This window comes from Sceloporus occidentalis, unplaced genomic scaffold, assembly GCF_023333645.1.
Source record: "Sceloporus occidentalis isolate IW3139 unplaced genomic scaffold, rSceOcc1.0.p SCAF_2, whole genome shotgun sequence".
Taxonomy (NCBI): domain Eukaryota; kingdom Metazoa; phylum Chordata; class Lepidosauria; order Squamata; family Phrynosomatidae; genus Sceloporus; species Sceloporus occidentalis.
The window spans coordinates 181,215,905-181,287,993 of NW_028316982.1; the positions used below are offsets into that span (position 1 = coordinate 181,215,905).

The window sequence follows — 72,089 nt, forward strand, 5'->3', positions numbered from 1 at the left end:
GAACTGATTAGGAACTATTATCAGAACTCTGCACTCTGAAAACATTTCACAGATGAAAAGCAGGACATACGTGGCCAAGCAACATAAGAGGGTGGTCAAGATGGCAAGAGATATCAACGAGGAAAAACACAAGCGAGGATAACCTGCAGCAGTTGGCTTTTGCCTGAGCCTATTAGGAAGGATAAGTTTCATACCTCTGCTCTTCTCCCCACTTCCCACTGAGTTAATTGAGTGCAAACTGTTATTATAGTGCCTGAACAGACAGGCCAAAATAAAGCTGCCTCGGGTCACTTTGGAGGTAATGCTGTTTAAATGATGCATGTGTCCTAAGAGGCCGGAAACCACGCCAAAGCCATGTTTGAGTCCTAAGATTTGGAGTGCAGCTTTGGCGCAGTTTTTGGCTTCTTAGGACACCTGCATCATTTAAACAGCATATCCCCAAAGTGACCCGAAGCAGCTTTATTTTGACCTGTCTGTTCAGGCCCATACTTTGGACTTTATCACATGGACAAAAAGACAGAGGCACAGCGGGTTACTCCCGTCAATATCACGCAATAGCACAAAGGTTTTCACATGACATTGTATGATTATTGTGTGAATAAAGAGGAATTCGTACCATGTAAATAAAGAGGAATTTCCTGTGAATAAAAAGTGGCACTAGAATTCCTTTTTATTCACACAATAATCGTGATATCGCACAACATCATGTGAAAACCTTTGTGCTTTTGCATGATATTGCACAATATTAATGGGAGCATCCTGCTATGCTTCTGTCTTTTTTTGTCCGTGTGATAAAGTCCATTGAACTGAGTTTGCAGCAATTCAAGTATGCTGAGGACAAAGAGTGAAAGTGGGAGGGGAAGAGAGAAACTAGGACATTTCAAAAACAGTAAAAAAAAAAAAAAGAGAGATGATGGAAGATTAATAAAGACTTTACCTGCCAGAATGGGACAGTTGGCAGGTATGGAACTAGCTCTGCAAAACCTTATTTCTCATTCCTATCTTTTTCTTTCACTTAGAAAAGAATAGAAGGAAATATCAAACTCTATAGAGTACTTGCTTAGAGTCATTTCATCAAACATCATCCCTAACAAGTGTGGCCTATACGGTAGTGCTAAATCATCTTAAAATGCACCACTGGAAAATGTAAAAAAAAAAGTCCTTGCCTGAAGACAAATCAATAATTAAAAACTTTCAGCTCAAGAAAATACAAAATGATAAATTAGAGAAACTTACAGGGACCTAAAAGAGATGAGCCAAGGGGATAGTCTAACAAATTAGGAGATACTGGGGATCTAGTTTTAAGTTGCTGGTTTCTCCCTGTGTTATTGTTTTAACAGCTGCATCAATATGCTAAAAAAAGGAAGACAATGATCTCATCTTTCCTATTGCAGGCAAGCTATTTATTATATCCTAATGAACACATGTGGGAAATGGTGCCTCTTTTTCTTCTCACTCAATGCAGGTTTTCCTCCACTCACATTATTTTGTAACAGACTTTTATTTCTGTGGAGGAAATATGTGAATCAAGGGAACTCTCTAGTTTTTTGTTCTTGTTCACAGCATCTTTGAGAGCAGTGGCCAGATCCAGATGTCCATAGATGGTAACATTATAATGGGCAGCCATGAGGAATTGGCCATCTACATTATATGTTCATGTGGTGATGAGAGTGTGTTACCATCATCCTACTTTCATAGATGATGGATGTACAGGAATGTGTTGTGAATTGCATGGCTCCCCAATTTGTTTTTGTACGTATATAGTAATAATTTACAGCTTAGAGAAAGGTCATCCACATTAATCAAATAAATGTGAGTCATGCTCTTCTCCACAATGATGGATATCACATGAAACACATGCTCATAGGATTTCTCCCAGCACAAAAGCATAGGGGAAAGGCCCTTTCCTCCCATATTGAAATGGAGGCTGTGCAAATGAAGATAATACCTGACCCTGTTGTTTTTTTCATGTGGAATAGGAATGGGAAGTGCCTGAATGGGACATGAAAACACCAGCAACTATATGTACATTGCTGCAGATAAATAACTTGAATCCCATTTATGACAAAAAGTGTCTCTAAGCAGATCTGTCTATCCTTTCTTCCCACAACCCTTCTTGACTTACATCCCATGGTTGAGACAGGCAATTGCTCTCTTAAGAGATCATGAAGATTTTCACACATCATCATTATATCGTTCCTTTATAGTCCCAAAATGTAGTGGAATCGTCATAACAGATAGATGATTCCAAAAGGTTTTCACATGAGGCTGTTAGTGTTCTTACAACGTTGATATATTAGAATTCAGCAATAAATGATTACAAAACAATTTCAAAACAGTTGAATTGCTGAATTCTGATATATCATCATTTTAAGAACACTAACAGCCTCATGTGAAAATCTTTTGGAATTGTCTATCTGTTATGACGATTCCACTACACTTTGGGATGATAAAGGAACGATATAATGATGTTGTGTGAAAATCTTCATAGAGTAATTGTATGAACAAAACCAAAGTGCTTTTACAACACTGAATTATGGCATTGTTATTCCATTGTTTACATACTATTGCCAGGTCAAGAAGTAACTGGATTAAAGAAAAGAGATTTGCTCACTAGCAGCCAATAGGACTGATGGCTCAACAAAGGTTGAAAATCTTGGAAGTGACTGGATGCAACTGTGGATTGGTCTACATGTAAGCATTTTCTGTTCATTGGTGTGATTATTCACACTTTCATGTTGATGCTTTATCTTCTTTACTTCTCTTGTGATCTTCCATGTCTGTTCATGTTTATGAATTAAGATAGTGTGCAGGAAGGTACTGTCTGCAAATTATTTATACTCATGCATAACTGTCTGATGCACATTCTTTTTGTTTGTTTTCTGTTTCTGTCTATCAAATGATGGGCAAGCATGTGCTTTTGTTGTCACCCATTTCTACTGATGTTGTCATCACCATCATTCTTCTGGCTAGCAAAGACGATGACATGGAGGAAGCGTTGGAGTGCTGCATGGCTCTGCTGGGCTTGTTGGAAACCACAATCAAGGTACGAGTGTGCACTGAAGATTTGTATTTGGAGGGTAGACATCCTTTTGTTTTCCTAGATTGTCATTTGCTCTGACCTATGCTGAACTTCCTTCAACCCAAGACTGATAACTCTTAGGGCTCCTGATGTCATTTCATATTTCTTCTCTCGCACATTTTCTTAGCCTTTATGCTTGGAGAGAAGATATCTTGCTTTCATTCTTGGGAAACTGGTAGCAAGTCTGTCTCCCTGCATTTTTACCTTAGTTTGTTCTAAATAACTAATTTTCTACAATAAACTTTGCAATAAACATTTCCCAGTAGAACAGTCTAAATGAGTCTGCATTCCAGTGGGACAATATTCTCTTCCAAGCCTCATGGTATTTCAAAGAACTAAACTGCTTAATAAAAGCTTTTGCTCACTCTGCTAACAGAATCCAGATCTCCACAGTACAAGTCCAAACCTCTGTCTATAATGGCTGGAATTCACTATTGTAATGAATAACCTTGAGCTACACATTTGTAACTGATTCACATTTACAGTCCCTACATATTCAATAGTGTAGGGAATATATAGGGATCATAAAAGTCCTCCAGTCCTGACTTACTAAGCCACAGCCATTGTGAGTGATAGAGGTCTGTTCCCTTGTCAATTGGGAAGCAGCTGACTAACATTCCTTCCCACTCATGTCGTGAGTGATCTCCGGTGTGAGGAGAAATTGCAACAGGGCAATCTCTGATTGTTTCACCAGAGATCATTTATACAAGAGTGGTGGAAATGTGAGTATTCTGTGTCCTGAGCTTACAGAAGTGCAGACTCCCATCACTTGCACCGGCTGCTGCACAGAAACTCAAGATTGGGAGGGATGGGGGGGGGGGGGGGTCAGGAGATGGTACTTACCAACAACAATAATAATAATAATAATAATAATAATAATAATAATAATAATAATAATTAACCTTAAATAGCTGATTTTGAATCTTGACCAATGTTTCTTATTATCATGGAGCAAGTGGTTCTGTGATCAGACAATATGTAGCACTAGCCTAGTAAGTAAAAGCAGAATTCTTAATAGCTCTAGCAAGTCACAGTGCAAAAGTGTTAAGTAATCATGTTGGATTCAACATGTATCAGCCCTTTTACAAGTATGATTGATCCATGCAAGGAATCACTTCTGCATATAAAGTTTTCTGGTTTTTTTATCTGTATAAATACAGTGGGCCCTTGTTATCCGCTGAGGTTTGGTTCCAGGATCCCCCAGGGATAACCAAAATCTGTTGATGCTCAAGTCCCATGAAATATAATGGCATAGCAAAATGGTGTGCCTTATATAAAATGGAAAATCAAAATTTGATATCTGGAATTTATACTTTTTTTGAACATTTTCAAGCCATGGATGCTTGAATCCGTGGATAAAAAAATCAATGGATAACGAGGGCAAACTGTAAAATTAAGTTTTCATGTATTTGTTACCATATTATGTTAAAACAGCTGACAGATTTTTACCAGATTAAAAGAGTACATCTGGGATGGTTTGACTTAAAATATAAGCTCTACACAAAATTCATTTGGCGACAATAGTGGACACTGCAATTTTTCCCCCTCTCATATTGAGTACAGTGAGCCCTTGGTATTGACTGAGGTTTGGTTCCAAGACCCCTCCTGGCCCTCAATACTAAAATCAGTGGATGCCCCTTATATACGACAAAATCAAAATTTGCTTTTTGGAATCTATCTATCTATCTATCTGTCTATCTATCTATAGTTGTGAACTGCTTTTGAGTCAATCTCAACCCATGGCGACCCTATGGATGAGACATCTCCAAGACCCTCTGTCCTCTACTGCCCTACTTAAATTCTGTAAACTCATACCTGTGACCTCCTAAATAGAGTCCATCCATCTAGAATGTGGCCTTCCTCTATTCCTACTTTCCATTATTGTCTTTTCCAATCAGTACTCCCTTCTCATGATGTGTTCAGAGTATGACAGCTTGGCTTCCAGGGAGGTTTCTGGCTTCATCTGCTCTAGGACCCATTTGTTTGTCCTTTTGGCTGTCCATGGGATCCTCAGCACTCTTCTCCAGCACCACATCTCAAATGAATTGCTTTTCTTCTTTTCTTTCTTAACTGTCCAGCTCTCACATCCATATGGTAATAGGATATACGATGGCTTGTATGATTCTAACTTTTGCGCACAGTTGTATATCTTTGCATTTTAGAATCTTTTCTAGTTCTTTCATAGCCACCCTCCCCATTCTTAATCTTCTTCTGATTTCCTGACTGCAGAAATTTTAATATTTCTGTCTAGGTTGAACTTGTGAAGGTCCTTGGTGGTCGTTATTTTTGTTTTCTTTATGTTCAACATTAAGCCTGCCTTTGCACTTTCTTCTTTGATCTTCCTTACTAGGTGTTCCAAGTCTGTGAGGTTTTCTGCTAGTAGTATGGTGTCATTTGCATATCTTAGATTGTTGCTATTCCTTCCTCCTATTTTCACTCCTCCCTCTTCTGTGTCCAAGCCTGCTTTTCTTATAATATGTTCTGCATACAAGTTGAACAGATAGTTTGAAAGGATACAGCCTTGTCTGACCCCTTTGCCCATTGGGAACCATTCTGTTTCTCCATGTTCACGGTAACCTCTTGTCCTGGGTAAAGATTCCTTATCAGGACTATCAGATGTGTTGGCACTCCCATGTCTTTAAGGGCGTTCCATAGCCTTTCATGATCTATGCAGTCTATAGGCTTTGTCTATAAAGCACATGCTGATTTTCTTTTGGAATTCCCTGGTGCGCTCCATTAGTTATCGCATTTTTGCAATGTGGTCCCTAATCCCACTTCCTTTCCTGAACCCTGCTTGGACTTCTGGGATTTCTCTCTCCATGTGTGGTTGGAGTCTATGTTGCAGAATTTTGGAGTCTATATTGCAGAATACACACACACACACACACACACACACACACACACACACACATATTTCAAACCATGGATAGTTGAATCCATGGATAAATAATATGTGGATATGGGGGGCTGATTGTAATATATTTGATGGCCAATGGGAACGACAACTCAGACTGATTTGCAATGTAAGCAGTATTTGAGTACTCAAGGAGATATGTGTTCACCCCCCAGAGTAGTTGAAATGGAATGATCATCAACAATAGTTAATTATTTTCCCAAGCAAATTTGGGCACTACAAAGCATAATGTCTAAATAACTGTAACAGTCAAAAATTTGAAGGCCCATATTTTGTCTGGTAAAAGTGTAGTATTTGAAAAATGCTTTCTCATTTTTAACAGAAAATGACCTCAAACAATAGCCAACCACAAAGCAATGTGGATTATGATAACAAGAGAGTAGAGGAAGTTGCTATATTTATATAGCTTCATTGTATTGTGTGGTATCATATTGGATGTTTTTTAAAAAAATATAAAACTCATACATGAAGTAAAAACTGGCCAGTTTTTTTAACCAGAAATTAGTTTTATTGGTGATAATAAGACTTATTCTCAAATAAGTTTGCTTAGGACAACCCTCTACGTTTTAACATTATATGCAATAGACAAATCAAAGAAGACATGTCTAAAATAAGAACTTGCATTTAGCTGTATGTCTTCCTATGCATAACTGTAAATGCAACATCTACTGAAATGTTAAACTATTGTCTTGACTTTGTGGTATTCACCATATGAGAACAACTCTGAAAAGGCTGAAACACATCTCAGTCAATACCTAAATATATCAATACTATCAATACATAAGATGGAAAAGGATTTTGAAAAGGATCCCCCCAACATTTTTGGACAGAAAAGAAAACAATGTTTGTATCTCAGTACCATCCCTTTGAAATTACCCTTAGGATAGGGTTCTAACCAGGGTGGGAGATGAAATGCCTTTTCAGTTGTTGTTGTTTACTTTGTAATAAGGAAGCTTAATACCAGATACCATCTGATCTTGGAAGCTAAGCAATATTTGTTTAAGTTTTTTTTCCATGCATTTGCATTTTTATATTTTAAGTGATTTTGTGGGCTGCCATGTGTACATTTTGGAGAGGGTTATGATTTCTCCAAGCAAAGTGGAAGCTGTGGGGGATGGGTTTATGATCACAGAGCTGACCCTTGGAAACACATTCATGGTACCCATATTGGCCATGCAGTGATATACAACAAAGTACAAATTCCACATAACAGTAATACCTTTATCAGATCAACTTAAATGTATGAAATATACCATGCGGGCTGTCAAAGCTTCACTAACTTATTCATCAGCCAAAGATATTAAAAATCATACAAGAGAAGAAAAGTGATGATGCTACAGGCCTACATTTTGTCTCACATACTACATCTTTTGGCAGTTAAGATGGTCTGGAGGGCTATCAATGCAAGCAGAGGCCATTCTGTTTCTTGGCCATGTGAGGACAGGGGACAAAGGGCAGTAAACAACATGCAATACAATTTCAAATCTATTAGCAGCAGCAGAATTTCCATTCAGATGCTAACTGCCACTTTTCTTAAGCAAAGAACACTGAATTTCACCTTTTGTTTCAACTTGCTCCATTTCTTCTTTGTTTTTCTGTTGGATTTTGTCCAGCCAGAGTACAACTATACAAAGAGTACAACAAGGACAATAAAGAATTGTGAGGCATGCCAATATCTCAGGTTATAGAATCTCCTCTGAAAATCTATTTATTATGCCATTTCTGCTTTTGCCACAGTTACTTGGTAAATCAACCATTAAGGTTAGGCTAGAATGGGAAGATTTATTTCCTCCATGCTTAAAGCACTTAACAGTTTATTGAACCATAAATGTGTGGCAGTTGTGATTCATTTGTTTCAAAGATTCTGGACATCTTCCCTGGAGCTGGTGCTTTCTTGGAAAAGATATGGCGATCAAATAGTTTGTCACTAGGAAAATAACTTTATTCCCCAATCTGGTGTATTAGTTGGAAATATCAGTACCATATGAAATTGTATTGTGTGAAAGATCTCCTGGGTGTCACTGGATTAATGCCTGTGTTATCACCACCACATGAAAGCCTCCAACAGTCACACACACACACACACAGGACATAATGTAATTTTAACCTGTTCTTCAGAGGATGTTTACTATTAACTCAATACAAGATAAAAGGACTCTAAATATCCCATTAAAACCATTACCTCTGCAGAAAATCTCCCCTATTTAATGTATCTATTACATTAAAGAAATAAAACAACATTATATGATGGCTCTCTGCTTCTCATTTTTGTTGTTTGAGCACATATCCCACCACTGATTTTGAAGAAATGCACCTACAGTAAAATTGTCTTTTGCTGCAAGGCAGAGAAACAAGTTTGTTTCCCCTACATTACATTACTCCTGGATTGAAGTGAGAGTGAGAGCAAGGGTGAGGGTAATACTGAAGATAAAATCCAGGATGTTTTATTTCTCTGGAGGGGACTCTACATGCTGCTTCCTCTTTTTAAATGCACTTATTGTTCCCTTTCTGATGGGAAAGGAACCTAATGAGGAATAAAAATCAACCACACAGATGGGAAACCTAAGCCAGTGCTTCTCATGTTACATGATTTGGGGGAAACAGTATTTCCCCTCTCTAATTTGTCAAGAACCAGTATGATATTTGTGTCCACTGCTACAATGGGAATCTTTGACAGAGTCCTATATAATCACTGCAAACTACATGGCAACATAACAACATTGCTACATAGCGAATTCTGTCATGAATAATAAATTCTAGAATTCCCCAAAACATCATTTACTGGCAAGAAGCTGCTGGGATCGACAGGGGTCCATTTCCCTGTTGATAAAGAAGCAGATGCCTGACATACTCACCCCTCCTGTGAGCTATCCCTGGTGCAGCAGGCAGAAAAATCCCCCTCATACCGGAGAACACTCATATGTGGTGGGGAGGACGATATCAGACAGATGTTTCCTGATCAAAAGGTCAACAAACCCCTGTTGATCACAGTGGCCCACCTATTAGTAAATGGGGTTTAGGGAGCTTTCATGATCCATACATAGGCCCTAAACTAGGGCTGCATAGGGATCACAAATACATAGCAGTTATAAATGCAAATCTACAGGTTATTTATTTGCAATTGTCCAACAATTGTCATTGTTTCTTTCTTTTCTGGAAATTCTCTGTGGATTGACAGGTGCACAGAATACTACTTTGAGTAATACTGGCCAGCACTATGTACTCCATAGGTACATATGTACTACTTATGTATAATAAGTCACACAAACATCAGAAGAAGCCCTACATCTCCTACGCTAATCAGGATCTAACCTACATGTCCAAATTGTTCAAACTTTTAAGAAAGGTATGAAGATATTTTTCTCTCCCCCCCCCCCTTCCTCATTTCTCTCTGTCTTCCCCATAACCCCAGACAAATTAGTTCCCTCTCAAGTGATTTTTCTATGCTCAAACCAATGGAACATTATTATTGTTTTTCCTAAACTTAATTGCCAAGCTAAGTGAGGGGACTTGGGAGACGTACCATACAGAATACATTATCATACAGTGGTAATCCCCTAGAACTCCACATGCACAGCAATGGAAAGGGTTTCCCCTCAGTTTAATTGCAATGCAAAGAGAATGTGTGTGTGTGTGTATGCGCATGTGTGCAGGGGATGTTACAGCACATCAAGGAGGTTGTGTGAGGCTGTTGCATTATATCTCAGGAAGGCAATGTTACTCCTTCCTTCCCCAACTGCAATTGACTTTGAAAATCACCCCTTGCATAGCAATAAATCTACTGAACTAACCATCCTCTAACACCAGTGAAAACAGGAGAGGGTCTGGGATATAGGTCTGGGACCATGCCTCCTAGGCTTCCACCAAGGCTAGGCTAGGAGGGGGCTGAGTCACGCCCCCACCCCAATATCAGGCACCAAAGATCAGGACTACCAAGACTCCTATGTAGTCGAGTCCCCTGAGGAAATACTAATCAGAAGTGTCCTAGTCTATAGCCATCTTTGCAGTTGCTTTTGGGGGCTTTATATATTTCCCCTTTTCTTTGATATGTTAATTTAAAGCTTCAAACACTTATTATGTCATTGTCTTCATGGTAGTCACAATGTTAACTGTTTGTGGTATCATTATTAGTCACTGTATTTTGTGTTTCACTGTTTTTAAAAGCATACATGCAAGGATGCAAAATTCATAAAGACTTCCCTGCCAGTCTTCAGACCCACGGTTCCAGTTTTCAGAACTGCCAGTTTTCCAGGGTCCTTGTCTGGAATCCTAAGAGATAGATATGGGCCTAGCTACCTTTAGAAGGACTATTTGATAAATCTTTTTACCATTTCCTGCAAATCTGGTGAACTAGCTGTTTCTCACATCCCCTGGGATTATTGCTACATTATATCGGACTATTTCATGTGCTTGTAGCAATTTGAAGGGAAAGAAAAGCCAGTCAAAATAACCATGTGATGTTTACATTAACACTTGTTTTGGTTAATTTACAGAAATGTGTAAAAAATGTACCTACACTGCAGTTTCTTTGCTTTAACAAATGAGGAATTTCCTGTCTGGAAGGATGGGAGCCTGATGAGGGATCACTCCCCCCCCTCTTTTTTGGGTCTTTTTTGTTGGAATAATGCTCTTCCAATTTATGTTTCCTTTCTGACCTATCAAAGAAACGACCATATAAAACAATGTCCAGAAAAGAGACTTATAGAAGTTGACCTATTATCTTAAGGTTGTAGGTATCTGCATATACTATTGTAATTGAGTTTTCCTGGACAATTCAGCAAACTTCAAAATGACTTCCATGGATAAGCAGCTTATTTCCATGACACTATATAAGGGTAGAATTCAAAACATACAGCGTGCCCGCGCCATATGCGGGCGCGCCATACGCGGCCTTGAGCATACGAGCTCAAGCCGCGGGGCGCATGCGGGGCAGAAGGGGTGGCGCGTCCCATTCAATTGAATGGGCACGTGCGTCCGTTGTGCCCCATGCGCACCCGTGCTGCCGCGCCACCGCGCACAAGCCCCATTGTTTCCAATGGGGCTCGAGCATAGGCGGAATTTGCCTTACGCGGAGGGATCCGGAACGGATCCCCCGCGTAAGGCGAGGACGGACTGTAGCTGTGCTAATGTGGATCAGTATGTAAAGGAATCTTTTAGCACTTTTGAGACTGAAGCCCGGGACATACGGTTCCGAAGTGGTGTGCCACCGGCGATACTAGGGTTAGGGGCTGTGCACCAACCACATGGTCCCTAACTCAGCACGGCATGGCGGTGGCATTATGGTGGTGTCCCATCCACACGGGCACCACTATCTTGATGTAAGCGACGCACAGCATATACATGTTGCTGCACATCACTTAAATCACAAGTGCGCCATTGGCACACTCGTGACATGCTCCCAGCGACCCAAAAAGAATCCGGTGTTCCTCCGTGGGAAAACAGGCCATGTCAAGTCCGGCCTTTTTCAAAGGTATGTACCAGGCCTAACTGAGAGAAAGAAGTTGGTAGTATAAGTTTCATAGACTTAATTCTACTTCATCAGATGCACGGAGTAAAGTGCTAGGAGAAATATATAACTATATAAGGGCTTTGGTGCAAGGACTACATTTTCTTGTTTATCTATTTATTTATTTTTTGCTTTTTGGGGGGCTTGTAACTCTCAGAATCTCCAGTCAGCATGGCCACTAGTAGAAGTCAGTATATTCATGGCTTGTAAGTGTTGATGATATTAACTATCCTTTGTATCTTGTTCCACTATACATTGTTATGGCTACCTTACCATGATTTTTCACTCTTGCTTGCATTGTCAAATTTTTCCAGTAACTCAGAAGAGCCAAAATGGTATCAGAGACAGCAGCAGCTTTATTTTAAGGCTTGTGATTCAGAATGAAAACAAATATGAAGGGATATTGGTCAGACATATACATATGAAATCTCTCTCCCCCCTAATGTATGAGAACTTAAATTAAAAATTAAATTAATCAGGGATGGCACAAGTAAAAGCAACAAGCAAATATACTTGATGTACCATCTTAGAGGTTATAAATATGTGTCTTTTGTGGGGGGGGGGACATGTAGGAAGTCACTCCTCCTTCTCCTCCTCCTCCTGGAAAGCTTGTCCTTTGATATTTTACCCTTCCCTTTGATCTCAATGAGAGTAAAAATGACTACCCTTAATTATACAACTAGAACAGTGATGGCGAACCTATGGCACGCATGCCAGAGGTGGCACTCAGAGCCTTCTCTGTGGGCACACATACTGTCGCCCTAGCACAGAGCTTGCCAGAATTTCTTACTAGAAAGCCATGCAAACGGTGTTGTAGCTTGAAGTTTTGTTGACTTGGTCCACTTCCTCAGATGCACCATACAAGATCTCTTTGTATACTGATGTTCCAGACTACGACAGCTCTAAATTCTGAGTTCTATTATCAAAACAATTTGCAGGTTGAAAGCAATTACCAGCCTTATGTCTCTTCTGCCACACTTCCATCCTTTTCTTTGGCTAAAGATGGTGTTGTGGTTTATCAGCTTGGCCAGATCACATGACACTGGAGGCCTGGCTGACTTGACATCAGTGTTTCTCAAACATTGGTCCACCAGATTTTTAGACTACAACTCTCAGAAGCTCAAGCCAGCTTGGCCAATTATGGTTACCGTCTGGGAACTGATGTCCAAGACTCCTGAAGTCTAGTTTAAGAGCCACTGCTCTATGTAACTGTTGTTCCACTCCTTACTCCTAAATATGAGCAATGAAGCACTAAAGATGCCACAGAGAATCATCCCAATTTGTCCATGACTGTATCCTCTGCCTCAGGGCCTTATTCTCTACCTTAGCTTGACCGTGACACCTCACCCCATCTACTTTTGACTATGTAATCCATGTATGGCAATGGGTATCCCAATCTGCCTGTGTAATGCCTGAACTTTGTCAAGGGCTGGCCATCTTTTCAAGAGCAGGAGCTGGAATAAAAATTGTCACCTCATTGTTCCAACTGTATTGTTGAACATGATGTTTCCAGCTGGGGCCACAAAGCTCACTCTGCAGAAGACTGGAACAGAATTTTATTTTCTTCAGCTCCCTTAACTATTTTGGTGGTCTCTGGTGATGAAAAAGAAGAACCCCAGGACTGAAAATAAAACAAAGCTTCTCCAAAACCAAAGTATTCTTTTAAACCCTTCAAGCTGCTGACTGCAACATACATAGTCAGCACATGTGCCCTATAGATGAACTTCTTCACTTCCTCTAAGAACTTCCCAAACTAATAGGGGTGGTAGTGGCAGCATGGCTATTTGATGACCAGATTTAGATTTAAATTTCCAGTTTTCAAAAACATTGATTCACAAATTGACTCAAACTGGAAATTGTTTTTAGCCAGTTCTGGCTTCAGTTGATTGCCTTTGCCATGATTCATTTCTACAATAAGTCCTATACCTGGGTTTGACCTAACCCTCACTGGAGTCATATCATGCTTTTCCCAGAAAGATTCCAAGGGGCAGATCAAACAGCCTGCTTGACTACATAGTGTGTGAGATATTTCTGAAATCACAATGAACAGATTACTTGATTTATAGGCCTACATTTGGCATTGGGACACCTTGGTCCCTCGCCTTTGCTCTCTGCTTGTGGGAAACTGTAATTGTGCATGAATGCAGGCTGCATTCTCCTAGGACACAGAGAACAATCTCTTACAGATGCACACCTGTTCCCAGTTACTTGCATGTGTGGGCCTGTCTATTCTACTGCATTCATTAAAGCCTCAACTTAGTGTAGCATCACAGTTTTGGAATATTTTGGCCATAAGGATTCCAGCCTTAATGCAGAACCATACAATATGCTGATCAACATGTGGCTGATGCAAATCAGACCTTGGGAAAAATTACTTTTCTAGACTACATGTCCCAAAGCCCAGTGACTGTTCTAGCTCAGGGATTTTGAAACTTGTAAGGTACTTAAAAATAAAAAAAAGACAAAACCAAAACAAAAGTTCCAATTTCTGATATTAGATGTTGGTTGCTATAGATGATCTAATATTATTAAATAAAATTTAATACAATTTAATAAAATAAATATTATTATTATTATTATTATTATTATTATTATTATTATTAGATACCATATAAGGATTATAAATAGACAAGCTCTGCCTGCAGCTGCTAAGAGACTAAGCGCAAGAGGAAAAGTGAAGCAGATTGACACATAGAATTCTGTACAGACAGGCCAAAATAAAGTTGCTTCAGGTCACTTTGAAGGCATTATGTTTAAATGACACAGACATCTTAAGAGGCCACAAGCTGTGCCAAAGCTGCGCTCCAGCTCCATCTGGCCTCTAAGGATGCATTTCTAATTTAAACAGCATACCTCCAAAGTGACTGGAAGCAGCTTTATTTTGGCCTGTCTGTACGGGCTCTTAGATTTCAGGGCCAGGCCCCATATCTCAGAGCCTGGATGCTCTTTTCTAGTTCTCAGGGTGAAGGCAAGAAATCTCAGGGTAAAAGTACTGCCTTGAAAAGTCTGCATGCACATATGTGCACACACACACATGCACACACACATAACTCACTTGTTAGACTTTTTGACTTGAACGTTATACTTTGTGCAGCTTTAGTTGGTGCTCAATGACATCCCCAGAGGTTGAGCCAGACACAGCTCCCCCCGAACTGAAAATAAAGCAAAGCTTCTCCAAAACCAAAGTACAGTGGTACCTCGGGATACGAATTACCCAGGTTACGAAATTTTCAGGATACGAAAAAAATTAATTAAAAAAAACTGTTTCGGGTTAAGAAAGTTTTTTCGGGTTACGAAAAAACTTTTGGTGCTTTTCGGCGCGATTTCGCACCAAAAAGCGGCTTTTCCCCATTAGCGCCTATGGGGATTCGGCTTGCGAAAGCCTTTCGGGTTACGAAATTGACAGCGGAACGAATTAATTTCGTAACCCGAGGCACCACTGTATTCTTTTAAGCCCTTCAAGCTGCTGACTGCAACATTCAAATCAGCACATGTGCCCTATAGATCAACTTCTTCACTTCCTCTAAGAACTTCCCAAAATAATAGGGGTCACCATCGTCTCAGGTTATGGTCCTGAATTCTCAGGGCCTGGTATAATAACAACAACAACAACAACAACAACAACAACAATAATTTTACCAGCCTTTCCCCATGGATCAAATCAGGGAACAACAATAGATCAACAAATACACATCAGTTAAAAACACACATCAGTTAAAAAAAGCAAAAAAGATCCATAAATATTAAAACAATCCACATTTTAAAACTCATCATTTAAAATATACAATTTAAAAATGATCTAGATAGGCCCATAAAGTATGCATCATCTGTATAGTCCTGAAACAACACATGTTACCAGAATTATAGAGTTGGGAGACAGTTATAGGTTTAAAACACACCACAGAAATAATCCAGTTTAAGACTGCTTTAACTGTCCTGACTCAGTGCTAGGTAGTTCTGGGAATTGTAGTTTATTGTGGCATCACAGCTCTCTAACAGAGAAGGCTATGTCTCACAGAACTACAGTTCCCCAACTTCCCTAGCATTGAGCCAGGGCAATTAAAGCTGTCTCAATCTGGATTATTTCTGCAGTGTGTTTTGGACCATAGATAACCTTGGCCAACTTTTTTTCCCCCCCAACCATTGACATTGAAGGACAGCCCACCTCTTCCAAGGGAGTCCAATCCATTGTGGAAAAGGATTTTCCATTAGGAGGTTGCTCTTAATGCTTAGCCAAAATCTACTTTCCTGGATTTTCCATCCATAACTCAAGTCTTACCCTTTCCAGCAACAGAAAACCAGTCTCCTTCATTTTCTGCCTGACAGCACTGGAAGTATTTATAAAGTACTTTTTGTCCCCCAGTGTCTTCCTACTAACCACTTTATACTGATTCCCAGTAGCTTCCCATTGTGTGTGTGTGTGTGTGTGTGTGTGTGCCTTCAAGTAACCTGACAATTTATGGTGACCCCATAAATTTCATAAGGTTTTCTTAGGCCCTATACTTATACACTTTTGGCAAAGCCAATGACAAATGCTACACGAAAAGGCACCTTGCTGGTCAGTAATAGCAGTGATGTAGATTGAGTCAACTGACTTGGATTTAAGTCAGACTCAAGTCACTTCAATGACTTGACTTGGCAAAAATGACACACTGACTTGACTTGATTTGAGACTTGTATATTTTTAATGACTGACTTGCTGATATCGTTAACTTTGAGCAGCTAGTAAGAGTGCAGGGTGCATTTCTTGAAAGGGAACAGCAAATGTGTTAGGCAATGGGCTTGTGGTGGAAGGATCCTTCCAAAGCTTTTGAAAAGCTTGAGAAGGCTCCTCCAATGTGCAGCAGGGACAGGCTGCCAAGCAGATCTTAACCCCCGCATCAAGCCCATTGCCTAATGCATTTGCAGTTTCCTCCAAGAAATGCACCCAGCCTCCTTTTTTTCCTATTAAAATTTAGCTCCAGACTTGAGACTCGACTTGAAAGTCTCTTGCAAGGAGTTGGGACTAGACTTCAGACTTGAAAGTAGAGACTTGGGCTGTGCAGACCGGTAATTAAGGCCGGCCTGGGGGCAGAGTCAGGGTGTGGCATCCATACGATGCATGCCCCGACTCTGCCCCCATGGTGGCATGACACGTGGTGGACGGTATCATCGCATTCCTCTGGCACTACGTTTACATGCCACAGCCTCAAAGGAGCGCCTGTGGCTATCGCGCCTTTTCCAGGGTGCAAAAAGGAGCTGCTTTTTGAGGCTCCTTTTTGCACCTTGGAAAGGCTAGATTGGGGCTGCGCCGTGTGGTTGCTGTGACCCTGATTTGGGGAAGATGGAGGTGGCTGCAGGCTGCCCCTTAGAGGTGGTCTGCATAGCCCCATAGACTAAAAGACTTGAATATATCAGTGGATAATAGTGTATCATCTAACTGTGCTGATTGTGATGTGTATATGTATACATGATGTGATGAGTATGTGGAGTTCTTGTTGGATGATATCATGGCTTAGCAAAGAGAACAGCAAACAAAACCAGACAGTCTCATTTTCAATTCATTTTACATTGCCTGAGCTTCCTTACAAAAAGAACAGAATGTATTTCTTGAAACTTGTTATGCAACCCCAAACTCCCCCCAAACCAATCTGCTAGAGAGGCGCATTCTGTTAAGTATTTCAATAGTAATAAGTGTGGAACATGCTTAATGCCTATACAGTTAAAATACAATCTGGGCCGTAGTTCCTATAAACCCATCTTGTTTTCATTGAGGGCAATAGCTTTCCTAGGTTAAAAAGAGCTGAATCATTTTTAAAGAAATAACCCAAAGTAAAACAATATGGAGACAAATTCATCTTATTAACTGTCTCTTAATATTAAAAAAGGCTATGCCCTTTCACAGCAGTAAGTTAATAATTCTGAGAAAAACTCTTTCAACAAACTCATATGTTTAGAGAAAAATAGGAAATACTGAAATTTCAGTTCCCTTATGGCTTGGCTTCAGTCAGCACGAAAGGATCTTTAAAAGGAGGCTGGCTGGTGAATATGCAAGGGTGAAGTTGGCAGAAAGTCATCATTATACAACTTCCTGTTAGGTAGATGGAAGTCATTTCAACCCTGACTGCAATTTCTTCAAAGGACAAAATGGATGCCTTCCATTGTTAGGAAATGAGTAATTTCTTTTCTGACTGATGCTGTTTTGGGACTTGCAAGTCACATAGCTCTTTGACAGTTGTGTAAAATAAAATGAAATTTTCAGCTTATAGAGAGTATGGTGGAGAATGAAGAAAGTTGATAGAGTCTTGCCTATTATTACTCTACCACCATGTAAGAAAAATAGCTATATAAAACAGATACCACTATGTATGTAATAAAAAAAATAGATCTTACTAGTAGTATTATTTTTTTAATTTAAAAATACATCTTCATAATTTAACTAGTGACCGGGACTAATAACACACAAACACACACACACGAAGAAGCTTACACTTTTTCAAAGAGCAGTCATAACAATTTATAAAGACCAAACAACGTCCTTGGTAGTTAATGGACAAAGAACGTCCACCTGTGAAATACACAGAGGGGTAAGACAAGGATGTCCTCTCTCCCCTCTTCTGTTTATATTAACGTTAGAAATCTTATTAAATCAAATAAGACAAGAAAAGTCAATTGAAGGATATAAGCAAGGAGGGGAGGAGTATAAACTAAGGGCATATGCGGATGATTTAGTCCTCCTAATCTCAAATCCGCTAGAAAGTACTGAGACTTTATTAAGAATTCTTAAGAGATATGGAAAAGTAGCGGGATATAAAGTAAATTTTGAAAAAACCAATATACTGACTTTGAACATGGACAAAGAAGAAAATAAAGAATTACAATATAGAGTAGGGTTCCAATTGGTTAGAAAGGTGAAATATTTAGGAATCAATTTGACAAATAAAAATAGAGATTTATTTAAAAACAATTATGAGAAAATGTGGAAAGGGATTAAAGAAGACTTGAATAGATGGAAGAAATTGAATACGTCCTGGATGGGGAAAATCGCAATTATCAAAATGGCAGTATTGCCAAAATGTATTTTTTTATTTCAGAACCTTCCGATAATTAATAATGACAAAGTATTTCAAGAATGGGAAAAAGAAATTACTAAGTTTATTTGGAATAACAAAAGGGCGAGAATAAAATTAAAGATCTTACAAGATTCTATAGATAGAGGTGGTTTAGCGGTACCTAATCTGAAATGGTACTACCATGCGAGTGTTTTGGAGTGGGTAGCAGATTGGATAAATTTACAGAATGAACGCATAATAAATTTGGAGAAATTTGAACTGAAATTCGGAATTCATGGCTACCTGTTTTATGACAAAATTAAAATGGATAAGAATTTTGATAGCCATATAATTAGAAGAAATATGTTAAAGATCTGGAATAGATATAAGAAGAAATGGTGTACCCAATTACCTCTGGGTGTCTCCCCAAATGAAGCATTGTACAAGAGAGAAATATTAAAAAAAAACTATTGGATAACATATAAGGATATAACCAAACAGCATGGAGAGGAAAGACTGTTGAAATCACAAGAAGAGTTGATTGAGGAAGGATACTCCTGTAATTGGTTTTCATACAGACAAATTAGAGAACGCTTTTTGGTAGATATAAAGACTAGGGGAATTGGACCAGCGGATAGAGATTTCGAAAAGATATTGATAAATCCAAAGAAAAGAATGTCAAACCTATACAACTTAATTAGAAAATTTGAAATGGAACAAGAAATAGTAAAGGAATATATGGTAAAATGGGCGCAGGATTTAGGGGAGCAAATTGATTTGGAAGATTGGGAAAAATTATGGAAAATGAAAATTAAATATTCATCCAGTGTGATATTAAAAGAAAATGTGTATAAAATGTTGTATAGGTGGTATCTGACACCCTATAAAAAGGCAAAAATGTTTAAAATTGAAAATAATAGATGTTGGAAATGTAAAACAAAAACAGGCACCTTTTTGCATTGTTGGTGGTGGTGTAAGAAGGTAGAGTCTTTCTGGAAAAGAATTCATATAGAAATTAACAAGATTATAAAGATTAAGGAAAAGGCCAGACCCAGACTGTATCTCTTGAATATGTCAGACAACTTAAATTTAAATAAACCCCAGGACAAACTACTATATTTTCTCGTTGTGGCTGCAAGAATAACTCTGGCTAAATATTGGAAGAATGACATGATCCCGACGGTGGAAGAATGGAGATTGAAGGTTATGGAAATATGTGAGATGGAGAAACTGACTGTCATAGTAGGAAACAGAGACATGAATAGATTCTATGAAGTATGGAATATATGGAAAGAATATCTTTGGAATCAGAAAGAGAGTATTATTTTGCAGAATTTTGAAATATAAAACATTTCGGATTGTCTCTCTGTAGGGAAATAGAGGAATATGGATTAATGTACCCAGGGAAGAATGATTTATAGTTGATAATTAGTAGTTTACTCAACACTGATATTTTGTGACAAAGATTCGATGATTGGGTTGAATAGGGATTAGGAATAGTTAGTATAATATAAAGTTAGTTTTCATTAGAAAGTTTGGATACTAGCCCAAGGAAGGGAGGGGTAGGATTGTAACTTAAAGTATATGGTTACAGAATTGTAGAAATGATGAGAATAGTTTCTTTCTTTGTATTTTTATTTTCAAGAAGATGTATGCAACGTTATTATGTACATAAGTTTTGCTTTTTTTTCTCAATAAAAAAGGAATTTTTAAAAAAAAAAAAAAAAAAAAAAAAAAAAAGCCCTTATTATGTTAACTCTTTTCTGTAACCAATTTACCTTTCTGTAGCTGGATTTAGGCCTAGGACAAACACTTGATAATACACTGTTGTGGATTGGGAACCCAGCAGGTAGTTCCCCTCTTTTCTTGGGAATGTACCAGAGGATATTCATTTACCCTGATTTAAAAGCAATGGCAGAGTCAAAAAGAAAGAAAGCACATTGATAGTAGCTTGTCCTGTAGGGTGGCACTACAACAGTAATCCTACTTCATCCTGATGCATATTCCCTGTACTGAAATAAACAGATAAACAGACATTTAACAGATAGTGGCATGGTTCATAGAATGTTATTATTGCCAGCTTTACTGAAAGGAATGTGGCTTACACCAGGAGAAAGACTTGCAACTTTCATTTTATTGTTTTTCTCTGCAGACTGTACATAGATAATAATAGCTTTTGACATCCGGTTCACATGAAAATAGACAAAGTGGGACACACAAACGGGGGAAGGGAGATCATTATAAAGTACTGATGCCATTGCCATAGCTTTTTAATATAGCTGTATTGTTGTAAATAACTTAAAGATCTGTTTCTGATTTTATTATGATGATGCCAAAAAAAGTAAAGGAGGGAGACCCTTACTCTGTTTGGAGTAATTGATTATTTTGTCTAAAAGAGAGGGTGGGGAGATGCATGCATGCAGTTCTGTGCATACATTGAAAACACAGGTTTCAAGGACATTTAGTTCTTCTTAAAGAGAGAGTACAATAACATCCAAAATTCACAAAACAGTGATACCTTTATTCAAAATGTACAACATGCATGTTGCAACATGTATATTGTGCATTTCTGTTGGCCCAATAGAGGTACCACTGTTTTGTAGATCTTGGATGTTATTGTACTTTGATATATGGCCAACATGGCTACCCCTAGATATGCTTTAAAGAGACAGTTTATTTCTTTTCAGTGGTGCCTGGGGTGACCAAATGTCCTAACCTCAAAGGAGGACGAGGCACCGTAAAATGCAGGACATTCAAGAAACATGGAGGACATGACCAAAAAATGCTAAACGCACTCATATAAATATGAATTTAATGCATTTTCGTCATGCTCAAAATAGAGACATTTTAGAGTTCCTCCTGAACAGAAGGTTGAAATGTAGGACATGTCTTGGAAAAGGAGGATATCTGGTCACCCTGGCAATGCATTACTCTTTCAAAAAAAGGTACTTTGCTGTCAAGAGTCATTTGACTTCTCTGCTGCTTTTCTGGCTTTGTCCGTATGTTGTCTTGATTAGTCAAGCATTATTCTCTGCATCACCTCCCCACATCTACTCCTCTCCATCAGTTCTTTCCAGCTCAGAGCAGTGACAAAAGTGGAAGGAAATGAAACACGCTTCAGACTTTTGCATAGGCAAACATTTCTACTTGAACGGAGGAGTGCATTTTTTTAAACTTATCTCTCTGGGGACAGTATAAGGAAGTGTGTCCGCTCTCTCTACCTTTGCCACCAGTGGTTGCCATAGCAATAATCTTTCTACCTTGGAAAACTGGGAATCTAGAACAGCAAATCTTATTTTCAAACACAAGTCTTATTATAAAATGGGATTATAATGAAACCCAGTCTCCACTTAGTGTGGCAAGGACCCTGATCCTATTTAGGGCTGAAGTAGGGCTGAAGTAGCCTTAGCCCCTCAGATTACAACTGGAGCAGAGGAACAGCAGGCCACAAATACAAGTGTATAGAGATATTTTTTCTTAATTTTTTAAAAAGTATTTGTTTATTGTCTTTTCACCCAGCAGGGATCCTGATGCAATGTACAGCAAATTTTAAAAAAAAATCAAATAAGTAAAAACACAATTTTAGAAGCTCTTTGTTTTTTGTTTTTTGTTTTTTTTAAAAAAGAGAGACCAAAACAATTTTAAAATATTAATTTTGAGAAAAATATGTGCCTAAACCTATCAGAAAAGCCATTCTGGTAGCAAGGGCCAAAGACTGCACAAAGCAATATCGATGGAGAGCATAGCTCCCATCTGTTCAAGTTTGGCAGGGACAGTCCCAATTAATGATCTGTAATCCTACTTTTTCAGCTTCTTTATAATATCCCAGTTTCATTTTCCTTTTCCTGCTTTCCCTCTTTGTCCCCAGCTTACTTCATTTACTGATTCAACAACTGCCTGGCAGGTCATTATTATTTAGTGTACTCCTTGGAGGGGTGTTTTTCATTTTCATCCTATGGAAGCAGGTAACAATAGGACTCCAATGCAGGCAAAGATAAAATAATAAATGATAGCACAAAAGTGAGCACACAGATAGATAGATAGATAGATAGATAGATAGATAGATAGATAGATAGATAAATAAGACAAATATATCAAGAAAAAAATATGTGAAATTGTGTTGTGTGACTGCAAAGGTGTCTGTGAGGTATTCTAACACACCTAACCCTCCAATACACTACTTTATATGTAAAGGCTGTGGAGATAAATTAGTAGATAAAGGGCTGAAGACAAAACAGGCTCAAAAGACGAGGTAAAACTTGTCTCTCTACCTATGAGTATGCAAAGGGACCTTGTAGCACCTTTGAGACTAATAGCTTTATCGCATGGGGGTTAAACCGCTCCCCAGCGCGTTCTAATGGGGGCGAGCGGGGGCGCGCCCGGAACGCAATGGGCACCGGATGGGGCCCAGAACGCGACTTTATCGCACGGGGGGATGCCGACGCCGCGTGATCCTATCGCGTCCCAATTCGATTCCAGAGGGCGCCATTTCTGGAAACTGTTTCAAAGCGTCCTCAGAAATGGCGCCCTCTGGAACCGAATTGGGACGCGATGGGAACGTGCGTTGTCGTTGTCGTCGTCCCCCCGTGTGATAAAGTTGCGTTCTGGGCCCCATCCGGTGCCCATCGCGTTCCATGCACGCCCCCGCTCGCCCCCGTTAGAACGCGCTGGGGAGCGGTTTAACCCCCATGCGATAAAGCTCTAACTGAAAGAAATAAAGTGGTACCATAAGCTTTCCTAGACCTGAGCCTACTTCCTCAGATGCATGCTTATGCTATCAGCTTCTTTCAGTTAGTTTGTGCTACAAGAAGAACCCCTTGCATACTAATATTCTAGACTTCTTTGCTTTGAATTCTAATACGAAGCTTATGGTATAGGGAATCTTATGATGCAAAGCCTGGACACAAGTGTCTTATGATGTGACATGATTGCTGCTACTGCTGCTGAATTGCTTAGAGTAATTAGAGTGGTAAGTAAAAACAAATATATAAAGAGTTCCAAAAGGATCTCTCCAAACTAGGAGAATGGGCATTAAATTGTTAAATGAAAATTAAGAGAAAGCAGCCTACTGCTAGTATGCAGAAGGCAAATGCTAGGGGCATAAGGAATTTATGTATTTATTTATTTATTTATTTATTTTGTATGCCACCTATCTCCCAAAGTGGGACCCAAGGTGGTTTTCTGAGAGTCAATTAAAAACCATTACAATTAAATATTTTAAAATAATGAAAACCACCACAGAAAACTGTATACAGTTGGCCCTCCATATCCTCCAATTCTGCACCCACAGATTCAACCATCCTTGGCTTGAAAACATTTTTTTCTTAAATCCATAAAGCAAACCTTGATTTTGGCATTTTATATAAGGGACACCACTGCATATAATGGGACTTGGGGTCCTGGAACTAAACCTCAGAGGATACAGAGGTCACAGTGCAAAATCATTTAAAATAATAATAATAAAATAATAAAATATTTATTTATATCCTGCCTTTCCCTTTTGAGGATCTAGGCGGGTAACAACAGTCCAATATAATAATTCAAAAACAGTGGTGACATAATCCCAATCTCCTAACCCTCCATCCTTCTGCTAAAATTCAAGTAAAACATCACATTATAATGACAATAACAGTATCACATATTACACCTAGTTGCGTAGGAAATGCAACTAAAATTAACAGCACAGGAAAAATATTTACCGGAGTGATCATTAGGAGAGGCAATGGGTAGGTGAGTAGTTCAGATTCTTATTTTGGAGGTTAGTCTGGGAAGGCCCTCCGGAAGAGATCCGTCTTTATTGCCTTTTTAAAGGCCTCTAAAGATGCAATTTGATGGATCTCCTCCAGCAGGTCATTCCATATTTTCGGAGCGGTGGCTGAAAAAGTCCTCTGGGAAGTCGCCATGAGCCTGGTTTTCTTTGGCTGTAGTACGTTCTTCCCAGAGGACCTAAGTGTGCGGGAAGGATGGTATGGGGGGAGACATTCCCTCAAGTAGTCTGGACCCAGGCTATGTAGGGATTTATAGACATACAAAAGTTTAAAAATAAATAAAACACACATACCGGTCAGAACCTTCTTACACACTGACCTTCTTACACACTGAAATATTGATTAAACTCTTTGCTTACCGGAGAAATGAAAGCAGGAGAGGACTAGCCTAACCACCCTTGGAAGAAAGTTCCAGGGGTGGGAGCAGCCACAGAGAAGGCTGTCTCTCATGTCCTCACCAAGAAATCCTGTGGTGGTGGTGGGACTAAGAGAAATCCTTTCCCTGTAGATCTTAGAACTCTGGCAGGTTTGTATGAGGAGATGGTCTCCACCTTCCAAGCTGCCTTTTATAATTGTGTCCCATATTTTGAATTTCCCCAACCATCAGAGACTAAAGAAACAATGGGATGTAGCTTTGCAGGAAAAAAAATCCAATGGAAGTAGGCTTTGTGTACAGGGCCAACTGAGTAATGTAAAATGGACTCAGCAATTGCAAGTGGCAAACTATTCAGAGTCAGGGGCTTTGCCAGCAGATAATGATCACCAATTAGCAGACATTAATCCTGTTTTGCATTAGCCTCCCAGGCTGAGGCCAGCCATCAACACAGAACAATCCACATGCAAATCACTCCTGCATTCCCAGGCTCACACAGGATATACACACCCAATTTTTCCAGGCAAAGCATTCTCTGAAGATGCCAGCCACAGATGCTGGCGAAACGTCAGAAAGAAACTCTGCTAGAACATGGTGACATAGCCCGAAAAACCCACAAAAAACTGGATGCCAGCCATGAAAGCCTTCGACTTTACATTAAAATGTGTTGGCTCTGTCATTGTGGTTCATTTAATTAACAAAAACCTTAATGAATAACTTAATTCTGGAGAAACATCAATGGTGAAAATTCCAACTGCAGTCAGCCACTTTCATTACAAAATAAATTTAACTAATTTCCCCCTTTTCTATTGGCAAAGTTCCAACTTAATCCATAATGGAATGCATTTTAATTTGTTAGGTTCACTGGTTATCCCGGTTTATAGCCTCTGCAAAAGTTTTTAAAAGTCTGTTTAGATGAGAACCAGATTTCAGATTTCAGAATTACACGTGAAATGTGCCTTTGAACTATATAGTAGGGCAAAGTTTCAGTGGATAGCATAATTTTTTTTAGAATTTTATTCATTTAACACTTGGCATGTGTTGGCTCCAGTTTAGATTCATTCACTAGTTAGAACCTTGTCTACCCTCTTTACTGCACTTAGGGCAGAAAAATGAAATGCACAGATAGAGGATGGGGGACACCTGGCTGAATGAGACTACGTGTGAAAGGGATCTAGGAGTCGAAGTAGAGCACAAGTTGAAAATGAGTCATGCAATGCGGCATCTAAAAAGGCCAATGTGATTTTAGGCTGCATCAATAGATGTATAGTGTCTAGATCAAGGGAGGTAATAGTGCCACTCTATTCTGCTTTGGTCAGGCCCCACCTGGAATATTGTGTCCAGTTCTGGGCACCACAGTTCAAAAACAAGAAACTGGAGCATGTTCAAAGGAGGGCAACTAAAATGGTGAAGGGTCTAGAAATCATGTCCTATGAGGAACGACTTAGGGAGCTGGGGATGTTTAGCCTGGAGAAGAAAAGGTTAAGAGGTGATATGATAGCCCTGTTTAAATATTTGAAGGGGTGTCACATTGAGGAGGGAACAAGCTTGTTTTCTGCTGCTCCAGAGACTAGAATGCGGAACAATGGATGCAAGCTACAGGATTCCACCTCAACATTAGGAGGAACCTCCTGACAGTAAGGGCTGTTCGACAGTGGAACACACTCCCTTGGAGAGTGGTGGAATCTCCCACCTTGGAAGTCTTTAAACAGAGGCTGGATGGCCATCTGTCGGGGATCCTTTGACTGAGAGTTCCTGCATGGCAGGAAGTTGGACCGGATGGCCTTTGTGGTCTCTTCCAACTAGGATTCTATGATTCTATGCTAAATAATGTGGTTCCCTACTGCAAGTGATATAGTCGCTTAGGTGCTGTACAGACTGACAAGAAACGCTGGCATCAGGGTAGAGTGGGGGTGTTGCGTATGCATGGTGCATGCCCCAACTCCACCCCCAAGCTGGTATCACACAACCCACCCGTCCACCCACCCAGACGGCAGGTGGCATCACAACATTTCTGCAGTGTGGCGTTTACATACACTGCACCAAAGAATCACGGAAGAGCTGCCACCATGGCAGCAAGGGCAGCTTTTCTCCACCTCCAAAAGGAACTGCATTTTGCTGTTTTTTGGGGGGCTGGAAAAACACTGGATCAGGGCCATGGCGTGCAGTTGCTGTGGCCCTGATCTGGTGCTCAAAGGGCGGCACGAAGCCACCCCTTTATGGCCGTCTGTTTTGGCTCTTAGTGGTTAAGATGCCAATTCTGGTGATCAGAAGATCAGACGGTTGGCAGTTCAAGTCCTGAGTGCTGCATGATAGAGTAACCTCCTTTCACTAGTTCCAGCTTCTGCCAACATAGCAGCTTGAAAGCATGCAAATGCAAGTAGATAAATAGTTATCACTTTGATGGGAAGGTAACAGCATTTGGTACAATCATGCTGGCCACATGACCACCGGAGTTGTCTTCGGACAATGCCGGCTCTTTGGCTTAATAATAATAATAAGAAGAAGAAGAACATTTTTATTTATATTTCCCGCCTCTCCCACCGATCGAGGCGGGATTACATCAATAAAAAACTATAATACACATACAAATAGATCAATAAAATACTACTATATGATACATAAATACACTCAATAGAATATTAAAATTACTATTAATTCAATAAAAAACTAAATTATCATCTAATCATTCAGTTCTAATCATTCAATTATCTGACAATCATAGCCAGAAGTGGAGACATAGATTTTTCAGTCCGACAGACCCTATGTAGATTCAGATGGGTAAGTTCACTGGATTCTTTTGGTGCCTGTTTATCAAACCATTTCCTGTATTGCTATGTACTGTATATGCATTATCCTACTTGAGAGTATGTATTTTCCCTGGAAGATTAACCATCCATTATGAAGCCAAGCCCTCCCTCCAGTCCATCTGCCTTGGTCCAGGCCTCGGAGGTAGAGAGGAACTGCTGGACCTCTTACCCTTTCCCTCCACCACTCCCTTCTCCTTCTGTGTCATGTCTTTTTAGATTGTAAGCCTGAGGGCAGGGATCCGTCTAGCTAAAAAGATTGCATGTACAGCGCTGTGTAAATTTACAGCGCTTCATAAATAAAGGTTAATAATAATAATAATAATAAGTGCCTTCTTAAAGGCATCTTGAGTGGTAATAAGACGGATCTCTTCCGGTAAGCTATTCCACAGTTTTAGTTCCCTTCACATTCCCACCTTCCTCCATTAAAAGATATAATAATAGTAATATCAGTATGTGGAAGATCAGACTTAATAATTGATTCCCAGTTTGACTTCTGGTTCCTAATTGAACCATTTCCAGAGGGGGAAAAAGTCTGACAATTGGCTTGAGGGTAATTGCTATCTGCCATTTAACAAACTAATCTGCTAGATATGGTTCTAGTTCAATACTAGTATATTTCAAGAAGGTAGTGGAAATGGGAGCCATAGGTGTTCTCTGTCTCCACTTCTTCTTCTTCTGCTACAATAAACCACCCATTCAATTCAGGGTAGATATAAGTCTGGGGCTTGGTTTGAAAGTGCTGCTCCCACCGGCAGTTCCCCCTTCTCCCCTCTGGCATTGGCGCTTGTGCTCTGTGGTGTGGTGACTGTTATTCCGGTGCTTAGCAGTGGAGATGAGCACCACTCCCTACAGTCGGTTACGACTAAGCATTCATGTCAAGGGACTACTTTTACCTTTTATATTTTTACTGCAACTAAAGAGATGGTAGTCAGACCTAGGGAAGGAAGTATTTAGATCCAGCAGTTAGTTCTGTGTAGTGTCTAATCTATTATATTTGAGTAGCATACCGGAAAGGGTATCCCCTCAACCATAGACATGAGATGATATTGATTATTTGATTCTATTCCAATCTCAGTTCCAGTTTGGTTTGGGGATATAAATACTCCTGGGTTCCCCTGTGACTGATGTATATGTGGAGTGTACTGGGGGAATAGGGTTGGCAAGGGTGGGCAAGGTACAGGCCTTGGGCCATGTGTTGTCCTTGGGACCCAAAAGTGCAGTTCACAAAGCTAAGCCAAGGCAAGGCCCATCACCCATGGCCAAAGCCAAAGCCAGATTTAATTTTTAAAATATTTATTTATTTAGGTTCCAATAGAAGTAGAATAAATGAATCATAGAATCTTAGGGCTCATTCCCACTACGAAATAAAGTGAATTGCTAATCAAATTATATGACTGTCGTTCCCATTTGAAACCGGTTCTGCTCCTGGTACGATTGATTGCAATCGCAATGAAGCGAGGCAAATGCAAAAAATCTGCTTTTTTCAGAGAGTAGTTTCTATGCAGTCCTTTTCAGAAGAATCGATTCTGAAGCGAGTTCAATAAGTGGGAACAACAGATCAGAATCAATTCATTCTGGAGGGGAAAGACTAATGGCAGAGGGATGTTTACCATCCCTCCCCAGTTTTTGGGAGATTTCACACACACACAGACCAGTGCTGCCTTTTTATTTGTTGGTGTAACAGGTGCTTTTTTGGGAGGTAAATACAATTAATTGATAAATTGATAGCTTGGTTTAGCAACTACTTGCAAAGGCAAATAGTTGCTAAACCAATCTATCAATTCATCAATTAACTTTATTTTTTTAAAAAAAACATGTCATGCCCCCCTCTTCCTCCTCCCTCCCTTCCTCCCCAGCCAGAGCCTTCATCCCCCTCTTCTTCCTCCTGCCATGTCCCTGCCTTCCTCCACCTCCTGCCGCTCTGATACTTCCTCATTATTGTCCTCCTCCTCCTGCCTCCTTCTTCCTCTTCCTCCCCCTCACACCGCTCTGACCCTACCTTGTCACACTCTCTCAGCCTCAGATCATACTCTCTCAGCCTCCAATCTCTCCTCCCCCGCTCCCCAAATTTCCAAGCTGGGCTGCCAAGGCTGCCACTTACATCACAGATGATTGACGGGGAATTTTGAAATATCTTGAAATTCCAATATTTACAAATGCTTGACTGGTATGTTGATGGTAACTCTGACTATCTGGTATAACCATTATCATGACTTGGATCCTTGGATAGCCAGAAGCCATGTGGCCCCAGACATGATTCAGATTAGCTGACAAGTAGCAGGGGCTCTCAGTTTATCAGTCTAGATGATAGGTCAGAGAACCACACCTGATTCAACGTGTTTTTTGGGGGGTGGGCGGTGGGGGAAGGAATTTGTTCAAATAACTAGAAGCTTAATGTCTCAACAAGAATCCAACCTATACAGTTATTGAAATCACAGGTACTGAGACTTAGCTGATAGATATCTGTATAAAAGAATCTCAAGGGCAAATTGCTCTCAAAAGATCTTAAGAGCAAATAACCACAAAGCTGAAAGACTACTTTTTTTAGCTGCCTATAGCTGCCAGAATTCCAAAGGCTAATTGAGAGAATTCTCAGAATTGTGGTCCAAAAGTAACCTTTCCAAGCTTTGCAGAAAAATTGGTTTACTTCTGACAAGACTGTTTGAAAATATAGTGGACTCAAAGACACTTTGCAGAATAACTTTCAGATTCCTATCTTTTATGAAATAGTTTCACAATGTCACTATTGGAGAGTCAGCAAGACGGTTTAAATGAACAGGCAGAGGCATTAATAATTGGAATTGTTTTAATAGTATATAATCATGCTATTGTCTCACCCAAGAGAAGAAAATGTAGTTTATAATTTAAGAAATATGCTTCTGTTAGAGGCTTAAACTTATAGGTAATGAAGCAATCCAAAATCATTACATTCAAACCAAGCTTTCTTCATAAAAATTAATAGTATGCAAATTGGACCCAAAGTTTGTCTGTACCTGAAACCTAAGAAGAGATGAGAGACTGCATTAGACTCTCATAAAATGTTTTACAAGGCATGTGAGAATGAAGTAATGCAACTATATGTACATATGTTGATATTTAAAGAGATGCCATAGGCTTTTTTTAGTAAATAAAAAATTGGAACATTAGTTATTATTTCATGGAACTGTATGTACTAATGTGAGCATTTTGTAGGTTCCTTTAAAATGCCAGTGTGTTTGCGCATGTTTCACAATGCTGTTTGACATTTCAGAATATTCACCTGGCATAAAGTAATTTCACAGTGTGCCTAGTGAATGGTGCTGGAGTTTGAGAGAGAGGGAAGTAGTTGTATGTTTGTTTTTGTTTTTTTTAAAAACACCCTTCTACCTTCTTCCCCGCTGAAAGGGAATGGGTGAAGTTAAAAATAAATATTCACATTCTTCAAAAAGTTGTCTCATCATAGGGTTTTCAAAGTAAAAGACTTGAGGAACTGTTTACCATTGCCTTCTTCTGCAAAGTACTAGCTCCTTTAGTGTTAACTATGGTTCCACTGCTGTTGCCTCGGAGGCTGAATGCACACAAGCACAATAATCCAAAGCACAGTATTTTGCTCAGAATTCACAGTTTATGCCATACTGATTTGTAAAAATTCAGACTCAGATTGTATTGACAGCCATACATTTCCCTAGCCAAATTCAAATCGGCACAAAGGAATGCATTTTCTTATACAGTACACTTACCCCCTTCCCAACATGCATAAACCTATCAACAAATAGCCTTTCTTGTGTTTCTGTCAATCTTATCACCCACCTTGTACTCTCACTGGATGGCTCCCTTACCCAATCCCCTTCCCCTCTTTGTGCCCAAGTGAGTAAGCAAGGGAACTTTAAATATCTCCCAACACAGGGACACATCAGCTATGGGTCAGAAGCAGCACTGAACAATAAATATCACCAAAGCTGCATTTTTCCAAATCTAATTGTGGTTTAAAAGCTGGGTGTGATAAAGTCCTTAGATGAGCACATGAAACTGTTAAGGCAGGAGTATATGACTGATAGCCCAGACTGCAAGCAGCCCCAGACATGTGTGGTGCAGCCCCCGTGTGCCCTCCACATGGCTGAATCACCCCCACTGCTGCTGATATTTGTCTCTGCTTCTCTGCCTTTGTGATACAACAAAAGCTGCAGTGCCCATTGCAGCAGCTCGAATATCTGCTTCTATGTGGCCACTGGCAATGTGAAAACCGCCAGCTCCAGGTGTTTTGGATGCTAGGGATGTTAGGGATGATGGGAGTTGCAGCTCTTCTCCTGGCTTTCACTCTCACCCCCCTGGTCAGCGGAAGAACAACCAGTTTGACCAGTAGCTCTGAGAATTGGCTGAAGATGTCTTCCAATCTTCTCTGGAGTCCGCTGGTTCTTGTTCAGCTCTCAAGACACCAGTCAACACAGTAGTCTTCTATAAAAGATCTACTTTTATTCTAATATATACACTATGCACAAAACAATTCACTACTCACAAAACTCACACTACTATACTCCTCAATACCCACACTACTATACTCCTCAATACCCACAAAGAATATTGCCACACATTATTGCTTATATAGACATTTGTCTCTCCATTCATTATACAGTTGCCACCTCCTGGGCGTGTACATACATTATGATTGACATATCATACTTGGCTCAATCTTTACCTCACATTGCATCATACATTGCTGTCCACTCAATGACTTTCAGGTGATATCAATTTGCACCTTTTCACTTTGTCCTTGCCACATGTGTCCTTGGCTTTTAGGAACTTCTAATTACATTATATGCAACACCTATGTGCCATTTCAATAGCTTTTGCTGTGTCATGTTACTTTCAAATACATTCATACATATTATATTTCTTGTGACTATATATCCCATGTTGCTTTTTCCTGACATTTGTGTCCCCTTTCTGCAGCAACCATGAAAAATATTTCCCACCTATCCCACTGTCTGATGTGTGTGAGTGTGGATGCTTGGTCTCCCAGCCAATATCGGGAGTTGCCTCCATATTTTCATGCTCTTTTAAATTCTGCACACCAGTGATTCCCAAACTTTGGGCTTGTTTTGAACTTCAGCTCCTAGAAGCCCCAGCCAGCTTTGTTAACAGTCAAGAATACTGGGAGCTGAAGTCCAAAGCACCTGGTAGACTAATGATTGGGAACCACTGCTTTACATCAATTGCTCTCATAAGCAAGACTTACATTTGTGAGAATTAACTACTTTTGCAGTCTTTAGACTACAAATCCCATGATTTACTGTGAGCACAAATGAAATATCCAGGCATAGAAACATCTTGGGCCTTTCTCTGAAATGTGAAACCAAGAATTATATTGAAATAGCAGTAGGGGCTGAAGCTTTGGGACTTTAGCAAAATCTGCTGCTCAGAGACTGGGAAACTGAAACTAACACCAGAATTGTGCCCATATATTTAAGTGCCCAGGAAAAGGCCTTCTCTTCTTGATGATATTAAAGCAACCTGTTTAATGTCTGACATACAAATTCTAAATTGTTCTAAACATATTATTAGGAAGGATTTAATTTGGGGAATTAGCTCAAATTGCTGAGAAGGAGGGGCCTAACAACACGTTCGCGAGACCGTGTCCTGTAGCGTATACCGAGAGGTCCACATGAATCCCTTGAGAGATGACGCTGAGACAGACTGCTCCAATTAAGTCCAAATATTTATTAAAAGGAGAAAACAAACACACAGCAAAAGGGCACACGCATACATGCAATTCTCAATGAAAGTAAAGGAGGGAAATTCAAGAGAGAGTTGAGAGAGGCAAATCTACTGGAAATACTTACTTCCAAAAGCTTCTCCGGGAACCAGATGTGGATGTAGACGATGAAAGGAGACGGCCACCAAAATGTGTGGGAAAAATGGCCCCTAGAGCTAAAATCAGAGTTCGGTCTGACGTAAAGCCAGGCTGTATTCTGAATATAGCACATCAGTGTGTGCTTAGACTGAGGCTTATATAGACAGTTTCTAGCCTCTAGCTATGAAATTAATGGCTTAACTGCAGTCAAGACAAAGGGTTTAAAGACCTGGGCTTTTGTTAAATCAAGGTGAAGAATAGACTTAGCCAAGGCACTCGGATCTGAACACAATCAGGGAAGGCAAATAGATGGCCATTGACGTAATCACTGGGCCATCAGGTGTGAGGCTGAAAACAAACAGCAGGTATTGTACTGGTTTTTGGAGGAGATGGTTTTTCTTGTCTAGCAACTCCCAAACTTTCTGTGGGGGATTCCCAGTCTTTTTCTCTAGGGCTCCTACCCCCCTCCTTTGCAAGGGGCCTACATGACATTTCTGCTTTGGAGAAATGATGGTGCCCCTAGGAGATCAGCTTGGGGTCAAAGTGAACTCCAAAGTGAGCCCCCTGGAAGCCCTATGCCTGACAGGTCCCCCCTCCACACACACACTTGATGGGACCCAGTGAGGGAACGCCAATGTTTGAAAGATCCCCTGCAAGTGTCACCCTCCACTACTGCTGTGTGGCACATCTAGTCTGGCTCCTCAGTAAAGGAACATCTGACATGGGAAAACCTACCAGCAGCAATGCTACCAACACCATTGCTTCTTGCCTCATAGGAGCACACAGTCCCAACACCACATAAAACAGTGTGATGGTGGGCAAAGGACAATCATTGTAACAGCTGAACAGTGAAGAAAGACGATAAGAAGAAAATCAACTCATTTGAAATGTGGGCTGGAGGAGAGTTCTACAGATACTGTGGACTGCAAAAAGACGACCAAATGGGTCATAAAGCAGATCAAATCTGAACCCCCCTAGAAGCCAAAATGACTAAACTGAGACTATTGTATTTTAAACATATCATGAGATGACATGACTAATTAGAAAAGAAAATAATGCTTTGTAAGGTAGAAGACAGCAGGAAATGAGGAAGACCGCATTATATGTGGATAGACTCAAAGATCTTAACAGGGATGTTAGAATAAGATATTTGGAAGGTCTCTCATTTATAGGTTCACCATATATCAAAGCCAACTTGATGTTATTAAAAACAATGATGGCTGGAATCTGTACAAACTACTCCTGGCTCCATACCCACACCCAATCTAACAGAGATGTCATCCACCCATGCTCCAGTCTCTGGCAGAATGGATTTCCTTCTCTTCAAGCAGCTGATACCCAGTAAAGTACATTGGGAAGGAAGTTATGATCATGACAATACTGTAGTATCAAAATCATAACTAAGTAGTGATCATGAATACAGAACTGTTACCTAGATTTTCTCATCTGTTTTGTATTTGCAATTGATTTTGACACTATTGCCACAATCGTAACTTCTCCTCAACCTACTTTTCCAGGCATTTACCAGGCTTTAGCTCCATTCTGGTGATTGGAGCATAGCTGAATTACATTTCTATCAGGTTTAGAGAAGTCAGGCCAGCAGAACGTACTTAAGTATACATAACTAAGTAGCTGATACAGAATTCCACCCATTGTCTTTATCAATGAAGTCACCATTGCTGTTAATATTGACTACCTTCGAGTTGATCCTGACTCAAGGCAACCCTGTGAATAACACTTTTCCAAGCCCCCCTGCCCTCCACTTCTCTGCTTAGGTCCTGTAAACTCATACTTGTGACCTACCTAATTGAGTATATCCATCCATCTTGTGGCCTTCCTCTCTTTCTGCTTCTCTCCATCTTTCCTAGTATTATTGCATTTCTAAATGAGCTGTGCCTTCCCATGGAGTGGCCAAAGTATGACAGTCTTAGTTTGATCATCTTGGCTTCCAAAGGGATTTCAGGTTTGAAACTCATTTGTTTATCTTTTTGGCTGTTGGTGGTATTCTTAGAACTCTTCTCTAGCACTACATTTCAAATTAACTGATTTTCTTCTTGTCCACTTTCTTTATTGTCCAGCTGTCACATTCATACATGTGGTGTTGAGGAATACAGTGGCTTGGACAATTCTAACTTTAGTTCTCAGTTGTATATCTTTACTCTTTAGGATTTTTTTCTAGCTCTTTCATGGCTGCCCTTCCCATTCCTAGTCTTCTGATTTCTTGACTGCAGTCTTCATTTTGTTTGATGTTTGAAACAAGGTGCAGGAACTCTTTTACATTTTAGATTTCCTCATTTGTCTACGTCCTCCATAGTCATTCTTTTTGTTTTCTTTATGTTCAGCATTAAACCTACTCTGGACTTTCTTCTTTGACCTTCTTTAATAATTGTTCCAAGTCTGTGATGTTTTCTGCTAGTAATATGGTGTCATCAATGTATTTTGGATTGTTGATATTCCTTCCTCCTGTCTTTATGCCTCCTTTTCTGGGTCTTGCTCTTCATATCGTATTTCCTGCATACAAGTTGAACAAATAGGGTAATAAAATGCATCCTTCCCTGATCCTTCTGCCAGTTGGGAACCATTTTGTTTCTCCATATTCTGTTCTAACTGTAGCCTCTTGTCCTAAGTACAAATTTCTCATCAGGACTATCAGATGTAGTGGCACTCCCATATCCTTAAGAGCCATCCATAGTTTTTCATAAAATGTGCAGTCAAATGCTTTGCTATAGTTTATAAAGCACATGCTGATTTTTTTATCCCAGAATTCCTTGGTGCGCTCCATTAGCCATCATGCATTTGCAATACAGTCCCTAGCGTCTCCTCCTTTCTTGGACCCTGCTTGCACCTCTGTGATTTCTCTCTCCATGTATGAGTCTATATAGTAGAATTTTAAACATAATTCTGCCTGTGTGGGAAATTAATGCTATGGTCCTAGAGTTGCTGCAGTCTTCTTTTTCATGAATTGGGAAGGTTTGTGGAAGTCTCTAACAAGGCCCATCCAAACAGAAAATTAAGCACCCCTTTAGCAGTGCAATCCTATACATATTTCTTCTAAAGAAAGTCCTTTAGAGTCTAGTGTGACTTACTCCCAGGTAGGTCTCTATGGTATGTCAACAGTAATGAATTAATTATCACTTTGGGGCTGCAAACTTTTATGTATGTTTGCAACCTAATGATTCAATATTGCTGATAGTTCACTTAAAATAAGTCCAAGTGTAGCTGAAACTTAAAATTTTATTCCTGTGTCAGGAAATAATTGACATTTAATTTCTTCTATCCCAAAATCGTTATAGAATTCTGCTTACATGTTATACATGTATTTAATGAGGAAGGCCAAACACTCAGAAGAAAGAGTAGTATCCAAAATCTGCCTTTGATCTAACTGAACACAGAAGGTCTATTTTTCTCCAGTGTTTTAAGAGCTTTGGGGATTAGTTCCCCAGAAAAGCTAAGTTAAATAACTACTGCACCGTATTGATTTCCAGGAAGTGGACTGCCTTTTCAGGATCATGAAAACATCTTTTCCCCTTTTCCAACCTCTTCCTCTTCTGAAATGACTGTGCATTCCAGACTATTTTCTGAAGGCAAGGGTGGGAGTGGGAGGCAATTGATCCAGCTCTTGCAAAGCTGCTCTTTTAAAATACAGTTCTCTTTATATTGTGCTTTGTCCCCCCCCCCCCATCAGAATTCTTGAGTATTATATTTTTCATAGACACCTGACGGTAAGCAGAAAATAACAGAAAATACTGGCTTGTGTTAGAATAAGAAAGGTGTAACAGAGGAAGGGATAATTTGTTGTAAAGTAGTTCCTTGGATCTGCAAATAATCCAGTCCTGATGTAACATATGGGATTCTTGCCATTTTTGCCTAATATATGAATTGTTTATTGCCATATTCCACTCTTCTCACTCTTCTATGCAGTAAGAAGGCAATATATCTTCCTGTGTGAGTGTCTGCATAAGTGAGATGTGGGACACTTATCCCCTGGAAAGGAATGAAAGTGGTTATGTTTGCTGGGGGATTCTGGAAATAGTAATCCAAAAAGTAATAGCATTTTCAGAGATGGTGGGAGACTAGGCTGGTATTCTACTTCTTCAGTCACTTGTTAGGTGCATACAATATATGTATGGAGTAGGTAGGAAGCAAGATTGTACAGTGGGCCTTTGAAATCTACAGGTGTTTGGTTCCAGGACCCCAGAAAGACAGCAAAAATGCAGATGACTGAGTCTCTATTAAAAATATGGCATAGGGCATCAGTGCAGGTGGTGGCAAGACCTGGCCACCAGACACACATTCCTCAGGTTCCCCCCACCTCCCAGGAGCATGCCAGCCACGTACTTCTGCCTCGTGTCTCTCTGCAGCCTTTCCAACCTCACAAATACAGTACTGTAGAATTACATTATTTGTTTTGTGCCCAGTGGTTGAATCCACAGATCCTGAGCCTGTTCTTAGGACAGGCCCACTGTGCTGCAGAAACTGAAAATCTGAAATGGGACACACATGTGTGTATTATGAACAAGTGCTCCATGTCAGACCTTCAGGCTCTATGTGTGAAGGTTGAAGCAGTGACCTATAAGGCAGCCTTCCCCAATTCTGCTCATTATACCAAAAAGGCTTGAAGAGCACTCAGTGCTCACAGAAAAGAATACTTATGCAACAGATTACACATTGATTACTGCTTCTTTCCTTCATTTTGCAGAAGTCAGTGTATGTGGCTCTCCTTGTCTTCACTTTATATTCATAACAACTGTATGGGGTGAGCCAGCTTAACAGAGAGCAGCTGATTCATAGGGATGAGAAATATTCAAAAATAAAATAAAATAAAAAAACATTTAGAAAACAAGAATTCTGGACTGTCAAGAATCTTCTGCAGTTCAGGACTTATTCTATACAAAGTCCGGATGTGGTTGTTTTGTGCTTTCTCCCACTCTGGGAGAAAGGCAGCATATAAAAATAAACAAATAATTACATGTTCACAATTCAGGACTTACTTTGTGCAAAAATTGCATGTGGTTGTTTTGTACAAAAAACAGTATTTTCTGTAGAGAAAATATTTATGCCCAGAGAAATGCGTTTTCTGCACAGAAAATCCTCCACAGATTCTTGCACAAGATTCCCACATAATTAATTTATGCATAAAACAGCATTTTCTGTGCAGAAAACAAAGACAACATATGGATTTTGGAATTGTTTTAAAGAAATGCATAGTAGGCAAATGTATCAGTTTGTTCATTTTTGCAGTCTATATCACTTATACTTATTTTTCTGAACTAAACCATTTCTTTGTGTGTGGGGGTTTCTCTTTCTCATGCTTTTTGTAGCACTATAATGTCTGTAAAACTAATGTTGAGCTAAATCTTTGGAAGGGTAATGTGTGCGTGCACACACACAGGTCATTGCCCAACACATAGACCAAGAAGCTGCTAAAGGAAAAAATATAACCTTTCAACCTGAATCATTTTAGATGAAATTACTGTACAGTGAAACTGGGCATGCTTTGTTAGATCTGCTAGGACAGAGCTCATTTGTCTCTCTTTACCTATAGCCACAGTTTTATACATGACTTGCACACTGGAGATCCATCTATATATGTATATCTATCTTTTCTTATTCTATGTCATTTATCTTTATTCTTTCTTTCTTCCTCCTACTTTTTTCACTGACAAAGAAGCCAGGCAGCCAGACGTCTGACCCTAGCACCACAAGAATGAAAGGGAAATGCTTTTGCTTTGTTCCCATTGCTTTTAAAGAAGAAACCAGAAAGGCAGGTCTACTGCCTCCTCTTTCTCCTCTTTCTCTTATTCTTCATCTACATGAGGGCTATCGACACCAGCAAAACTCCCCCATCCAATGCCCTTTCCGCATTTCATGACCCAGTGAGTGATCATGAGCAAGTGAGGGAATTTTAAATGTCTCCCAACACACGCACACACACAATTGAGGGTGGATGGTACATGGATAGCGGGACCAGGATGGAGAAGGAGATGAGGAGAGAGCCAGGGCAGGCAGGCAGGCAGGCAGGCAGGAGGCAGTGGCAGCGAGAAGGGGCTGCTGGTTACTGGCAGCTGCTCCTACAGTGGTGGCCATGGCAGATCCAGTGGCATCAGTAGGGGCATGTGCATGTTGTGTATTAAGTAACTTCAGTCACCTTATGTAACACTTTAGACTGGCTATTGTGCAAGTTAACTGCAATTCCAGCTCTGGCCCAAAACTTATAATTTATTTGTCACAGTTGTGTCTGTGTTTCTTCCAAAGTAGTACCAGGGTGGTGCACATGGAGTGAATCTATTATATCATTACAGCACCATTGTATAGTGTATGAAACTGGGAACTAGTCACTTGCCTGAGGCCATCCTGAGAGGGGCTCGATCTACCTGTGGCTGGGCACTTCATTCTGTTTGAAGTCTTTGGCTAGGAGCCTCTTCACTTTGGAGCAACTTCTTGAGTGGGCCCTGGCCAGGGAGTGTATGGTAGCTGTGAGGAGGATAAAGGAAAGTGAAATGTTTCTTTCTCCTTCACCTCGGGGCTGGTACCACTTAGCTGTCTGAACGCCTTACCTTTTTTCTTTCTTTCTCCTCCTTGAGTTTGTTACTACCTGCTCCCCAGCTGAGACCAGTCATGAGATCAACAGCATGGGGGTAGAGTGGGTCCTCCTGGGTTGGAGGAAGTGAATTGCTGTAGATTGAAATGACTGTCCCACCCTACCCCAATACCACCCTGATCTGGTAGGATGCATGTTGCAAAAAACAAAACAAAACAAAAACTAGGGAAAATGTGTTTTCCTAGAAACTGCAGTGTAAAAAGAAGGGTTTGTTGTTTGTTTGTTTGTTTAAAAAATTGGTTTAAACCCCTTAGGGGTTGTTCTCACTTAAGATTTGAAATGATTTAAGATAAAACGGTTTTTAAAAAATCGATTCAAAATAACACTGTTCTTATCCCGCTATCCGAACCGCTTTTTTTATCGTTCCCATCTGGCTATTTAAATCGATGTTTTTACCTGCAAGCGTTCCTACTTGGCATGAAATTGGTGTTTAAATAAAGCGGTTTTTCTCCTCCATACCTTATTTGGAGCTGTCAATCAATAGTACGTCAGAATGACGTAACCTTAAACCGGATTATTTGGAAGCGATTTATCTTTCGTCCTCGTTTCCATTTTTTGACCGTTTGTAAATCGATTTATTTTTGGCAGTTTTTTTTAAAAAAGTGGACCAATCAAGGCGCTTAATCGATCAAACGTCATAAGCGCTGTTAGCCTTATATACATTTCCCTCCTTCCCCTCCCACTGGTTCCTGGTTTACCTTTGCTCGAGATCTCAGCAATCATGGATCATCGTCAGAAATTTGAGTATATGTTTTCCTTGATCATATTGCTTATAGAGAAATTTATGGTCCAATGCAGAGCTGTTTTGACATTGTGTGACAGCGGAGAGCATGCTGCAGAAATGAGAAGTTATCTCTTGATTTTGGATGAAATGCTTCCTTTCTTTCGGCAAGGCGCCCAGATCTGCTTTCAGCCGATGGCTAGAAGGTGGTGGATATACCCCAAGACTGATGTGCACTGGAACGTCTATGCTAGAACTGTCTGGTCTGACTCTAATTGGAAGAAGTTCTTCAGAATGCCACGCGCGGTTTTCAAAATGATTGCTGACGAGCTGCGTCCCCATCTTTCCCGGCAAAACACACGGTTCCGTAAGGCAGTTCCTGTAGAAAAGCAAATTGCCATGGCCATATTGTACCTGGCACATGGTGGTTCATATGCCACAGTTGGAACTTTTTTCGGAGTAGGAAAGTCAACAGCATACAAGGCTATCACTGAGGTGTTCCTGTGTATGGAAATGGTTCTACTGCAGAGGGCTGTCTATCTTGGAGACTATAGAAAGGTTGGTGGTGGTGGTAATTTATCTCGTTATATATATTCATTTTTTAAAATCTCCTGTCCTGTGCTCTGGTCGCTTGATCTGTCATGGGATCAAGCTCCTCCAACATTTGTAATGATTATTCATTATTACTATACTTCTATTTTCCTGTGTCTCTGTCTATCTATCTATCTATCTATCTATCTATCTATCTATCTATCTCAATCTCTCAGCTAGTCTCTCTGTCTGTCTGACTACCTATCCTTATGTCTTTCTACCCTTCCGTCCGTCCATCCATCCATCCATCCATCTATCTATCTATCTATCAGTCTGTCATTCTCTCAGCTAGTATCTCTGACTGTCTGCCCGCCTGTCGTTATGTCTTTTTACCCATCCATCTATCTATCCATCTATCTATCTGCTTAAATATTTTTGATGAGATAAAGAATGTACTGTAATTATTATATTACTAATGTTATATTTATGGTCTCTTTTGCAATCACAGAATATGTCTGGCTTTGAAGCGCTGGGGTTTCCCCAGGTGATTGAAGCAATTGACGGATGCCACATCACGATTAAGGCACCTGCTCACGAGGGACCGCAGTACATAAATCGTAAACAGCAACACTCTATGATTCTACAGGCAACATGTGATCACACTGGAAGATTTATTGATCTTTTCTGTGGACATGCAGGAATAAATCACGACAGTCATGTCCTGCAGGAATCCCCTATCTATCACAGAGTCACGGCCTCTGCAGAATGTAATCATGGAGTTTTGCTCCTGGTGTTGTGGGATGGGGATAGCAATGTTCCTTGAATAGGAGGTTGATTAGCATTTGAAATGCTAACCCACCCTCTGTGAGGAAACATAGCCATGTTCTTCTCTGTCTGAATTTCCCTCCCTGCCTGAGAAGAAAAAAAGGAAAGAAACTGGCCATGCCATACATTGCAGCAGAGTCACAGAGTCACGGCCTCTGCAGAATGTAATCATGGAGTTTTGGTCCTGGTGTTGTGTGATGGGGATAGCAATGTGCCTTGAATAGGAGGTTGATCAGCATTTGAAATGCTAACCCTCCCTCTGTGAGGAAACATAGCCATGTTCTTCTCTGTCTGAATTTCCCTCCCTGAGTAGAAAAAAAAGGAAAGAAACTGGCCATGCCATACATTGCAGCAGAGTCACAGAGTCACGGCCTCTGCAGAATGTAATCATGGAGTTTGTAATGAATCTGGCTTACTCTAAACAGCCAGCATTGATCCTGGTGTTGGGGGAAGGGGAAAGCAATGTGCCTTGAATAGGAGGTTGATCAGCATTTGAAATGCTAACCCTCCCTCTGTGAGGAAACATAGCCATGTTCTTCTCTGTCTGAATTTCCTTCCCTGCCTGAGAAGAAAAAAAGGAAAGAAACTGGCCATGCCATACATTGCAGCAGAGTCACAGAGTCACGGCCTCTGCAGAATGTAATCATGGAGTTTGTAATGAATCTGGCTTACTCTAAACAGCCAGCATTGATCCTGGTGTTGGGGGAAGGGGATAGCAATGGGCCTTGAATAGGAGGTTGATTAGCATTTGAAATGCTAACCCTCCCTCTGTGAGGAAACATAGCCATGTTCTTCTCTGTCTGAATTTCCCTCCCTGCCTGAGAAGAAAAAAAGGAAAGAAACTGGCCATGCCATACATTGCAGCAGAGTCACAGAGTCACGGCCTCTGCAGAATGTAATCATGGAGTTTGTAATGAATCTGGCTTACTCTAAACAGCCAGCATTGATCCTGGTGTTGGATAGCAATGTGCCTGGAATGTCCCTCCCTGAGGAGAAAAAAAAGGAAAGAAACTGGCCATACATTGCAGCAGAGCCACTGAGGAAAAATAAAATGTGGAGTTCAGGGGTTAGGAAAGATATGCAATGGACTAACCGCTCGGTTGAACAGGCTGAAGGTTCATCTGGCTCCCCATCACAAGTAATGGGCTGTTCCAGGATGCACTCTCCTGTTTGCCCAGTATTATCTTCCTCAGAGCCAATTTCAGTCATGTCTTCGTCTCTTTGTTCCTGTACAGAAGTCAAGTTCAAAACAAAGTGTTCTTGAACTGCATCTGCGGAATGAAAAAAGGGTGGGTGGTACAGTAATTCATGAAAGGGCTTACCCATTTAGAAAAGGTTAAACATCTGGAAATGCGTACGCGCCAAAAACAAACAAACTGTAAAACAATTTTGCAATAATGTTACCTGGAGTGAATAGATCCTCAGAGGAAACATCAGGTGTTGAGCTAAGAACTTGCGTGTTGGGCGGCATTTCCGAAGGGTTGGTTTTTTTCTCAAACCTTAGATCATTTCCCCCTGCTGCTCTTTTCGCTTCAATGCTAGTGTCTCCAGCAAAGACGTCCTGGAGTTCATGGAAAAATGGAAAATCAATAGCTCCCATACCACTGGTCTTGGACATCTGAACAGATTTCTTATAAGCACGTTTCAAAGATTTCGCCTTCATTCTACATTCTGAAGCAGAACGATTAAATCCATGTTTACGTAGTTGAGACGCAATTTTGTCATACACACAGATGTTCCTGTGGTTTTTGCTAAGTTGCATCTGTACTGTCTCTTCTCCCCAAATAGCAATCAAACATCTAGTCTCATCTACTTTCCAGCTAGCGCCCCTTCCTCCAATTTGTGTTCTGTCTTCCATAGCTAAATTAGTTTCAAGGAAACCAAGAAAAAGAGGCTAGAGCAAGCACAAGTTGTCTTCACCTCAAAAATGGCTTCAAAAATGGCTCTCGAAGTTTTAGGCGGAAATGGGGGAGGGTGCAAGGCAGCAAAGGTGCTAATTTCTCACCTTTGAAGCACTGCTGAAATGTGTCCCCATGGCAACAAGAAGTAGCCCTTTCCCGTCATTTGTTATGCCAGGCATGGACCAAGGATGCTGAAAACAGATACCCATCCCCCGCTTCCCACCGCTACTGCTTGTAACTCCCCCTAAAGGCTTGTCTTGAAATACCAGCAAAAAAAAAAAATTCTTCCCCCAAACCAAACCGCTTGAATTGCTTCCTACCCCCCTTCAGGCTTCAGTTATAAATAGAATTGAACTGGCCAAGCAAATAAAATGAAAACCCTCCACCTACTGCATAACTTTCCACCCTCTACCGTCTTCAGTAACAATAAAATAAAACATCATCCAAATAAAAATATCAAAATTGATGGTTACTAGGTAGCACAGCGGAAATTTATGGTTACAGAAACCAATAACTATTTATAGGAGGATAATATTACCACACAGCATAGGGAAGAAAAAGAAGCCGGCAAGCGCCTTTCGGAGAAGGGCCAGCTGCGCTCTGTTTGACAGATGCAACAGGCGCTTAGTTAACAGGGGATCCAGGCGCTTGAACGATTCAGGGATCGAGCGCCTCTGGCAAAAATAAAATATTAAAAAAAAAATAAAACGAGTCCTTACCTTTCTTTGCAAGATCAAGGCTTGAGCAATGGACAAAGGAAAGATGGCGGCGGTCACAAAGGATGGGGACAGAAAGGGCAACTCCCCCAAGGACAGCCCCCATCGCAGTCCGCTCCTCCCATCCATCTAACACGATTCCAAGGCTGTCGTTCCTATTTAAATACTCCGGTTCCTAACTCGAATCAATGGAAAAATGTAGGTCGGACCCTAGTGTTTTTCTCACACGCGTTAAATGAGGAAGACTCGATTTAAATTTTTATCCCGCTCTACGATTCGATTTCTACTGGGGACGATTGCGGAATGCTCTAGAACCGTTCTAGGTTTAAATCGGATCCTAATAGGAACTCCACTCCTTGGATTCGATTCAGAACGCGGGGTTTCACCTAGTGAGAACAACCTCTTAGGCATTGAAAAGAAGTTCTTTCGCTTTGAATCTAAAGGAGCAGCATGTGTTCCTAGACACTGAGGTAAGAATGAATCATTTACAGGTGTGGATTTTTCCAATTCCTGCTTCATATAAGTATATATAAGTACTATGCATAACCATGTTTAAATCACAAATAGCCATATCATTCAAAAGTGTGTCTGTTGCTGGAAGCAGTAAAAGATTTTCAGAAGCATAAGGTCAAATCTGAGTATATTTTCTAAGGCGGGTTACAAACGGCCCTCAAGGGGCCGTTTTCCCACCGCCACCATTCGCTGCGTAGGGAAGCCCCAGCGGCCAGTCCACGAGGCTTCCCCGCGCAGTGAAAAAGGAGCGCCGAAATGGCGCTCCTTTTCGAAACTTGGAAGTGGCGCTGCGAGGGGCGGAGCGCGCCCTCGCGGTGTCATTTCCGCCGTGACACGTCTGGACGCACAGCGACCAAGACGTCAAAATGGCGGCGCCCATGTGGATGGGCGCCGCCATAAAGTCCGTATTCTGCGCGTACTGGCAGGAAGGGCCATCAGGAAGGTAAGAACCTTCCTAACCCTAATACGGCCCTTCCTAACCCTAGTACGCGCGGAGCGTGTACTTTATGGCAGTTTATAACCCGCCTAAGTGTGTTAGTGAATTGAAGCTGAAGATCAGAAGTGGTAGGGGGAGGAAGAAAAGAGAGAGAGGGGAAAAGGAGAGTAACTGTGAATTATTTTTGTTTTTCCTTTTATTTATACCCTGTCTTTTCCTCCAGGATCAAGACTCCAAGAAGCTTACAAATAAACACAAATGGAATATAGATAAAAACATACCAAATACTTTTATTAAAATGTAACTCAAGTATCAATTACAGTAGAACAATGTAAAAGTACAATACAATAAAAACAATGAAAAACAAGACAGTACCTTATGAAAATATTTTATTTAGCAAGAGCCAGTTCTCAAAAGACTGCTGACAGAAAGACAACAAGAAGAAGGGAAATCATTCAAGTACCTCTAGGAAGAAACTTCCAGAACATAGGAGCAGCCACCAAGAAGGCGTTCCCACCAAATATGTTTATATGGATAGTGAAATCAAAAGAAGACCTTCTTTCAAAGATCTCAGGACCTGGGAAGTGTTACAAAAAGAATCCTTCAGATAGCCTAGACCCAAATAAAAGTAGTCAGTGGAGCTGTTGTAATAACGGAGTTGTGCACCCACTATGTGTATGACTGGCCATTAACTATTTATACCAGATCATCCAATGCTCGTACCAATGTTTCAGCACAAAAACCCAGACTTCGGAGTTAATAATCTAGAGAGAATGTTTCTGCCAGTTCACCCTGCAATGCAATGATTACATTAACTGATCATGTAAGAATCTTTGATGCCCACAACATGGAGACAAAGTAAGATTCTGTTGTCCAGTCCATGAATACTCAGAGCAGAATAAACCTTAAAGGTACAGGAACACACACTGCAATTCTAGTGTTCTAGAAGCATTTTCCTTCTCTGTCTGATCATAAGCAGTGGAAGCTTGCACAGCATTCAAAGCATTTGGGCCATTGCTGACTCCAGCTCCCATTCTCTCCTAGGAACATCCTGCACCCATTATCACAGTATGGCAGCCAATCTGGGGGTGTGGTGTTCAGATGACACACACTCTCAGATTGGGCCAAAGCCCCATTGCAAAAGTAGCATTAAAAAAGCACTCCTTGCCAGTGGTCCATTTTGGACCATAGCAGTGGCTGGCCTCGGGACTGTGGCATCTGGTCGCCATGGTCCTGCAACAAATAGGAAGCAATCAGGGCAGGAGCGACCTCTGGCCACTCCTTTTGCCCTATCTGCTTAACCCCACAGTTGGCCAGATTCCCCCTTCAGGGATTGTGCACCACTTCAGTAATCTAGGTACATGGGAGGATCCCAGTCCTGCATTGATTCTTCACATATGGTTTATTCAGATCAGCAGCTGATGAGATGGATGGAATCATGGTGGTGGTTGTGTGCCTTCTGACTTATAGTGACCCTAAGGCAAACCTATCATCAGGTTTTCTTGGCAAGTTTTGTTCAGTAGGGGTTTACCATTGCCATCCTCTGAGGAAGAGAGATTTGACTTGTCCAGGGTCACCCAGTGGGTTTACGGGGCTGAGCTGGGATTTGAGCCTTGGTCTGCAGAGTCGTAGTCCAAGGCTTAAACCACTACACCATACTGGATTTCATGTGAAATCATACACACTCTGATTTCACTAGTATTGCTTGCTATTTGTCACTCAGAGTTTTCCACTGCTCAAAATGTATGCACTACAAGCTTTCTGAAGGATGCCATGATGTTTTCACTTAAATCTGTTCCTATAAACCTAAACCATAATGTTTTCATTTAAACCAGCTCCACTCTCAAGCTCTCTCTCAAGGGGATACTGTTCAGAAAAGATTGTAGCATGTCCTCTGGCACAGCTAATGCCATGGCCCAGTGACAAAACAAACAAATAAATTCCTAGGTTTCCCTAAAACAGATCTTCATATCCTTTAGCAGCATCAACACAGGCAGAAGCAGAATGATCTTTTTGCAAGCAAACCAACTAGAGTAATTCTGAGAAGGAATATGATTATCATCGCAGTCACCACAATCAGACAGCCATATACACCAGTGACTAGAAGGAATCTTCTGCATAGATAAGGAGATAGTTTGTGTTGTAGTGTGGGGCCAATGCTTCTTCAGGAAAGTACCAATAACACCCTGGAGAACTACATTTCCATATTCCATAAACCTTTTGAGAGACAGATCAGGGACAGCGTGAGACATTTTATGTCTGAGACTGAAGAGAAAATAGCATCACCCGCCCAGCTATGTCAGGTTGCATAGCAACCAAAAGCCAGGATCTTGGAGGTGACATATGCTGCTGTAACCTTTATTGGATATAGCATATGTATTCTGGGGGATGCTGTGAAATGAGGGTTCCTGGTCACAGCTCCATATTGTCAGCAGAGATGTGGCTAGGCAAGTTTTAGCTGCACTTGCACATTCAAGAAAGAAGGAATAGACTTACTTATATTGGGGGTGAAAGTTGTTCTATCTTCCCTGTGTGCACAGGGGCAGCTGGAACCAGAGACAAGTCCCACAACCCCCTGTTGCTGCCTCAGCCTGGAGGAAGGAGCAAGTTCCTCACCCGTTCACCCACTCCATCCCCTCAGCCACAACACTAACGACTGAAGTATTAGACCCTTAAGGATGCAGTGGCTTAGTGGTTCTGATGATCAGAAAATCAGAAAGTTGGTAGATTAAGGCCCAGGTGCCATGTGATGGGGTGAGCTCCTGTCACTAATCTCAGCTTCTGCCAACCTTGCAGTTCGAAAGCATGCAAATGCAAGTAGATAAATAGGTACCACTTCAGTGAGAAGGTAATAGCTTTTGGTGCAGTTATGCTGGGCACATAACCATCAGATTCATCTTTGGACAACGCTGGCTCTTCAACTTAGTAACAGAGATGGGCACCACCCCCTACAGTTGGTTATGACTAGACATTCATGTCAAGGAACTACCTTTACCTTTTTATTTAGCAGAGAATGATGCTGGGCCAAAGACAACCATGTTACTTTAGCAGATGTGGTAGAAAATCCAACAACTGCTATCTCCAGCAGTAAAAATAAAATAAGAATATGCTGTCTCAAACTGCTTAATGGTAAGACTGGCCCTAGTGAAGCCACTGGGACAAAGAAGAATGGAAGTGATTGTAAGCTCCTAGGAAGTAAGCTCCTAGGAAGAAAGCCTGTTAATAGCCTGGGTTCTCAGCAAGAAAGAACTATGCAATGGAAAAAGGCAAGAGTGGGTTGATGACATTGTAGCTACTCCAATGGATTTGGATGGCAACAAATAACTTTAGATGGAATGGGGGTAAGGCAATGGGAACAGAATCCATTTATCCTTGCTGCTTCTCCACAGGGCAACCAGATGGCTTACGGATCAAGCAGAAAAAAACCCTCATCTTTACAGTAACTTTACATTCTCCTGGAAACCCAGTTTGTGACACATATCCTTCCCCTGTGTCTTCATACCTCATGCACATGGCCTTTTGTAGAATTCTAGTTCAGAGAAATAGCACAAACGTAGCAGAAAAGAGGTCTTATGTTCAATAAAAGGCCACAAACTCCCAAAAGAAGGGGCTGCAAGGAGACACACTTCTTTTTATACAAGCTTTAAAAAAACAAACAAACAAAAAACAGGGTTTTCATCATTAATGATGTTCTCTATATGTGGAAAGAGACCCATGGCTGAGAGTTGAATATTGTTTCAGCTGGACTACAGTTGGCTGCAGAATTCAGCTCCCTTCATATATTCTACATTTGAACGCATTATCCATATATGAAGGGGGCCCTTGTGATGTTTAGCTAAGTGCCACCACACTAATGTTTGGCCAGAGGGCTTCCTACAGGCAAATGGTTGGCCACTGTAGGAAGACAATTCTAAACCAGGCAAAGGCCTGAGGTTTGATCTAGTGGGGCTGGTCTTTTTATGTTCTTACATTTTAGTCTAGAAAACATAACACAAAAGGAAATTTGGGATAAGGATGTAACTAGACTAACCCAGTCATTAAAAACATGGGAGGATTGTGGGCTTTTTTGCTGTCTTTTTGTGGGTTTTTTTTTAGCAGTTGTAAATCTGAGCTGAGAGAGGCATAGGCAAGGAGTCCAAATGCATGGTACAGTCCAGTGCCCTGCAAAAGTATTTGCCTGACCATTTTACTACAACCTGGACCTCAGATGGATTTAACTGAGGCCCGGTACATACCTTATTCATGGTCCAAGCAACAACGGCCTTTTTTCCTCCGCAGGGAAGCTGCAGCTGCCAAACGTGTGGCTTCCCTGTGGAGGAAAAAGAACCTGCAAAAAGCGGTTTTTTTTAAAACTGCAGGGGTGGCGTAACAAGTGTGCCACTGGTGCACTGGTTACGTAAGCGCCACACAGCAATGTGTGGATGCCACACAACGCTTACATAACAATGGCAGCACCCGTATATACAGGGGACCTGTATATTTTGTTACGGCGCTGCGCCGTACTAGGGTTAGGGACCATGCAGTTGCTGCACCGTCCTTTAACCCTAGTATGGCACCAGAACGGCGCATTAGTGCCATCTGTACCTAGCCTGAGATTGTTACAACTTCATGTACACAAGATACTCAACACTGTGAATATGTTTTGGCTGTTGGCACACAGCCACTTTCAAGTCTTGTCCTGAAATTTCAATCATACTGAGTTCTGTGATTTGACTGACCCATTCTAAGCCATTCCATGTTCTTGTTTTGCGACAACTCCAATACTGATGCCAGCCATAGATGCTGGTGAAAGGACAGGAAGAAACTCTTCTAGAACATCGCCACATAGCCCGAAAAACCCACAAAAAACTCCAATATTACTTTAACTGTGTGTTTAGTGTTATTGTCCTCCTATTGTTCCCCGCCGCCCCAGTCCCAAATCCCTTGTAGGTCAAAAAGATTTTCCTCTAGAATTGTCATGCATGCAGCTCTATGCATCTTGGCTCCTGTTCTGACCCATTTCCCTGTCCATGTTGAGGGGAATAAATCTCCATAATAGGATGCTGCCACCAGCATGCTTCACTATGAGGATGGTGGTCTCAGGACAGTAAGCAGTCTAATAGCTCTCTACCACACACTGCATTTTCAGACAAGGCCATCATGTCTGATTTTGGTCTCAGAAGATCAGAAAACCTTTTCTCACAGATTTGCTGTATTTCCCACATCCTGTTTTGCAGACTTAAAACAGGCACTAATATGTGGCTTTCTAAAAAGTGGACAGTGTCTGCCATGTCAGCTGTGGTTGTCTCCTGATGCTTCTGAGTTATCGCTGGCTTCTTGTTTGCTTCTTTGGCTAAAGTTCTGATGAATGCTTTGACTGGGTTTTGGTGGATGGCCATTCTAGGAGAGCTATGGTTGATCCATTTTCTTTTCATTTTGTAATAATAGATGTTTTGGTATCCCATAGACTATTTATAATTTGGGAACCTTTTTATTAACCCAACTCAGATTAATGTTTCTGCACAACTGTTCTGACAGTTTATTGGTTGCCCTGATGCTTTTTGTTTAGATGTGCTTTCTGACAAGTTGTGGGGGTGTTCCAGAAATAGATTTATTTAATTTAAGATTGCACAGATGCACTCCATTCAATTAATTTTGTGACATTTGGAGACAGTGGGTCACCCCAGAGCTTGTTTAGACATATCAGAACAAAAAAACAAACAAACAAACAAAAAAAGGGGGGGTGAATAACAAGTGACTATTTTTGTTTAGTTGACTTTTGTGCTACAAGAAAAACACTGTCTTCTTAGTGTTGAGTATCTTGTGTATATCAAGTTTATATCAATTAGCTCAATCCCAATTATATTAATTTCATTTCCAGAGTTTAACATGATAAAATGTGGGAAGGGAGAGGTATTGAATGCTTTGGTAAGACACTGTATAAACTGCCTTGAACAAATATTGCATATTTATTACAAGAAATGCTTTGCATGAGTATGACATCTACACAAAGAAATAGGTAATAACAGGGTTGGCTACCAAAAAGATGACAAAAATATTCTGAGCAACCAGGAGGTAAAACATAGCTGTTTTATTACATTACTTTTGTGTGCTTCACTAAAGATCCAAAAATAAAACTCATTTATATTTGAATGTTATGCAATTCTTTTTCTAGGAACAGCAATAGAAGTTCAAAGAAATGAGTGCAGAGATTTTTGACTATAAATGTGGGCATATCAATGTTGGCGTGTGTGAGACTGGATCAAGCCAATGTTCAGTTGTGCTATGTGTTTCTTCCTAGGAAATCAAACTATTAGTTATTATATTGTCTGGAGTTATTTTAATTATGGTCCTGCTCTCAATGCCTGTTATCCCCTTCACATCTTGTTAATCACCTTCAAAAGATAATCATCCTTTTCATATGGCAACACCAAAACTATGACATAACCCATCATCCAGTAGTCCAAAGCAAAGCAGGTACAGCATAAATGACTAGCAACAATGGCGGGAATTCTGAGGGACTCAGATCCTGATAAAAGATGTGTCAGGACCTAGAGTCCAGAAGGACCTCAACGCAGTTCCCCCCCACATCCTTGACCTTTGTCTCTTTCCTATACACCTTCCAGCACTCCTCTTACTCCCTCCTAGAGCTCTTTTAGCTCTCTTCCCCTCTCACTTTCCCCCAGGCACTGGCTGCTTTTCTTTCTTCCTTACATATTTAACTTTTCAAACATCTTTGTTGCAACCATGCCTGGCACCTTTAATAATAATATATAATAATTTGTTTTATTTATATACCGCTATTCCAAAGATCATAGTGGTGAACAGCAAGTAAGCTAATTAGCAAGTAAGCTAATTTGGCCCCAACAGTCTGGGTACTCATTTTAGCGACCTCGGAAGGATGCAAGCCTGAGTCGAGCTTGGGCCCTTTTGCTGGTCTTGAACTCGCAACCTTGTGGTTTCGAGTGAATGGCTGCAGTACAGGCATTTAACCACTGCGCCACCAGGGCTCCATTTAGATGGCCAAGTGGGCTCAGTGGCTTGCTGGGAATATCAAGATGCTCTACTCTGTAGCATGTTGAAACAAAAAGTCTGCTGGATCAAATTGGCCCTGTACAAACAGGCCATTAAGCACGTACTGAGTATGTGCTAGGGTTGCCCAAAACAGAGCTCCTTTCGCACCGCATATCGCTGGCGTGGCCTTTACACGGCTGCACCAACAATACTGAAGGGAAAGGGGCCAAATGGCCCCTTTCTCCCCGCCGCTGTTGGGGTGTCCTTGGGGCATGAAGCCCCAAGGACACCCCTTTCCAGGCCATAAGGGAAAGGGTTGGGTGCAGGCCACCCCAAAGGGGCAGTCTGTATCCCGCCATAGTAACTTTTCAAAAGGGTCAGCCTGGCTTGAGGGCAATGGCAGTTTTTCTTTAGGAACACTATCTCTATTTAGATAAGTGAGCATACCTGCCACTTACCTCTCTAAACTGGAGAGAGGGAGGAGACATCATCAGCACAATTTTGTGTGAGGGGGGCAATGTTTATAAGCAAACCCCCAGATTTTGAGCAATGTATCTCCTATTCACCTTGAACTATGCAACTGGGGAGATTAATGTTGTTGAGTACCTTCAAGTCATGTCCAATGCATGGCAACCCTATGGGGTTTTCTTGGTGAGATTTTTTTTCTGAGGAGGCTTGCTGAGTGTGACATACTCAAGGTGGGTTTCATGGTCAAGCAGGGAATCAAATCCTGGTCTCCAGAGTCGTAGTCCAACACTCAAACTACTACACCACACTGGCTCTTTGGGAATACACAGTAGTAATTCTACATTTTGACCTAATCTTAAAAACAAATGGGGTAGGCTGTGCAATTTTAAATAAAAGAACAAGTTTTTATTTATTTCTTGGCATCTAAATATATTTATTCCATGTTTGGGAACTTTTTATAAAAGAAATTTTAAAAGCAGCAGTGAGCTTCCTATTCATATATAGTTTTATTGTCACACCACTCTGTAGCAGAGAAATCCAATTTCTGTTTGCAGCATACTTTATTTTCTATTTAAATTGCTTTCTAATTACCCTCTAAGCAGTGAGCAAGGCAAAATATGATTTATGTTGCTTCAGTAATAAACCCTATTGTTCACATCCTAAGGCAGCTGTGTGCTACTGCAGAGCACTTTGTTGTTAAACCATTATGCTGGGGGGGGGGGGGGGAAGATTGCAAAAAATTACATGCCTTCATTCAATAATAGTAGAGATTTTTCTCTGTGTTCCTTCCCGTTCCAAGGAAGATGGTTAATAGTTGAAGAGGTACAACCAGGGATTGTAAAAGATGCATCTGATAGAAGAGGTTTTTAAGGCTGTGGAGACATTAACTTAAGATAGATATGTGATACAAAAAACAAGGTGTGCAATTTTTCTCAGCTGATAGGGAAGCTGTTTCCATGTACTTTTGATCTAGCAAAGACAGTTCCTGCATATTTTCCACTGGAATTGAAGTTATGTTTAGCTTTGGAGGAATTCTAAAACTATCAACACCTATCCCACCCTTCCCAGGATGGAAATACTTTATTAGCAATCCATTATTTTCACTTTAACCATCATAGGTTCAGACTCAAAAGACTATTATCCTAGGACCTTACCCTGTCGGCTTGCCTCCACGATGAAGAGATGACCAAGAAAGTGAATTGACTGGAAAACAGGAAAAAACTTCATGTTCTAAACTCATCTGCTTGTTTGTTTTTTATGTTAGAATAAGCCATCATATACACAGTGCCAGGGGCTGTTATCTCTGGTGCATCAGTTACTCAAAACAGTCAGCAACAAAACATGGCTGAAGTACTTTGGAACTGATTGTTCCCATCGGCAGCAACTACTGTTTTAGGATAATGGCATTGGAATCACAGTTGAATAAAATCAATATTAACAAGATCATTAGCATTATAATATAATTGTACAATGAATCCTTGGTAGTTTGGGCATTTTGAGAAAGAAATGCATATATGGAAGGTGAACAGATGTTTCTGCAACAACAAACAACAGAGACTTCTCTTCCCAAAATGATGATGAGGCACATGTCGCCGGCTGGGAATGACAAGATAAATGATATGTGATAGGCTTAGGCTGCATCTGCACTGCAGAAATAATCCAGTTCGACACCACATTAACTGCCAACGCTATGGAATTCTGGGATTTGTAGTTTTGTGATACGACTGGATCTAGATATTTTGTGATGATACTGGATCTAGGTACTGGCCAACCCACCTGTTGGTGAATGAATGGAATACTCTGGGATGACAGCTATGGGATTTCACAAAATGGAGTCAGAAAATTTGAACACTGCTGGTTTTTTAATGCTGTGTTTTAACTTAATTATTTGAACAGTTTTGGTTGTATTTTTCTTTGAAAACCACCTGGGGTCCTTGTAAAGTTGAAAGGCACTATAGAAATTTATTTTTAACTAAATAAAAAATAATGTATACTAGGGTTATTAGACATAACAGCTGTCATGTAGTTCACTGCTGTTATCAACAGACCAATCTCCCTCCTTCAAAACTTGTTAGTATTCCCCTTCTTAGCAACTTTCCAGAGTTCACAAAAGGAATCATAATTAAAGTAATCATGCCCATGTTCTTTTTTTAGATTTTCCAGAAGTTGTTAACAGACTTGACACTTTTATGATATGCACAGAAAGAGACACACACAAAGCAGCCTGACAAAATATTTACTAGACAGAACAAACCAACAGCACATTGAAAATGCAAACAAGCTGTCACATCAAAACAAGTGGATATGAAAAGAAGGAAAGATTTCCCAACACATACATAAAAGTGCACAGAAGTGGAATCCATTACCAAATCTGACTTGCATTCCTGCAAACCCAAACAAGCATTATAGGTAAATTCTTTTCTCTCTCTCTCTCTCTCTCTCTCTCTCTCTCTCTCTCTCTCTCTCTCTCTTTTTTTTTTTTTACAAAAAACTATCTGGTTATCTAATATATTCACACTGCAGATATTCACTTATAGCATCTTGTATTTTCTTTCTCATTTACCTACATTCCTTATTTCTTGTGTTGGGATATAATACACACAGGATTTCCACCACCACTATCATTGAAATGAATGGGAGTTGTATCACTAGGCTCCTGTCTTGCTGCTCCATTGTGTTTCAGTGGGAAGGTGTGCATGTAACACTGCAGGATAGTGCTATGTGCATGAGCAGAAAGGAATACCAGAGAAGATTCAAACTCACTTCACCCACTCCTTCCTTTTCCAATGCAGCTGGGAGGCAGATTCCTGGCTTATTAATATGCAAAGGGATCTTATATTTATAGTACCTTTGATACTGTGTGAAAGGAGTTGTAGCATAAGCTTTCATAGATTAGGGAGATGATCACATCAGGGCCAATTGCACAACAACTGCACTATTGGAAGATAATGGAATAATAGTGCTATAGCGATCTATATTTTTGCACAGTCACCCAATTGCACTGTACCGATGACATAAAAATGAAAGAGAAACGCTATTTATCATGATCACATTGTGATTGAATGTTTTGCACCTGCCCTGTTTCGGTGCTACTGCACATGTCTGAAAATCATGTTTCTGTCCTGAATGGGCAGTAGTGGTGGGGCATTCCTGTCATTAAGAAGAGTGGGGCAAATGGCAACACCTTGCTGCTTCTCCTAGGCCCCCCCAGCCATTCCCTTCTGCTGTAAAGAATTCTAAACTAGCTTCCTGCACTCAGGTGTTTTGTAAGATATCAAGGTTAAAATAACATTCAGTTGCCACCCCAGTCCAGTTCTATGTACTGAACCAGGGGGTAGGCAACCTTTTTGAGCCAGGGGCCAGGTTGCTGTCCCTCAGACAACTGGGGGGCCGAAGCTGGGGGGTGGAGCTTCCACCCTCCGGGGGTGGAGCTGCACACGGGGGTGGAGCTTCCACCCTCTGGGGCGGAGCCGCGTGCCAGGGCAGAGCTTCCACTATCTGGGGGCAGAGCCACATGTCAGGGGCGGAGTTTCCACCCTCCGGGGGCGGAGCCGCATAATAATAACAATATTTGCAAAAAGCTACTAGGCAATGCCATAACACAGGAAAAATGCATACACACCATCTCAACCCAGAAAAGAGCAAGCAAGTCCATGTGGGGGGATTTTGCAAAGAGAATACCAAAAGATAACAACAACAATAATAGCAATATTTGCAACATGGAAGTGACTAGGCAAGGCCACAAAACAGCAAAAAATGCATGCCACTGTCTCAAACCACAAAGGCACAGGTAGTATAACCCCCCTCCCCCAATGACCAAACCTCTCACCTGGCTCAGTGGCTGTGGCTCTCTCTCTCTCTCTCTCCTCCCTCTCTTTCTCTCCCTTCCTCCCTCCCTCTCACTCCCACCCTCCCACCCTCTCTCTCTCTCCCCCCTCCCCACCCTCCCTCTCCTCTCCCTCCCACCCTTTCTCTCTCTCCTCCTCCTCTCCCTCCCTTCCCCTCCCTCCCTCCCTCTCTCTCCTCTCCTCCCCTCCCCTCCCCTCCCTCCCTCCCTCCCTCCCTCCCTCCCTCTCTGCCTTCTCCTCCTTCCCCCCGCCCGCTCCTCCATTTATAGGAGGGAGGACGGAGCCAGGAGGGAGGCCCGCTGCAGCCTCCGGAGCGCCGTTTCAGGGCTCCGGCTGCCACAGCGGGCCTTCCAAAGGCCCGGTGCGGCTCCTGGAGCCCTGTTTCAGGGCTCCGGCGGCCGCAGCAGGCCTTCCAGGGGCCCGGTGCAGCTGCTGGAGCCCCGTTTCTGGGCTCTGGCTGCCTCAGCGGGCCTTCCAGGGGCCTGGTGCGGCTCCTGGAGCCCTGTTTCAGGGCTCCGGAGGCCGCAGCGGGCCTCCTAATGGGCACCGCCATTTTGCCCTTCAAAATGGCGGCCAGAGCGGCCAAAATCGGCGGCGATTTCGGAGGCAGGAGGGGCCGGGGGGCTGGCGCAAAGGCGCCCGCGGGCCAGAGGTTGCCGACCCCTGTACTGAACGGTGCTGGTAACAGTCCTTTGCCTCAGATAGCAGAAGGTAGACCCTCTGGCTTTTGTGAGACTTACCGAACCCCAAACCAAGTTATGTGTGCACAGAATTCCAGGAGAAATCTCTTAATTATGCTATATATTCACCACAGCTCCAAAACTATGTCAGGTAGTTCACACACAAGAGTGGGCTTTTGCATTTACCCCAAGGAAGGTTACAAAGTGGAGAGGTACAGCCAATAGCTTGAGTTCAGAGCCCACTCCAGGATAAAAGCATGGTCGAAATACAGTAAATACATAAAAATAAAAATAAGTTGGTTTGTTTTGGAAAATCCATGGATAAGCAGAGACCACTTTAATTGAGCTTGAGCATCTGTGAATTTGGATTTTGGAACCAAACCCCAGTGGATACCAAGGGCCCACTGTACCATGCTGAAACTGATTTTATCAATACAACAAAATGGATGTTATGGTCTTATGTTATCAGACCAGACATCCCCATAGTGCATAGTGGCCTTATGCATCTGTGTAATTAGACTTTACTCTGCGAAAGCTCATGTTGCCAATGTCTTTCTTTCAGTTAATCTCAAAGGTCCTGCAAGACACTGATTTTACAGACTAATGAGGCTATATATCTTTGAATCATGGGAGCTCCTGAGCATGTCCAGAGTGCTGTCTTGCATTCCTTTGAAAATCAGAAACAAGAAGCTTCTCACCAGCCCAGGAGAAAAGCCAGGGCATAAATGCAAGTAATAAATAACAATAACAATAGGCTATCCTTGGAGCCATGGGGCTGGAGAACCATGGGGCTGAGCCAACAATGGCAGATTTGCATAGTCCTGAGGTCATATGAAGTCAAGATGACTTAGGTGGGCTGCATGAGCCATAAGGTTCTAGAAGGCCTCAGCAGTTGGCCTTTGGCAGCCCTATGGTTGAGACATGGCTGACTACAGTGTGCTTTTGGTCCTGGCTTTCCTCTGTCTGATCTTCATGGGAGGAAGTGAAGATCCTTTACTGGAAGAACCAGTCCATCTGTTCTCGTGATTCCGCCAATTGGTTGTGAGATGGGGGCCTATTGACTCCAAGGCAGCCTTGTGCTGCTTCTACGTGTTTGGCTTGTTCGTCATAGTGATGTACAGTATACATTGCCTGTCCGAAGCACATAAGCACTGCTACCTCAACTTACATGTGGCATGGCATCTAGAGAGGCAGGTGAGTAATGGCTGGCGTCTCCCACCTCCATCTTTGGAGATTGGAAAGGTCAGCACCTTGGATAGCTTCATCCCATAATCTTACACATGCTTAGCTATGTAGCAGAGGAGGTAGGGAACACTATTTGCGATTCTTTCTTTGTCTGTCTGCGTCTCCACTGCAGAATTAATGCAGTTTGACACTGCTTTAACTGCCACAGTTCAATGCTATGGCATTCTGGGAATTGCAGTTTTGTGAGACATTCAGCTATTTGGTCAGAGAGCACTGGTGACAAAATAGCCATGAGCCATGGTGGTTAAAGTGGTGTCGAACTGGATTATTCATACAGTGTGGATGCAGTCTAAGTCTGCATCTAGTTGACTGCAATGAGAGAATCCCAGCCTCTTTCTTTTCCCCCCATTTCCTTTATATTTATTTTAAAATGTAGCATTTACATCCCACATCCTCTATCCAAGCATTTACATCCCATGGGATCTATCCATGGGAAGGGAGTATTCCAGGGGCAAAATAGTCAAGTGTTGGCAAGGGGTGCAGAGACAAAAGCAGTCATGAGTTAATTGTACAAGGACAGTGGACTGTACTGGGACAATTATGTGTTCTTGGACATCAGCAATGGGAACCCTGTTTAGGGCACCATAACAGTGGAACCATTGTTGAGTTTTTGCACATCCTGACAAGTCAAACAAGTGGCTTCCATTTGTCCAATGTAACATTTTTTGGCAACATTGTAGTGTTGCTTTTCGCAAAAGGTAGTCCTAAGTGTGATGTGGGATGAACCATTATGGGGTTCCATACCCTTTCATGATATATGCCAATCTTTAGGATTAAATCTTTCCATTGGGCTCCTGTTATGTGGATCAAGTCAGCAGGGTATTGAAGAGAGTCAGGGTATCTCTCTCTGAGCAAACCTAAAACTTCTGGGTGGAGGAGTCTCATCAATGAAGCTTGTATCAATTGTGAGACAAATGTTATCAGACTGCTTTCAATCCGAGTACATTATGGCAGTGGACAAGTTTAGGATGCTATTTTGTAGGGAGTGTCCTAAATCTATTATAATCTCACGTTCTACTCCTACCCACTGTGGTAAAATGTGTCCTATCAAATCTACTCCTTGTGCTACATTGGTGAGTCCTGTAGCTATTGAGACTCCCAAATCTTTGGTCTTAGACCCCACTAATCCTAATTTGTGGGCCAGAACTTCAGAATCTATTGCATTCAAAATGCCTTCCCCTACACCCATTCCTCCCAACACTGTATCAGCAATGTCCCGCTTCTTCCGAAAGAGGGTGTGTGTGGTAGGGTGCCATTTTTGTTCCAGTTGCTCCCACTGTGCCCATGCGGCTCTTAAATAAGGTCTGCAAACAGGAATAGTTTTGGCCACAACTATGGAGGTTAATATAGGCTGAGCCTCAGAATAAGCATCTTGGCGGATGACTATATTTCCCAAGTACATTGGGGGTTCTTTAAGAACACCTGGAGGGAACATGTATATATATATATGGACATTCCATCCCATGACAGTTAATATTACACCCTGCAGGTGTCTGTGTGATATTAGGACAAATAAACAGCTTGGTTTTCCATGTCCATGTAGGACGGCATTGAGGATCTAGACTGAGAATAGTATAGAAGGAGGCAGGATCTTACCTGGATGTGGATCAAACTGGTTTTATCTCCAAAATCCTTTGGTGAGGGAGATGGTGCTGGTATCGGCTTCCACCCATGTATATCCTCGAGGGCCATATATTATCACCCGAGAAGTGATAGAGTTCCGTGCAGTAATATAAATCCTGGTTTTAATCTTGAGGGAAAATCTTTGGTCTTACCACTTGCGAGCTTCTCCTATGGCATCCAAAACTTCATAGATGCCTTCGTAGGGGGGGTGCCCAGTGGCAATCTGCTTCTATGTTATGTTCCCAGCTTGTGTTGAACTGAGTGGGGTAAACTGGCATACTGGAGCTTTCAACTCCATATAACATAGTCCAGAACACACAAATATGCAGGCACTGAACCATTCCTTGTTTCTGTAAGGAAATGGAAAGGTATACTGAAATTCAGGGGAGGGGGTTGTTTATCCTCCTTTAGGACCTATTAAAGTTTCAGAAAGGTCTATAACATTCCATTCCAGCATCTTGGACTTGTCTGTTGTCACTACTTCTATTGGAGTGGGGTTTTTCTCAAAAGTGGTGGTTCCTTTCCATTCTTTGAGCTGAGAGGAGTGAAAATATTTGCGCTTGTCCCCATGTTTGCTGGGGATGGACACTTGGTACACAGCAGGGGAGACTCTCTTTGTAATCTTAACGGGACCCACCCATTTGGCAGACAAGACATGTTTGTTTGGGGAGAAATTTCTAAACATCCCCAGCTGACCTGGGTCCCACTGCTGGGGATTCCTGACCCATCCCAGTCTGTGGCCCATGGCTTGCATGTTCTTCCCTAGTTTCTCTGCAACTTGATGATGGATCTGACTAATGCTTTGGACCAAGGACCGGACCCATTCTTGGTTCAAAACCACAGGTTCTAAGTCAGAAGGGAGTGTGGTATCTAACCAAAAGGCTTCAGGCATTATCATCTTTCTCCTAGTCATGACTTGGTAGGGCGTAAATCCATGGGAAGTTATAGTTCCTCTAAATTGCCTATTATCCTCTAAAGGCCATGAGGATAATAGGCAATTTAGCGTCCCAATCTTTTCCGGATGCACGCACCACCTTTCTCATGGCTTCCTTCAAGGTTCTGTTAGCTCTCTCAATGTTACCTGAAGCCCGTGGATGATGGGATATATGAAACCGTTGTCGGATTCCTAAGGCCTTACACAACTCCTTCATCGCTTCCCCAGTGAAATGAGTCCCGGAGTCATGGTCTATGGTGAATGAATGGGGTATCCCCCACTGCGTTAGAACCTGGCTAAATAGGACCCGTGTGGTTGTGATGGCAGTGTTATCTTTGGTTGCAAAAGCTTCTATCCATTTGCTGAATGGGTCAATTATGGTGAGACAATATTTGTTCTGTCTTGGAGTGGTAGGCAAAGGGCCAATGAAATCCATTTGGAGCCTAGCCCATGGCCCTTCTATGCGCTGGTGTTGGATCGGGGCTTTGGGGCCACTTTGGTCTGCATTTACCATTGCACAGGACAAGCAGTTGTCTACGCATTGTTCGACATCTTGCCTAATTTGAGGCCACCACCCAGTCTCTCTCACTCTATCATAGGTAGTTTGCTTGCCCCTGTGTCCTATCTCATGTATAAACTGAATGAGATCTCCCCTAAGTTCAGTAGGCACAATCCAACTATAGGTTTCTTCTGAGTCTACAGCCCACCATACTCCTTCCTTCTGTTCAATTTTGTATCTGGCAGTAGGATCTTCCCTATTTCAATAAGTTCCCTGATTTCTCTGTCTCCCTTTTGCAGCTGAGCCAGATCCAGTATAGGAGGCATTACGGGTTCTTTGGCTTTTGCCCGGACAGGATTAAGGGGGGCTATTTCCAAAGCCGCTTTTTTGGCCAGAGTGTCTGCCCAATTGTTCCATGTAGCCTCTGGGCTGGTTTCTTTTTGGTGTCCCTTTACCAAAGATATTTCGGTGGGGGCTGTCCTCTCTTGCAGTAATCTTGCCACTTCCTTCCACTTATCTGCATGTGCTACTGGTTTATCATCACTAGCCTTCCACTCTCTATCTAGCCAAATAGGGAGCCAGTCTGTAGCTGCATTAACTGTCCACTGGGAATCTGTGAATATGGCCAAGGGGACATCAGGGCTCTCATAATCCAGCACTGCGCGAAGGGCTTCTACCTCAGCGGCTTGGCTAGAATGAGGGAGAACAGTCCCTTGGAGTGTGTACTCATCATTGACATGGATTGCTCCATATCCAGTGAGGCGTGTTCCTTCAGGATAGTAGGATGACCATCACAAAACCAACACTGGAATCCTTTGTCCAGAGCTGTCTGAAGAAATTTTCCTGCTTTCACTGGCCACCTGGCCTCTTGAATGGGGGGAAGAGGACACTCATGTGCCACTCCAGTTATGATTAGGCCATATGGAGCAGAGGGCTCACAAGGCTGCTTGTGGCAGTCTACATTTCTTCCCCTCTTTATCAACTCTAATGTCCATTTGGCAATCCTGGAGTTATGCACCTGTCAATTTTGGACCTTTCCAGCCAGTATAAACCTCAAGGGAGTATGTGGGGTTTGTACAATGACTTTGGCTCCTCCAATGATAAATTCCCACCTGGTTAATGCCCATACTAATGCCAAGCAGTTTTTCTCACATGGGCTATATTTGATCTCAGTACCAGAGAGATTTTTGGAAGCATATGCCACTGCCCTTTGTGTTCCATTTCTGAGTTGTGAAAGCACAGCTCCTATGTGGTTGTCTGATACTGCCAATTTAATATAAAAAGGCTGACTAGTGTCTGGGTGCACTAGGGCTGGGACATGTGCCAAATCCTTCTTTAAAGTGGCAAATGCCTCTTGCTATGCTGGACCCCATTCCCATATGACTCCTTTTCTCAACAGGGCATATAGGGGTTTGGCTTTTATGGCAAAGGACTCAATGAATTCACTAGAAAAATTAAGCGTGCCTAACAAAGCCCTTAGTGAAGCTATATAGTGAAGCTTTCCTATTGTTTCCACCCTTTGTGCATCTGGGGTTCTGCAATCGCTTGAAGGTTTAATCCCAGTTATTTTACCTGTGTCTGCACCAACTGTGCTTTTGTTCTATTTTCCTTAAATCCTGTGTCTCTGATCAGACCTAAGACTTCTCTAGTGATGTCCGTGGTCTTTTCTTTGGAGTCGGAGTGTATTAATATATCATCCACATATGATAGAACGTGTGGATGGGACGTTGGGCGCAGCCTAGTCCACATTTTTACCACGTGTGCATGACATATGGAAGGACTGGAGTGAAAACCCTGTGGAGTTCGAGAGAAACAGAATTGTGTTGTGTACCCCGAAATGAAAATGCAAATTTGTAGAAACAGCTCTTGTAATGGAATAGAATGAAATGCGTTGGCCAAATCTATGACGCTGTAATATTTGGCTGCAGCTGCGATAGCAGCCAAAATTTCATGGTACTTCGCCACAACAGGGGCTACTAGGGGTGTGACTGCATTGAAGTCCACAGTCATTCTTTGAAACAAAAATATGAACCTTGGAAGTAGATCCATTTTGATAACTAGAATCCCAGCCTATTTCAGCACAGTGCAGAACACTTTATACAGTGCGCATGAGATCACAATCCCACACCTTAAACAATCCACAATCTCTAGGCCCCAAGATCAAGGGTGTGTCCGCAAGGTCCAAATAACGTATCTCTTACCTGTCATATTAGGTGTTTTTAATTGCTAATTGAAGGGCTGCACATACAGGCAGCACAATGCCAGCCCTGTGTGCCCTGGATGGAGGTCACGGCAACCATACGCTGTGGCCTCCGGAAGGAGCAAAAAGAAGCCCCCAAAAGGGGATGCTTTTTGCATCCTGGAAGGGGTGTCATAAGTGGCACAGCATCATGATGCCTCTTCTGCGCAGCACTGTTTGGGCACTGGGCCTGGCGTGTGACATAATGGTGTGCACCATGTGGATGTGCGCGCACCATAATGGCAGCCAGGAAGCATGGTAAAGGCTTCAAGTGTGTGGATGCTCAGCCCTTACCGTGTGTACAGTCTGGCACAAAGTGCCGCTCTGTACAGCCCCTGTGTTTTTTATTTTAACATGCTGCACCCCGCCTAGGGCCTGGGGGGGGGAATAATATTTAATTAATTAGCTAGTTAGTTAGTTAGTTGAAACAAGCCCAGTGATTGTTTCAAACTTTTAAAATGAGGCTTGTTCTAAAATAAAACAAATAAATACCATCTACAGAGCACTTCGAGACATATCTCCTCCTTCTTTTTTTCTTGTGTAGCATTCAAACTAACCAACCAACCCATAACAATCCTACTCTGCAACTTGCTTATGAATTGATGCAGGAGGCTCAGAATAATTTGTTTATTACTCTAAGTGCAATGCAACATATTTAGTCTTGCCATTTGTTTTTATTTATATAACAGTAAGAGATCTGGAATGGGGGAACCGAATGCTGCTTTTCCTCCTGCTCTACTTTAATTTCCTCTTGGGTGATGTAAAATAGCACTGGTAACCATGTCTTCCTGCTCAGCAAAAGCTGTAGATGCAAGCAGCTTTAATAAGCTCCCCTGCTGCTCTCCTGACCCCAATCTACATCTACCTAGAGATGTACAGACTACCCTGATTTACTTAACATACTATTAAGTAAAAATAGACAACCCATTGAAAAAAAACCTCTGGGAAACAAAAAACCAATTATAGAAGATTCGAGTAATTCTCTGATTGGAGCATTCCTGTGTTAGAAAGGAATTTTTATTGAAAAATTGTCTCCTATCAGCATGCAGTGCATGGGTTGGTGTTTTTTTTTTTTAATGTCAACATTATCTTGCTGCTTGTTGTTCAAACAGCAACTAGACATGTCCAGTTGTAGCAAAAGCCACAGTGGTTTCCGGTTACTTGCATTTAAGATAAACGTTCCGCACCACAAACCTTCAGCATTTTTTTAAAAAGAAAATTCCACACAACAAGCCTTCATCTCATTATACCAGGTTATTTCTAGCATAGTGACAAAATGGAATGTTTTAGCAATATTAGTGCAAACAGCAGTGTGAAGGCATTTAATTTAATTTACTCCTTCCATTTACATAAATGAGGACCCAGTTCAGTGATGAGGGGATAAACTCAGCCACTTTGCAGTTTCAGGTAAAACAAATTCCTCAGACCAAGCTATTACATGTCGTTGTGGCATGACAACATTTCACAATTCAATATAAAACAAAACAAATTTGACAGTGCAACTGTATGCAGGCCTGCTCAGAAGTAAATTCCTCTGAATTTAGTGGGACAAAGGGACTCCCCAGACTGCCCCCAAGGGGTGGCATGCAGACATCCCTTTACTGGCCAGATTGGGGCTGTGGCAACCTCATGCTGCAGCCCCGATCTGTCCTCTGGGGAGCACAAAAAAGAGCTGCTTTTTGCGTCCTCCAAGAGGCACCATTGCTGCAGCGGTGCAACTTTATGACACCCCTTCAGAGCTGCATCATGTGGATGCAGCGCCGGAGGTGTGTCACGATGGTGCATGTTCTGTGGATCAGTGCTTGCCAAAATGGTGCCATTGGGGCGGAGTTAGGGCGTCTAGTGTGAGGACGCTGCACCCTGACTCCACCCACAGGCCGGCACAAAGTGCTGGTTTGTATAGGCCCTTAATCTCAAGTAAATTGGACTAGTACTGCAACCTGAGAAGGGCACATGGTTATTATCTTGATTCTCCCCACAATTGTGATTGCCAAGTCAGGAGTACCCCAGGAGTACCTAAGGCTTAGTGATGGCACTCAGATGATTTTACAAGGATAGGTCCTGGAGATGTAATTTATATTATTTATTTTTATACCAGGTATTTCATTGAGTACATTCAAGGCAGTAGACATGGTTGTCCTCTTGCTAATTCCTCTCTCTTCACAATAACTCTGTATTCTTGGTCAGGCTGAGAGAGAGCAACTGGCCTAAACTCACACAATGGGTTTTATGGCTCAATGAGGGTTTGATCTTGGATCTTCCAAATCTCAGTACAAATCTCTAATCACTACACCACAGCTTTAAAACCTTTCTCATCCACTTCAACATGACACAACTTGTACACAAGTGGAATTAGTTTTCAAGCAACCTTTGGACTGATCTGTGCAAGTGTGAAATTACAGTTGCCCCTTGATATCCACGAATCCTTTATTCATGGGCTCAACCACCCATAGCTTGATGTATGTATATATAATTCCAAAAAGCAAACCTCAATTTTGCCATTTTATAAATGGAACATTTTATATAAATAGACATGGAGGAAAAGGTGCCCTTATACCAATAATTCTCTCTCAATCTGGGCCACTTCAAGGGGCTGCTGTGGGGATAAAATGCAGAATTCTTATGTGAGATTGCGCATAAGATTGTGGTGCTGGAGAATAGTGCTGAGAATACTGTGGTCAGCCAAAAGGGCAAACAAATGGGTCCTTGAACAGATCAAACCTGAAATTTTCCTGGAAACCAAGGCCCGGGGTAGATGGGCCAAAAGAGGTGTGCCCCGATACTAGGGTTCTGTAGTGCACAGTATCCTCATGTTCGGGAACCCTAGCACATGGCGGCAGTGGCGGCATCATGGCGGCCTCCCATATATATGGGGGCTGCCATGATGCCACTGCCACTGTACAGCAACCAGATGTCACTGGCAGGAAGTGGCATCATGGCGACGTCCCTTCCTGCTTCCTGTGTTGCAAAAAAGAAGCTGCTCTAGGTGGCTTACAAGGGCTTACAGTGGCGGCACGGAGCCTCCCGTCTGTACTGCCTCCAAGATAATCAAATTGAGGCTGTCATACTTTGACCATACCGTGAGAAGACAGGACTCATTAGAAAAGACAATACATTCGTCCCTCCTGATTCAAGGACTTGGAGTCCACGGTCTCACCCATTCACAAATGGCAAGCAGGGAGGGACAAAATGGTGAGAATGCTACCATAGAAACCAATGGTGACTCCAATATTGATATTTTTCCAGATTTGCAGGGGGGGTGTCCGGGAGGGATGACTAATGCTAGGGAAGGTAGAGGGTAGAAGAAAGAGAAGAAGGCTGCATGTCAGATGGATGGACTCAGGAAGGACACAGGTCTGAGTTTTCAGGTTCAGAACAGTGGAAGACAGTGAGTCTTGGAAATGTCTCATCGACAGGGTTGCCATGAGTTGCAGTCAACTCGAGGACAGTTAACAACAACAGGCTCCATAACTGGAGACTTTGTACAGGGATTGAGGATTTGGAAATTACAACAATAATGTCAAGTCTTCTGTCTGACAGAGAAATTATTTGGGGCCCAAGGCTATACTATTTCCTGGATGGTCAAGGAATTCGTTTTACTCCTTCTCTTATCCAGCCATACTAGTATGTTCCTCACTGTACCATACTGGCTATTTTTATATCTCTGGTGAACATCGATCATCCAAATTCTTCTTCCTGATACATACACTGACTGGCCCTGCCATTAGGCAGAGGAGGTAGTCATCTGCAACAGCAAATGTTGTGGGACAAAGAGTGGCACTGAAGTGCGAGTCAACATAGCTATGTGATTCACTTGGCCTGAGTTTCATCCCCTCTGCTCATCTCAAGTACAGTACAGCAAGTTGTCCTATCACCAGGGTTGCTGGGAAAGTGTTGAAGATATAATTGCTATTCTGGTGGTCTTTTGTATATGGAAGGGGAGGATATCTTATTTTCCTTCAGGTAAGACATTGATATGCATAGTGGTTCCACATATGTTCCAGTTGCCCCCATTTACTCATGACCACCCTTATTTTCTAGAAAATCAATATTACCATTATATATTGTTTACCTTACTGATGAGATTTGGAGGCTGTTTTTTCTAAAATCGTGTTGGTTTGGATGCAGCCTTTCAGTTGCTATTTTTGAAGTTTTCACCCACTTTCAAAGAAATTTTATATGGCAAACAGATGGTGAAGATGAGTTTGTAATAGTGAGTACAGTTGGGTGGGTGGGTGAGCATGTTGCTCAGAAAGTGTTCTTTGCTGTGGGGCTGTGGACTTACAAATACACAAAAGGAAAAAGGATCCCTCTTTTCATCTGTAAAATGTCAAAAGATATGCAACAGGCAAAAATCTCAGAGGCAGGGAAATAATACAGCTTCCAAACAGCATCCGCTGCAATATGTTGCTTTCAGACTTATGACATCTAGCATTCTCAAAGAGAAGATATTATGCAACTATGGATTTTTTTCCTTTCTGTTAGTGGATTTTTTGAGTGGAAAAAAGAAAAGAAATGGCAATAAGAAAACATGGAAAAGTTACAGATGCAAAGGCACATCAGGATCATCCAGTCGGGCCAAATGTGTCAGAACGCAGTGATTCTCGTGACTGTACAGGTACTAACTTTTTTTAAAAAGCCAAACAATATTTTGCTAATCTGGGAATTATTCAGTCTTGTTCCCCTTTTTTTGTGGCCCTAACAGGAATCCTCACCATCATCATTATCAGCAGCAGCAGCAGCATCTTTATTTATATGCAACCTTTTTATATATTCCACCTTTCTCTCAGGATGAAACCCAAGGCAGCTTCCAGAACCAATTAAAAATGTTTTCAAAAGGTTTTAAAACCAGTTTAAAATCCCCACATTAAACACTATAAAACTGATAAAAAAAAATCATACAGAAGTTAAAAACAGATAAAACTTATATCTATATTAAGAAATTTTCCTGCTTGACCATTAAAAGCTAGTTTAAATAAAAATGTTTTTGCTTACCAGCAAATGGAAAGCAGGGAAAGGGCCAACCTACCCCCCTCCGCAATATAAAGGAGTTCCAGATGGTGGAACAGCCACCAAGAAAACTCTGTCACAAGAGACATCATTTTACTAGAACATTGTATCCATGGATTTTGATATCCACAGGGAGACTTGGAATCAATCCTCAGTGGATACCAAGGGTCCACTGTATTTGACATTTTCTTCATTGTTTCTATATCTCTCAGTTTCCAAGCATAAGAGTTACTTTAAGTTTTTTTCAGGCACATGAAGTGATTTAAATAGGAAGCGGCATCCTTTGCAATGGCAGGAGTGAGTCTATTAAGTCTGCCATGCTGCATTTCAGTCCTGAAATTTTAATTTAATTCAGTTGAAATATTTACAGGCCATCTTTCAGCATTACTGCTCCCAAGCTAGCGAAAAACTAATAAAGTTCACAAATCAAGATTCATGAGTGAAACAGCAATAACAAAACCAGGAGGAAAATAGAATTTAAAGCAGGGAGGTGTATGAACCTAAACAGATGGAACTGTGAAGGTTTTGTAGGCTGTGAAAGACTCTGATCAGCTCTTAGGTTTGATTTCCCTGTGCTGCAGTGTGCGTGAGCTTTCCAGGATGAACTTCCAGGTTGCAGTTGTTACTGTTTTTATTTATATCCCACCTGTTTTCCAGCCCTGAGACTCTAGGCAGCTTACAAAGTAAAAATAGGTACAAATAAAATTCCACATAAGCAAGACATACAAAAGTTAAAATATAACTAAGCCATGAATTTTAAAAGATACGGAGAAAAGGGAGAAAAGGCACAAATATTGTCTGTTGGGCAAAACGTCATTTGGATCTTAAGGTGGGGAGGATATACCACAACAAATACCCCTGCCTCCAGACATATTTGCACCAACTGAAAGAGTCAATGATTTGGAAATGGGTGGGCAAAGGTGGGATGCTAGGAGGCCACATTACCCTGGCAGGGCATCTTAGAGGGCATTATCCCCCTACCGGACCCTTGCCACACACACACACAAATCAAAAGTAAACCAAAGTCACTTCTTCACTTCCTAGTTTAGAAAAAGGCCTCTCTGGAATGTAAAGTGGTAGTGGGGAGGGAAACATGCTAAAATGCCCTCATACCCCTGGAGGGAGAAAGGGTTTTTTTCCCCCCATTTATTTATTTATTTTACTCCTTTGGGGGCCAAAAAACCAGACCTAAGGGCCATGTGCCAGACTTTCATGGGGCAGACTTTCCTCACCTCTTCGTAAAACAGATAGAAACATATACAGTCCAACAGACCATGGAAGTCTATATTTATAGGCCCAAGAAGTACCAGCATGCTTAGGGAAGATTTTGTTTGCAACAAAATAAAAGGAAAGAAAGAAAAGAGCTGCCCTTTCCAGACTGTGTATGCAACTGGCTTCTCTGTTTGCTGTAGTGTCACTACTTCAATCACAGTCACTTTTGTCCTCTTTGCCACAGTCTCTCATTACGTCCAGTCTCTACATCCTGTTTTAACATGCGGTGTAAGACAAAAAGCTGTCACCTAGTCTGTGTCTGCGTATGCAGCATGCCCTGTTGATTGGAACCCTGCTTTAACTGAAACCTCTTGGCACAATGGAAAAACATTTCGGAAATAACAGCATGCAACAAAGGCAGACTGTATTTAGAGAAACATAGCTGGTGCTATGACAGCGAGGGGAGGGTGACAGTAGGACAGTGAAAACAGTTATTGCAATGTATGTCCCTGCTTAGTAGGACTGGTATACCTGGCCAAAATAGTGAAAGTATACCATTAGAGATATATTAAAGTCATACAGTCGGCCCTTCTTATACACGGATTTTTTATACACGGATTCAAGCATACACGGTTTGAAAATGTTACAAAAAAGTATACATTTACCTTGATTTTCCATTTTTTATAAGGGACACCATTTTGCTATGTCATTATATGTAATGGGACTTGAGCATACATGGATTTTGTTATACACGGGAGATCTTGGAACCAAACCCCAGCGTATAACAAGGGTCCACTGTAGTAGTAATATTTCTAGAGAGCAAGAAGCGTGTAGTCAGTGGTTTGTGCATTGGACTTAGAGTGATGGCAAACCTTTTTTGGTTCACGTGCCGGGGTGGGGCTTCTGCCCCCAGGGGAGGGGGCTGCATGCCAGGGGCAGGACGTCTGCTCCCAGGGGTGGCACCCCCGGAGCAGGGCTTCTGTGCTCTGAAGACAGGGCTTCTCCCCCCACCCTTTCCTTGGCCTCCAGCTGTCTTCGAGAGACAGTTGGTGTCAGGAAGAGCAAGTGGGGGCCTGGAGAAGCCGGCATGGGCTGTTTCTCCGCCCCCTCCTTTCGCACTGTTCCAGACCCATAGCTACAGAGCAATGGGTCTGGGAGGGTGAGTGGGGGCCCAGAGAAGCCAGCATGGGCCGTTTCTCCTCCCCATGGACCTTTCGCTGCCAACTGGAGGCCGGAAAGAGTCTCTGGAGAGGAGCAACTGGCATGCGCCTGTCACTCCTCCTCCCCCTGCCCTTTTCCTGGCCTTCAACTGTCTGAGAGAGGCCAGGAGAGGGCTGGGAGGAGAGCCAGAGGTGCACACCTCTGGCGCCTTCTCCCTAGCACCATTTTCTGGACGGAAATGGCAGGAAGGAGGCGGAACAAGCACGTGTGTGCCTCTTTTACCTTCTCCCTCGCCTGGTGAAATGGTGTTGTGTGCCACTTCCAGCACACGTGCCATAGGTTTGCCATCACGGGACTATGACTCTGGAGATCAGCATTCAAATCCCCAGTTGGTCATGGTACTTTGGGCAAGTTACATTCTCAGAGCAAAGAACAAATCTTGAACAAATCTTGCCTAGAAAAACCCATGAAAGTTCACTTTAGGGCCACCATAAGCCAGAAACAACTTTAACGCATGGAACAACAAGAAGTGATATTCATCCAAATGCCTCTGCTGATAAATAGAAAAACTCACAAACAGCCTTTCACGCCACATATAGGAAGGTGGATGATATAAACG

At 41.6% G+C, this 72,089-nt stretch overlaps 1 protein-coding gene and 1 long non-coding RNA gene across 2 annotated transcripts; one reads left to right on the forward strand and one right to left on the reverse strand.

Annotated features, from left to right (window-relative positions):
* The first annotated feature begins 2,936 nt into the window (after window positions 1-2,936).
* LOC149319397 (uncharacterized) lies at window positions 2,937-45,873 on the forward strand. The gene is made up of 3 exons (XR_016279859.1): window positions 2,937-3,046; window positions 45,017-45,079; window positions 45,782-45,873. It is a non-coding gene; the product is annotated as an uncharacterized LOC149319397 (long non-coding RNA).
* Window positions 39,704-44,349, reverse strand: LOC149319398 (uncharacterized). The gene is made up of 4 exons (XM_089513235.1): window positions 43,998-44,349; window positions 43,397-43,553; window positions 43,086-43,263; window positions 39,704-39,788 (listed from the first exon to the last, which is right to left on the reverse strand). Exons 1-4 carry the CDS (start codon window positions 44,100-44,102, stop codon window positions 39,704-39,706), a joined length of 525 nt encoding a protein of 174 aa, XP_089369361.1. The 5' UTR covers window positions 44,103-44,349.
* Window positions 45,874-72,089: the final 26,216 nt, after the last annotated feature.

Bases quoted from the DNA above. Each gene is read 5' to 3' on its own strand.
- LOC149319398 (XM_089513235.1), bottom strand. From the start codon at position 44,102: ATGGGTATCTGTTTTCAGCATCCTTGGTCCATGCCTGGCATAACAAAT. The intron at 43,554-43,997 runs GTGAGAAATTAG...CATGAACTCCAG, and splicing joins ATTTCAGCAGTGCTTCAAAG to GACGTCTTTGCTGGAGACAC. The intron at 43,264-43,396 runs GTAACATTATTG...TTCATTCCGCAG, and splicing joins TGAGGATCTATTCACTCCAG to ATGCAGTTCAAGAACACTTT.